Here is a 72,089-nt window from a genome sequence, read left to right as displayed (position 1 = left end):
AAATTAATTTTAAAAAAATGATGTGGGGGTCCCCCTAAATTCCATACCAGGCCCTTCCGGTCTGGTATGCATATTAAGGGGAACCCCGGCCAAAATTTAATTTAAAAAATGGCGTGGGGTCCCCCTCAAAATCTATACCAGACCCTTCAGGTCTGGTATGGATTTTAAGGGGAACCCCGCGCCAAAATTAAAAAAAAATGGTGTGGGGTCCCCCCAAAAGTCCATACCAGACCCTTATCCGAGCACACAACCTGGCAGGCTGCAGGAAAAGAGGGGGGGACGAGAGAGCACCCCCCTCCTGAACCGTACCAGGCCACATGCCCTCAAAATTGGGAGGGTGCTTTGGGGTAGCCCCCCAAAAACACCTTGTCCCCATGTTGATGGGGACAAGGGCCTCATCCCCACAACCCTTGCCCGGTGGTTGTGGGGGTCTGCGGGCAGGGGGCTTTAACAAGGGGACCCCCAGGTCCTGGCCCTCCCCCCTGTGTGAAATGGTAAGGGGTACCCCTACCATTTCACAAAAAAACTGTCCAAAATGTTAAAAATGACAGGAGACAGTTTTTGACAATTCCTTTATTTAAATGCTTCTTCTTTCTTCTATCTTCTTTCTTCTATCTTCTATCTTCTATCTTCTTTTTTCTATCTTCTATCTTTCTTCAGTTTCTTCCTCCATCTTCTTCTTCTTCTGGTTCTTCTGGTTCTTCCTCCGGTGTTCTCGTCCGGCATCTCTTTTCCTGTGGCCTGCCAGGTTGCGTGCTCGGATAAGGGGCTGGTATAGATTTTGAGGGGGACCCCACGCCATTTTTTTTTTAAATTTTGTCCGGGGTTCCCCTTAATATCCATATCAGACCTGAAGGGTGTAGTATGGAATTTAGGGGGACCTACCACGTCATTTTTTTAAAAATTAATATTGGTTCGGGGTTCCCCTGTGGGGAATTCCCATGCCGTTTTTATCAATGAACTTTTATGTGTATTGTCGGACCGGCAATTCCTTAATAGCCGGGAGTAGTTTTAAATTACTTTTTTTCCTTTGAAATGTCATTTTGCTGTCAGACTGTTCTAAACATGGGAAACATGCGCCCCTTTACAGGCATACTATAGACACCCCCAGGTACGAAATTTAAAGGAATATTACACTTTTATTGTTTCACTTTAAGCACCCAGGTCCCCAAACACTTTTTATGACAATACCATGCATATAAGCCTTTAAAATTAGCACTTTTGATTTCTCCCATAGACTTTTAAAGGGTGTTCCGCGGCTTTCGAATTTGCCGCGAACACTCCAAATTGTTCGCTGTTCGGAGAACTGAGGAGTTATGCCAGGAAGCTCTCGATACTTATCTTGTACCTGTCATCTCTTCCACGGATAAGATGATTCAACTTTGATACTTTCAGCAGATGTACTACACACCAACTAGATTATATTAAATGCATAAGAGAGACTCTGCAGTGTGTCATAAATGTATGGGGGCGGAAGGGACATTCATCCATATGGTATGGGAATGCACTAAAATAAGACCTTTATGGTCTCAAGTGACCTACCTAATATATGTTCTCCCCTACACTGCCTCCAGGGGGTCTTTGACCTGGAGAAGATGAATGTATACACTAAACTGTTCCTTAGGATTTTATACTTTTGGAGTAAGAAAACTTATAGCCCGGCACTGGATCTATGGAGAACAGCTAACAGTAGGGATGTGGGTAAAAGTAATAAATGCAGATGTACTTTTATATAGAATGACGTATGAGGCCAGGGGTACCCGCAAGAAATTCAGGACGGTATGGTTTAGATGGGTGGACTCCAAGAACACACTGGAGGAAGAAGGGGCCTAGAGTTGCGGCTATACCTAGGAGTGTAATCCCAATGGCAGAGTTCCGCCAGAGGGTGGGAATATGAGCACAATGCACTGACAAATGAACATTGAAGTTAGAAGGATGTAGGGTTTGTACAGTTCTATCCCATTGTCCATGGTTTCTAAAATAAACCCCTGGGGGGGGGGGGGGGTTCTGCCCTTAACGGAATAGGGGTGATCGGTTACTTCCTTCTCCTAAGGGGCAAGTTGGGGGGGGGGGTTGTTGAACTGTTTGTTTTCTACTGTTAAAACATAAAACAAAACAAAAATAAATAAATAAATAAATAAAAAGAAAGAAACTATACTGAGTACGGGGTAGGGTTGGAGATTCAGGACATTGTGGTCATAGACTGCTGATGGTTACACTATTGTCTGGATCATTGTGGAATTCATTGTAATACCTACCCGATGTCTTGTATGTTTAACTTTGGATATGCTAAATAAAATTAAAAAAAAAAAAAAAAAGAGTAACAGATAAAATGGTGGTGTGAAAGGTATATATGATATCCCAAAACTAGGTGGATGCTGCCTTTCTCAGATGGGGTAATCCGAAAGGAACTACAAGAAAAACAGAAATGGAAGGCACACACACCTAGTGCATTACCAGAGATAATTTAATAAGAAGAAATTTTTGTATAAAAGAGCACTAGGTCTGCGTGCCTTGCATTTCTGTTTTTCTTGTAATTTTTACACTTTATGTTTACATGTCACATACTTTTTGTACTAAGGATTGTTTATTTATTTATTTGAAAAAAGTTATTGGCTAGAGTTTATCATTGGAGCAATTTAGACTCCTGGTATAATTTAATAACAGCGCCAGATCTACTGTTTAGTCTATCATCTATCTAAGGCTGGGTTCACATTGGTATGACTCGACAGTCGTACCACTTTGGATCCGACTTTGCCCTGCGACTTGAAGTCCAACTTCAATGAACAGGGATCCGACTTTGCTCCCCAACAATACCAGGCACTGTGTCTGGTATGAATCTTTAGGGGGAACTCCACACAAGGTGTTAAAAAAAAACAGCATGGGTTCCCCCTCCAAGAGCATACCAGGCCCTTCGGTCTGATATGGATTTTCAGGGGAACCCCACGCTGAAAAAACGGCGTTGGGGTCCCCCCCAAGATCCATACCAGACCCTTATCCGAGCACACAGCCTGGAAGGTCAGGAAAGGGGGTGGGGACAAGCGCCCCCCTCTTGAACTGTACCAGGCCACATGCCCTCAACATGGGGGGGGGGTGGGTGCTTTGGGGCAGGGGGGACAAGAGCCTCTTCTCGACAACCCTGGCCGTTGGTTGTCGGGGTCTGCGGGTGGGGGGCTTATCGGAATCTTATCGGAATCTGGAAGCCCCCTTTAACAAGGGGGCCCCCCAGGGCCGGATTAGCCACAAGGCCACCGAGGCCAGGCCTCGGGGTGGCAGTGGTGTAGGGGCGGCGCCGCTCCTGCAGCGACTTCGCGGCCGCCCCCCCCTGCCGATTACAGTCTATTATGGGCACCAGTGCCCATAGAAAAGATGGCCGCGAGCCGACCACGAAACGGTGCATGCGCCGTTCCGAAGCCGGCCGGGCTCGGGAAAACTCGTAAGCGCTCGGCTGGGCGGCGCATGCGCAGTAGCGTGATTGCGCCGCCCGGCGCCATTTTTGAAAAAATTGAGAGTAGCAAGTAGCGGTGCTGCGGCGGGGGAGAAAGATGACATCTCTCATTGCCCGCACCGCTGTTCCGCCCTCCTCCTGGTGGCAGGCAGCATGGCAAGGGACATCCCAATCTGGTGGCAAGTGACATCCCCATCTGGTGGCAAGTGACATCCCCATCTGGTGGCAAGTGACATCCCCATCTGGTGGCAGGCATGGTGGCAAGTGACATCCCCATCTGGTGGCAGGCATTGTGGCAAGTGACATCCCCATCTGGTGGCAGGCATGGTGGCAAGTGACATCCCCATCTGGTGGCAGGCATGGTGGCAAGTGACATCCCCATCTGGTGGCAGGCATGGTGGCAAGTGACATCCCCATCTGGTGGCAGGCATGGTGGCAAGTGACATCCCCATCTGGTGGCAGGCAGCGTGGCAAGGGACATCCCCATCTGGTGGCAGGCAGCGTGGCAAGTGACATCCCCATCTGGTGGCAGGCAGCGTGGCAAGTGACATCCCCATCTGGTGTCAGGCAGCGTGGCAAGTGACATCCCCATCTGGTGGCAGGCAGCGTGGCAAGTGACATCCCCATCTGGTGGCAGGCAGCGTAGCAAGTGACATCCCCATCTGGTGGCAGGCAGCGTAGCAAGTGACATCCCCATCTGGTGGCAGGCAGCGTGGCAAGTGACATCCCCATCTGGTGGCAGGCATAGTGGCAAGTGACAAGAGATGGTGGCAAGTGACACGCTCAGGGCTCCCAATGATTCTGCATTATGGTGAGTTGAACTATTTCAGTTTATATTACAATGTAATGATAGAAATAATGTGTTTCAATCATCCTGACACCATAACAACTATGGTGCCGGGGATGATTGAAGCACTAACACCAGCCATTGCCTTGAAAATTTGCCTGCGAAAAATCCTTACCCCTCGCGCGCTTACCCTGAAGTATTTTTAGTCTGTACAATTAAAGCCAGTTATTTTCAGTGTTCTCGTGTGTGGAGATATGTTTTTAATTGATCTATTGTAGAAGTCATCGATAAAGGACGTGGTGTGTGTGTGTGTGTGTGTGTGGGGGGGGGGGGTGGCATTGAAGGACCTGGCCTTGGGGCGGCAAAGGGAGTAAATCCGGGCCTGGGGGCCCCCAGATCCCAGCCCCCCACCTTATGTGAATGAGTATGGGGTACATTATACCCCTACCCATTCACCTGAAAAAAGTGTCAAAAATAAAACACATTACACTTATTTTTAAAGTAATTTATTAAGGCAGCTCCGTTGTCTCCTCCGATCTCCCCTCCCCTCTCCGGCTCCGCTCACTGCCTCCTTCACTGACGTCTTCTGCCTCTGTTGGTTTTTCTCCCCTCCCTGGGTCTTCTCCACTCTCCACTCTCCACTGATGTCTTCTAGCCCTCTCCGGTTCTTCTCCCTCTGTCCGCTGTCTTCTGCCTCTGCTGGGTCCTGCATGTTACACAGAACAGAAGAGAGGACAGAGGGGCTTCTGCCGAAGAGCAGCTACAACTCACAGAAGGTATGCAGTGTGGATTATGTAAGGAGCTGCCACCAGGACAGTAGAGCTGTCATACACATGGCCCACCCCATCTGTCTCTCAGAGATACTGCTGGGCAGAGGATGTCTTTCCCAAGCTCTTCCAATTGGCCGATGCTGCTGCTGGTCAGTACTGTGATAGCTTTTGTTGATCAGGAGAGATGGGGCAAGCAGAGTCTGCAGTGCTGCTCAGCTGAGGCATTGTGACTCAGAGCGGATTTGTGTGCTGTGTGTGGGGGTTAATATGACATGAGCAGCTGGCAGTCATAGGCGCACCTGTGGGGCTCAGATTTGTTCCAGACAACAATGTGTGCAGTGTGGCTCAGCCCCGCACACACTGCACAGAGATGAATGATGCGCCCCTGGTGTCACCCCTATGGCGGGTGTCACCCAGGTGTGGGCCGCACCCCCCATCCCCTCATAGTGACACCACTGCCCAGCAGGAATATTACATCCATACACCCCCCCCAGCAGGAATAATACACTGACACCCCACCATTACACTGATACTCCCCCCAGCAGGAATATTACACCCATACTCCCCCCAGGAGGAACATTACACCAATACTCTCTCCAGCAGGAATATTAAACCCATACTCCCCCAAGGAGGAACATTACACCAATACTCTCTCCAGCAGGAATATTAAACCCATACTCCCCCCAGGAGGAACATTACACCAATACTCCTTCCAGCAGGAATATTACACTCATACTCCCCCCCCCCCCCCCCCCCAGCAGGAACATTACACAGATACACTTTCCAGCAGGAATATTACATCCCACAATCCTGACACTGGCGTCCCCCCAGCAGGAATATTACACCCATACTTCCCCCAGCAGGAATATTACACCCATACTTCCCCCAGCAGGAATATTACACCAATACTCCCTCCCAGCAGTAATATTACACCGATAACCCCCCCCCCCCCTCCATTTTGACACTGACGGGGATATCTACTGACCTATTGTGCGCTGAAACAGGAATCCTGCTGCAGGTATCCGGGAACATTTCACAGCCAGCATCACTCTGCACTCTCCTCTTATCAGCATGCTCCCTGTCATCATATTGGCACACAACTCCTTTGATTGGCTCCTGCAAATTAAAAATAAATAAAAATAATACTAAAATAATATTATTGTTATTATTAACCACTTCCCCCGGGTGGATGTCATATGACGTCATGTACTTTGAGTGGATATATCGGTATGATGGGTGCAGCTGCAGGCCTCATTCAAATATCTTTGTTTCCAGCTGGCAATTCCCTGCAAAGTAAAAGCCGTCATAGCATCTATTTAGCCGCTTGACTGCTTTTACAAGCAGCCTCCTGCCTCCTACAGCTCTCCCGTGCGATTGGGGAGCCGGAAAACGGTGGCAGCAGTTTACCATAGAGCTAGCTGTGGACCTAATGGTCCTCGGCCATCTATGACCCTCGGAGGCTGGAAGCGACGCCATGACGTCACTTCCAGCGCCGGCAGATGTTAACTGTAGTTTTTTTTCTTTGAAGCCTGAGATCATTTTTTCTTTTTTTAATCTTAGGCTTTTCAGTCTAGAGCAGAGATGTGGGGGTGGGGGGCACTTATAGACCCCAGATCTTCCCATAAAGAGGACCAGTACATTTCTTCTAATAGGAATAAAAGTGATCAAACAATAAAAAAAAAATTAAGGAAAAGTGTAGAAAAATAAATAAACAATAAAAAAATGAATAATTTTAAAGCGCCCCCCCATCCCCCCATGCTCGCATGCAGAAGTGAATACATACGTAGATCACACTCGCATATGTAAACAGCATTCAAACCAAACATGTGCGGTATTGCCGCGATTCTATCACCAGATCTCCTCTGTAATTTTAAACTGACAACCTGTACACATTTTTAAAGTGTCGCCTATGGACATTTTTTAAGTGCTATAGTTTGCTGTCATTCCACGAGCGTGCGCATTATTAAGGCGTTACATGTTAGGTATATATTTACTTGGCGTAATATCATCTTTCACATTTTACAAAGCAAATTGGGGTAACTTTTGTGTTTTTTTTTTTTTAATTCAGTAGATTTTTTTCCAAAAAAATTGCGTTTGAAAGACCGATGCACAAATACCGTGTGACATAAAATATTGCAACGACAGCCATTTTATTCCCTAGGGTCTTTCCTAAAAAAAAATCAGGGATCAGGGTGACGGGTCTGGGGTGCTCGGGATCAGGGTGATGGGTCTAGGGTGCTCGGGATCAGGGTGACAGGTCTGGGCTGCTCGGGATCAGGGTGATGGATCTGGGCTGCTCAGGGTCAGGGTGACAGATCTGGGCTGCTCGGGGTCAGGGTGACAGGTCTGGGTTGCTCGGGGTCAGGGTGACGGGTCTGGGGTGCTCGAGATCAGGGTGACGAGTCTGGGCTGCTCTGGATCAAGGTGATGGGTCAGGGTGACGAGTCTGGGCTGCTCGGGGTCAGGGTGATGGGTCTGGGCTGCTCGGGGTCAGGGTGACGGGTCTGGGCTGCTCGGGATCAGGATGACAGGTCTGGGCTGCTCGGGATCAGGGTGATGGATCTGGGCTGCTCAGGGTCAGGGTGACGGGTCTGGGCTGCTTGGGGTCAGGGTGACAGGTCTGGGTTGCTCGGGGTCAGGGTGACGGGTCTGGGGTGCTCGGGATCAGGGTGAGGGGTCTGGGCTGCTCGGGATCAGGGTGATGGGTCAGGGTGACGGGTCCTGGCTGCTCGGGGTCAGGGTGATGGGTCTGGGCTGCTCGGGGTCAGGGTGACGGGTCTGGGCTGCTCGGGATCAGGGTGACGGGTCTGGGGTGCTCGGGATCAGGGTGACGGGTCTGGGCTGCTCGGGATCAGGGTGACGGGTCTGGGCTGCTCGGGATCAGGGTGACGGGTCTGTGCTGCTCGGGATCAGGGTGCCGGGTCTGGGCTGCTTGGGATCAGGGTGACGAGTCTGGGCTGCTCGGGGTCAGAGTGATGGGTCTGGACTGCTCGGGGTCAGAGTGACAGGTCTGGGCTGCTTGGGATCAGGGTGACGGGTCTGGGCTGCTCGGGATCAGGGTGATGGGTCTGGGCTGCTCGGGGTGAGGGTGATGGGTCTGGACTGCTTGGGATCAGGGTGATGAACTGCTCGGGATCAGGGTGATGGGCCTGGGGTACTCAGGGTCAGGTTGATGGGCCTGGCGTGCCTGGTATCAGGGTGACGGGATCAGGGTGATGGGTCTGGGTTGCTCGGGATCAGGGTGACAGGGTCAGGGTGATGGGATCGGGTGCTCGGGATCGGGGTGACTTTTGGCATGTGGTGGCACCACTTCACTGGAATGAGCAGTCATACTGCTTGGTGATGGGGGAGGGGCTCCAGGTGAGTGCCCCTCACCTGGATTCCCTCACCTGGATGGATAGGGGGGGGGATGAACAGGGGGGCAGTGGGATGGATAGGGCAATGGACAGGGGGACATTGGGATGGATAGGGGAATGGACGGGGGGGACATTGGGATGGATAGGGGGATGGACAGGGGGACATTGGGATGGACAGGTGGATAGACAGTTGGACAGTGGGATGAATAAGGGGATGGACAGGGAACAGTGGGATGGATAGGGGGATGGACAGGGGGACAATAGGATGGATAGGGGATGGACAGGGGGACAGTGGGATGAATAGGGGGATGGACAGGGGGACAGTGGGATGGATAGAGGGGTGGACAGGGGGACAGTGGGATGGATAGGGGGATGCACAGGGGGACAATGGGATGCACAGGGGGACGGACAGGGGGACGAATTGGGAGGTGGCCAGGGGGACAGTGGGATGGATAGTGGGGTGGAGAGGGGGACATTGGGATGGATAGGGGGATGGACAGGGTGACAGTGGGATCGATAGGGGGATGGACAGGTGGACAGTGGGATGAATAGGGGGGTGGATAGGGGGATGGACGGGGGACAGTGGGATGGATAGGAGGATGGACAGGGGGACAGTGGGATGAATAGGGGGATGGACGGGGACAGTGGGATGAATAGGGGGATGGACAGGGGGACAGTGGGATGAATAGGGGGATGGACGGGCAACAGTGGGAGTGGGATGGATAGAGGGATGGATGGGCGACAGTGGGAGTGGGATGGATAGAGGGATGGACGGGGGACAGTGGGATGAATAGGAGATGGACAGCGGGACAATGGGATGAATAGGGGGATGGACAGGGGACAGTGGGATGAATAGGGGGACAGTGGGATGAATAGGGGGATGGACAGGAGGACAGTGGGATGAATAGGGGGATGGACAGGGGGACAATGCGATGGATGGGGGATGGACAGGGGGAAAGTGGGGTGAATAGGGTGATGGACAGGGGGACAGTGGGATGAATAGGGGGATGGGCAGGGGGACAGTGGGATGGATAGGGGGGTGGACAGGGGGACAGTGGGATGGATAGGGGGATGCACGGGGGGACAATGGGATGCACAGGGGGACAGTGGGATGAATAGGGGGACGGACAGGGGGACTAATAGGGGGGTGGCCAGGGGGACAGTGGGATGGATAGTGAGGTGGAGAGGGGGACATTGGGATGGATAGGGGGATGGACAGGGTGACAGTGGGATCGATAGGGGGATAGACAGGTGGACAGTGGGATGAATAGGGGGGTGGATAGGGGGACAGTGGGATGAATAGGGGGATGGACGGGGGACAGTGGGATGGATAGGAGGATGGACAGGGGGACAGTGGGATGAATAGGGGGATGGACGGGGGATAGTGGGATGGATAGGGGGATGGACAGGGGGACAGTGGGATGAATAGGGGGATGGACAGGGGGACAGTGGGATGAATAGGGGGATGGACAGGCGACAGTGGGAGTGGGATGGATAGGAGGATGGACAGGGGGACAGTGGGATGAATATGGGGATGGACAGGGGGACAGTGGGACGGATAGAGGGATGGACGGGGGACAGTGGGATGATTAGGAGATGGACAACGGGACAATGGGATGAATAGGGGGATGGACAGGGGACAGTGGGATGAATAGGGGGATGGACAGGGGGACAGTGGGATGAATAGGGGGATTGACAGGGGGACAGTGGGATGAATAGGGGGATGGACAGGAGGACAGTGGGATGGACAGGCGGACAGTGGGATGAATAGGGGGATGGACAGGGGGACAATGCGATGGATGGGGGATGGACAGGGGGAAAGTGGGGTGAATAGGGTGATGGACAGGGGGACAGTGGGATGAATAGGGGGATGGTCAGGGGGACAGTCGGATGGATAGGGGGATGGACAGGGGGACAGTGGGGTGAATAGGGGGATGGACGGGGGACAGTGGGATGGACAGGGGGATGGACAGGAGGACAGTGGGATGGATAAGGGGATGGACAGGGGGACAATGGGATGGATAGAGGGATGGACAGGGGGACAGTGGGATGAATAGGGGGATGGACGGGGGGACAGTGGGATGGATAGGGGGATGGACGGGGGGATAGTGGGATGAATAGGGGGATGGACGGAGGGACAGTGGGATGAATAGGGGGATGGACGGGGGACAGTGGGATGGATAGGGGGATGGACAGGGGGACAGTGGGATGAATAGGGGGATGGACAGGGGGACAGTGGGATGAATAGGGGGATGGACGGGCGACAGTGGGAGTGGGATGGATAGGGGGATGGACGGGGGACAGTGGGATGAATAGGAGATGGACAGCGGGACAATGGGATGAATAGGGGGATGGACAGGGGACAGTGGGATGAATAGGGAGATGGACAGGGGGACAGTGTGATGAATAGGGGGATGGACAGGAGGACAGTGGGATGGACAGGGGGATGGATAGGGGGATGGACAGGGGGACAGTGGGATAAATAGGGGGATGGACAGGGGGACAATGCGATGGATGGGGGATGGACAGGGGGAAAGTGGGGTGAATAGGGTGATGGACAGGGGGACAGTGGGATGAATAGGGGGATGGTCAGGGGGACAGTCGGATGGATAGGGGGATGGACAGGGGGACAGTGGGGTGAATAGGGGGATGGACGGGGGACAGTGGGATGGACAGGGGGATGGACAGGAGGACAGTGGGATGGATAAGGGGATGGACAGGGGGACAATGGGATGGATAGAGGGATGGACAGGGGGACAGTGGGATGAATAGGGGGATGGACGGGGGGACAGTGGGATGAATAGGGGGATGGACGGGGGGACAGTGGGATGGATAGGGGGATGGACGGGGGGATAGTGGGATGAATAGGGGGATGGACGGGGGGACAGTGGGATGAATAGGGGGATGGATGGGGGGACAATGGGATGGATAAGGGGATGGACAGGGGGACAGTGGGATGGATAGAGGGATGGACAGGGGGACAGTGGAATGAATAGGGGGATGGACAGGGGGACTGTGGGATGGATAGGGGGATGGACAGGGGGACAGTGGGATTTATAGTGGGATGGACAGGGGGACAATGGGATGGATAGAGGGATAGACAGGGGGACAGTGGGATGAATAGGGGGATAGACAGGGGGACAGTGGAATGGACGGGGGGATAGGGGGGTGGACGGGGGGACAGTGGGATGGATAAGGGGATGGACAGGGGGACAGTGGGATGGATAGAGGGATGGACAGGGGGACAGTGGGATGGATAGAGGGATGGACAGGGGGACAGTGGGATGAATAGGGGGATGGACAAGGGGACAGTGGGATGAATAGGGGGATGGACAGGGGGACAGTGGGATGGATAGTGGGATGAATAGGGGGATGGACAGGGGGACAGTGGGATGGATAGTTGGATGGATAGGGGGATGGACAGGGGGACATTGGGATGGATAGGGGGATGGACAGGGGTACAGTGGGATGAATAGGGGGATGGACAGGGGGACAGTGGGATGAACAGGGGGATGGACAGGGGGACAGTGGGATGGACAGGAGGACAGTGGGATGAACAGGAGGACAGTGGGATAGATAGGGGGATGGACAGGGGGACAGTGGGATGGACAGGAGGACAGTGGGATGAACAGGAGGACAGTGGGATAGATAGGGGGATGGACAGGGGGACAATGGGATGGACAGGAGGACAGTGGGATGGATAGGGGGATGGACAGGGGGACAATGGGATGCACAGGGGGACAGTGGGATGAATAGGGGGATGGACAGGGGGACAGTGGGATGGATAGGGGGACGGACAGGGGGACAAATAGGGGGATGGACAGGGGGACAATGGGATGGACAGGAGGACAGTGGGATGGATAGGGGGATGGACAGGGGGACAATGGGATGCACAGGAGGACAGTGGGATGAATAGGGGGATGGACAGGGGGACAGTGGGATGGATAGTGGGACGGACAGGGGGACAAATAGGGGGATGGCCAGGGGGACAGTGGGATGGATAGTGGGATGGACAGGGGGACAGTGGGATGGACAGGAGGATAGGGGGATGAATAGGGGGATGGACAGGGGGACAGTGGGATGAATAGGGGGATGGACGGGGGGACAGTGGGATGGACAGGAGAACAGTGGGATGAATAGGGGGATGGATAGGGGGATGGACAGAGGGACAGTGGGATGAATAGGGGGATGGACATGGGGACAGTGGGATGGATAGGGGGATGGACAGTGGGATGAATAGGGGGATGGACAGGGGGACAGCGGGATAGATAGAGGGATGGACAGGGGGACAGCGGGATGAATAGGGGGATGGACAGGGCAGGGGACAGTGGGATGAATAGGGGGATGGACAAGGGGACAGTTGGATGAATAGGGGGATGGACAGGGGGACAGTGGGATGGATAGGGGGATGGACAGGAGGACAGTGGGATGAACAGGAGGACAGTGGGATAGATAGGGTGATGGACAGGGGGACAATGGGATGGACAGGAGGACAGTGGGATGGATAGGGGGATGGACAGGGGGACAATGGGATGCACAGGGGGACAGTGGGATGAATAGGGGCATGGACAGGGGGACAGTGGGATGAATAGGGGCATGGACAGGGGGACAGTGGGATGGATAGGGGGACGGACAGGGGGACAAATAGGGGGATGGCCAGGGGGACAGTGGGATGGATAGTTTGATGGACAGGGGGACAGTGGGATGGACAGGAGGACAGTGGGATGGATAGGGGGATGAATAGGGGGATGGACAGAGGGACAGTGGGATGAATAGGGGGATGGACGGGGGGACAGTGGGATGGATAGTGGGATGGACAGGAGAACAGTGGGATGAATAGGGGGATGGATAGGGGGATGGACAGAGGGACAGTGGGATGAATAGGGGGATGGACATGGGGACAGTGGGATGGATAGGGGAATGGACAGGGGGACAGTGGGATGAATAGGGGGATGGACAGGGGGACAGCGGGATAGATAGAGGGATGGACAGGGGGACAGCGGGATGAATAGGGGGATGGACAGGGCAGGGGACAGTGGGATGAATAGGGGGATGGACAGGGGGACAGTGGGATGAATAGAGGGATGGACAGGGGGACAGTGGGATGAATAGGGAGATGGACAGGGGGACAGTGGGATGGATAGGGGGATGGACAGGGGGACAGTGGGATGGACAGGGGGACAGCGGGATAGATAGGGGGATGGACAGGGGGACCGCCGGATGAATGGGGGGATGGACAGGACAGGGGACAGTGGGATGAATAGGGGGATGGACAGGGGGACAATGGGATGGATAGGGGGATGGACAGGGGGACAGTAGGGTGAATAGGGCGATGGACAGGGGGACAATGGGATGAATAGGGAGATGGACAGGGGGACAGTGGGGTGGATAGGGGGATGGACAGGGGGACAGTGGGATGAATAGGGGGATGGATAGGGGGATGCACAGAGGGACAGTGGGATGAATAGGAGGATGGACAGGGGGACAGTGGGATGAATAGGGGGATGGGCAGGGGGACAGTGGGATGAATAGGGGGATTGGCAGAGGGACAGTGGGATGGATTGGGGAATGGACAGGGGGACAGTGGGGTGAATAGGGGGATGGAAGGGGGGACAGCGGGGTGAATAGGGGGATGGACAGGGGGACATTGGGATGGATAGGGGGACGGACAGAGGGATACTTATGGGAGACGGCGCCATCTCCGGATGTGAGGAATGGTACCTGTCAAAAACAGATTCCCATTTCTCCCCCCCCGAGAAAGGTGCCAAATGTGGCACCGGAGGGGGTGGAGACAGCTAAGCGGAAGTTCGAATTTTGAGTGGAACTCCGCTTTAAAGGAAATTTTGTCCCAAAAAAATTGCATTTGCAAAACCTATGCGCAAAAATCGCCATTTTATTCCATAGGTTCTCTGCTAAAAAAAAAAAAAAAAAAAAAAAAAAAAAATGAATAATGTTTGGGATATACTGATTTCAACTTGTAAACAAAAAGTCCCAGAAAAAGCCCAGTCAGCCAGTAGTTAATCAGGAGCTGTGATTTTGTCAAAGAGCCAGGCAACTGACATTTTTAGATGAAAGTCAATAATGGCACTTTTCCATGTTGCTTTACATTATCCTTGAAAATGACAATATAGTGCTGTTAATGACAGTTCCAAAGGCAGAAATCAATGGTTGTATCAGACTGTGCACAGTATGCCAGAAATCAGCTAGGCCTTGAAGTGCTATGGCATGGGCTACTAAGTTCTTTGCTGAACACATTGTCTACCCTCCCTATTTGACTTTGGTGGGTGTAAAAAGATGTCCGCTTAGCGACTTCAGACTGTATGCTTAGTGTGCCCAAGTGCGGGGTGTAACAAGATGGCCGTGAGGAAACGTCACTTCCGTTACGAAATCTGGCGGGTCGCCTAATCTGACGGAACATCCGCACATAACCCAGCAAGCTCACACAGGTCACGTTCCCTTCTGAAGTCACCTAAACTTCCGCCTGCTGAGTGTAGAGGATGCCGGGAATTGTAGTTCTGGGTGCTCAGGGAAGACTAAAGAGGAGCGGTGTGAAAACTACGACTACCATCATGCTTTTGTCCTCACAGAGGGGCGTGTCTGCATATGTCAGTAGTAGGCGGTGGTGAACGCTGAGCTGTGAAACGAGTTTAGTAGTGCAGAGTCCTGTCATCATGATGTGTAGTGATCAGTAATAATATGATTGTGGCCGCCTGCCTATGGAGGGGTGTGGTGGGCAGACACAGTGCATTGCAATGTGTGAGGAGAGGGTACAGGGCGGCCTGGGCCAGTGTGGGGTGCCTGGACTGTGTGAGGAGAAGAACTCCTCAGATCATGTATGTGAGATCCCTGTGTACGGGGAGAGTCCCACTGACAGAGCACAAGAAGCAGGATGGAGGGCAGGAGGAGAATGAGGAGCTGGCTGAATTCCGCAAAGGTATGTAGTGTCACCTGCCATTCACCTCTACAGGGATAGGACACTCCCCTTCCAAAGGCTTGGGATTGCTGACATTGATATATAGAGAGCTGGGGGTTTCTGCAGTTAAAGTGGAATTCCAGGCTTACCCTAACTAACTGCTTATGGATCGCCCCATGTAGATATACGGTGGGCGGCCGCTCTGTGCTGTATCATGTAAATATACGTAATCTAGCATTTCCAGGTAGGGGGGCATACATGCCGCCCCATCTGTGCTATATTTCGGTCATCAGGTCCCCCGTCAAAGATTTAGGCAGCTTTTATACTGCGGCCACGTTGGCGGTAAAGCGCCGCTCGTTTTTGCCCGCAAGCAGCGCGCTTTTAACCCCTGCTAGTGGCCGAAGAAAGGGTTAAAACCGCCCATGTTGCGGAGCTTCCGAAGCGCTGCCCATTCATTCCAATGGGCAGGGGCGGTGTAGGAACGCTGTATACAGCACTCCTACACCGCCCCAAAGATGCTGTTTGCAGGACTATTTTTTTTTTCCCATCCCCCAGGCGCACCGTCCCAGTGTAAAAGCACTCAGGCTTTCACAATGGGGTGGCATGGCAGGCAGTTTTTAGCGCTAAAACACCTGAAAAATGCCTCAGTGTGAAAGTAGCCTTACAGTGAGGGGAAAAACGTATTTGAGCCCCTGCTGATTTTATACATTTGCCCACTGACAAATATTCTGTCTATAATTTTAATGGTAGGTTTATTTTAACAGTGAGAGACTGAATAACAACAAAAATATCCAGAAAAACGTATTTCAAAAAAGTTATAAATTGATTTGCATTTTAATAAGTGAAATACTATTTGACCCCATTGCAAAACATGACTTAGTTGCAAATCACTTGTTGGCAATCACAGAGGTCAGACGTTTCTTGTAGATGGCCACCAGGTTTGCACACATATCAGGAGGGATTTTGTCCCACTCCTCTTTGCAGATCCTCTATAAATCAAGGTTTCGAGGCTGATGTTTGGTAACTGGAACCTACAGCTCCCTCCACATATTTTTTTTATGAGATTAAGGTCTGGAGACTGGCTAGGCCACTCCAGGACCCTAATGTGCTTCTTCTTGAGCCGCTCCTTTGTTGCCTTGTCTGTGTGTGTTCGGTCATTGTCATGCTGGAATACCCATCCATGACCCATTTTCATGCCCTGGCTGAGGGAAGGAGGTTCTCACCCAAGATTTGACAGTGCACGGCCCCATCCATCATCCCTTTGATGCAGTGAAGTTGTCCTGTCCCCCAAAAACACCCACAAAGCATAATGTTTCCACCTCCATGTTTGATGGTGGGGATGGTGTTCTTGGGGTCATAGGCAGCATTCCTCCTGCTTCTCCAGTTGAGTTGAGTTGAGTTAATGCCATAGACCCCGATTTTGGTCTCATCTGACCACAACACTTTCACCTAGTTCTCCTCTGAATCATTCAGATGTTCATTCGCAAACTTCAGACAGGCCTGTACATGTGTTTTCTTAAGCAGGGGGAGATCATTGACAAGATTCTCCCGTGTAGTTCTGGGCTGATTCCTCACTGTTCTCATGATCATTGAGCCTGGGTTCACACTGTACGGCAAACGTTCCGATATTGGGAGCTCATGTCGCATGACATGTGAAGATCAATGTTTCCTTATGAGAGCCGTCTTAACTGGTCCGACACAAGTGGATCCGACTTTGAAAATGCTCCCTGCACTACTACTTTGGTCCCACTTTGGTCCTATTCCAGCCCACTGAATATCTTTGAAGTCGTATCCTTATCCTAATCATCTGACTTGTGACATCCGACATGGTGATTACAGCAGCAGTAAAAGGAATTTGTCACACTGGGATTGTTTTGATTGGTCAAAGGACAAGTCTACTATCACAAAGTCAGATCAAAGTAGTATCCTGTTCATTCAATTCAAATGGATGTAGGCAGGTCTGGTGCAAGGATTTTTGACACCCTAGGCCAGGGACCCTCAAACTACGGCCCTCCAGCTGTTGCAGAACTACACGTCCCATGAGGCATTGTAAAACTCTGACATTCACAGACATGACTAGGCATGATGGGAATTGTAGTTCCTGAACAACTGGAGGGCCGTAGTTTGAAGACCCATGCCCTAGGCAAAACCTTTGCCCCCCCCCCCCTGGCTCCACCCCTGACTCCAACCCCTTTGCCCTGACCATGTATACCCCACCTTTTTAATGAAGCGCCCATCAAATGCAGCCTCCCCAGCGCCCACCAAATGCAGCCTCCCCAGCGCCCACCAAATGCAGCCTCCCCAGCGCCCACCAAATGCAGCCTCCCCAGCGCCCACCAAATGCAGCCTCCCCAGCGCCCACCAAATGCAGCCTCCCCAGCGCCCACCAAATGCAGCCTCCCCAGCGCCCACCAAATGCAGCCTCCCCAGCGCCCACCAAATGCAGCCTCCCCAGGGCCCACCAAATGCAGCCTCCCCAGGGCCCACCAAATGCAGCCTCCCCAGGGCCCACCAAATGCAGCCTCCCCAGCGCCCACCAAATGCAGCCTCCCCAGCGCCCACCAAATGCAGCCTCCCCAGGGCCCACCAAATGCAGCCTCCCCAGGGCCCACCAAATGCAGCCTCCCCAGGGCCCACCAAATGCAGCCTCCCCAGGGCCCACCAAATGCAGCCTCCCCAGGGCCCACCAAATGCAGCCTACCAGTGCCCATCAATGAATGTTTGCTTCCATTCATTCGGGAGTCGGGACACAGACACAGTCCTCAGCCGCCGCTCTGCCTCTGACACTATGTGCGAATGGAGTGGCGGCTAGCTGCTGATGCTGAGACTTAGTTGCTTGCTGCAGAGAGAAGAGAGTAGAAACACCAGTGGCCGGGCGCCCTAGGCAGCAGTGGGCCCTAGGCGGCTGCCTAGTTTGCTTAGTGGTAGCACCGGCCTTGGATGTAGGACTGATGTCGCAGAGCAAAGTAGGATGACAGTGTTATGACTGTCGTGTAGTATCAGTGTGAACCCAGCCTTGAGGCCGGGTTCACGCTGGTACGACAAGACAGTTGTACCACTTTGGATCCGACTTTGCCCTGCGTCTTGAAGTCTGACATGCGTCCGACATCAATTAACAGAAATCCGACTTTGATCCCTGACAATACCAGGCACTGTGTCTGGTATGAATCTTTAGGGGGAACGCCACGCTAAATAAAAAAAAATGGCATGTCCAGATCCTTTTCGCCATCTATGTCCCATTGCAGTGTTTTCCCTTCCCTACACTTTGTCCCATACCCAAACGGGAAGTGATTGGAAATCTCTGCAAATGAAAGTGATTGTAAAGTCTCGTTTTTTTTATTATAGTTAAAAATAACAAACCTGTTATACTTACCTGCTCTGTTGCAGTGGTTTTGCACAGAGCAGTCTGGATCAGAGCAACCCTCTTTGGCACTCCTGGCCCCTCCCTCCTGTTGAGTGCCCCCACAGCAAGCAGCTTGCTATGAGGGCACCCAAGCCGAGTCACAGCTCTGTGTGTCCATTCAGACATGGAGCCACGGCCCAGCCCTGGCCCCACCCCCTTTCTCTCCCCTTAGGCTGACTGACTTTGACAGCAGCGGGAGCCAATGTCGCCACTAGGGTTGTCCCGATACCGATACTAGTATCGGTATCGGCACCGATACCGAGCATTTGCCCAAGTACTTGTACTCGGGCAAATGCTCCCGATGCTTCCCCCGATACCTGGAGGACAGCTGTGATCGGCGCGTGGGGGAGTTACAGGATTCTCCCCCAGCGGCTTTCACCAGCTTTAGTGACATACAGCAGTGATCGCTCACAGCTGACTGTCACTGCATCCTCCTCCGTGCCCCCTCTGTTCCTCTGTGCCTCTCCGCTGTCCCCTGCATTCCTCTATCCTTATCTGTCCCCTCCGTACTCCCCCTCCGTTCCTCTATCCTTATCTGTCCCCTCCGTACTCCCCCTCCGTTCCTCTATCCTTATCTGTCCCCCTCCGTACTCCCCCTCCGTTCCTCTCTCCTTATCTCTCCCCCTCCGTTCCTCTATCCTTATCTGTCCCCTGCATTCCTCTCTCATCTGTTCCCTCCGTTCTCCCCCTCAGTTCCTCCGTCCTCCCCCTCCTTCCTTTGTGTATGGATAGAGTCAGCTGACTCTGTCCATTCACATAACTGAAACATTGTAATCTTCTGTGATTACGATGTGTCAGTTTATGAATGGAGAGAAGCCGCTGTCTTCTCTCCATTCATTCTCAGTGCAGCTGACGCTGCAGAGAAAGGGACTGGGGAATCTCTATCCTCTGTCTCTTTCTCTGTTTCAAGGGGGAGATATCAGAGGTCTGTTAAGACCCCTGATATCTCACCAAAGCCCCCCAACAGGGCTGATTTAAAAAAAAAAAAAAAACAATAAATAATAAAAAAATATTATTGTAAAAAATAAAAATTGTAAAAGAAAACAAAAAAAAAACCACACACACATACAACGTTCACCCCCCCCCCAAAAAAAATAGCAAAAAAAAAAACTGTCACGTGACATTAAAAAAAAGTATCGGTAATCGGCATCGGCGAGTACTTGAAAAAAAGTATCGGTACTTGTACTCGGTCCTAAAAAAGTGGTATCGGGACAACCCTAGTCGCCACGCTACTGTCTCAGCCAATCAGAAGGGGGGGGGGGGGGTCCCGGGCAGCCCAGACAATCCTACAACATGGCTGAGATGGACATGGGGCTCAGGAAAGTATTGGGGGGGTGGGGGCTGCTGCACACGGAAGGCTTTTTATCCTAATGCATAGAATGCCTTTACAATCACTTTTGCCTTTAGTTATACTTTAAGGCCAGGTTCATACCTTTGCACTGCTGGGGCATGCACATTAGTGCAAAGCATGTTGTGGTGCTGCAGTGCCTTTTAGGCTCCATGCACAATTGTGTGACATTGGACATGCACAAGTGTGCACAAGTCACGTGACAATTCGCAGCCTGTGTGTTTTAATGGAAGCCGTTCAAATCTATGCCACTTAAAAAAAAATCCTGCACTGCTTTCATGTGATTTGAGTGCCACAGACTGCTATGTAAACTCTCAAAAGTCGCATCTTAATGTTATCAATGGGACTGTTGTGCCAGAGTCAAAGCCAACAGCCAAGGTCGCATTCAAGTCACACCCATCAAAAGTTGCATCGGAAATTGCATGACTTTGGAGTTGCACAAGTGTGAATGGAGCTTTACTCGTGGGCTCCGTTCACACTTGTTCAACTTGCCATGTGACTTTGGACAGAAAAAGTGGCATGTATTGCAATGGAAGCCGTTCAAATCTATGCAACTTGAAACAGGTTCCTGCACTGCTTTAATGCAACCTGATGGTCTTAGACTGCAATGTAAACTCTCAAAAGTGGCATGAAAGTCACATCCTAATGTTATCAATGCGACAGTTGTGTCAAATTCAACAGCCAAGGTCACACCCAAGTCGCACCCATCCAAAGTTGCATCGAAGTTGCAATGGAAATCGCACAACTTTGGAGTTGCACAAGTGTCAACGGAGCCTAAATGACACCCCAACGCACCTTGCCAATGCACATGCATATTTAGTGTACCAAAACACACAGTAACACACTACCCTGCATTGTGTAGCACTTCCCTTTAAGAAAAAAGTACATCCACCTTTTCTTGGTGTGTTTCAGTGTTCTAGGCAGCCCATACAAATGTATAGGCGGTCCTAACACAACTTACTTTAATGTGTAAAGTTAGGCACGCCAACACGCTTTTTGTGTTAATGCACCGAAAAAGTGTGAACACAGCCTAACTGAAAACCATTAGGATTAATAAAGTGGCGTTTCACTCTCTCAATCAACATTGATTATTGTAAATCCTTATGCTGCTAGCATCAGTAAATAGATAGGAAAGTATATCAGATTTACTTTTTGTTTTTTTGTTTTTTAAATGCACATTTCATCACTTTCTGGCTTCCAGGCCTAGGCAAATTATGTCATCTATCCCAGGAGTCTTCAGGAGGGGAGGAGGGGTTTTCTCTGCTAAGCACACCCTCCTGCCTGCCTGAGTTAAGGGCAGATGGATTCCAGGAAGTAAATGACTCTTCAAATCATCGGACTACATGAAATCCTCTACCCTTACTTAAGATGGCCATATCAAGAAATGCTGGGGGTGTGTGTCAAAGTGATTTCTCAGCAAAATTAAACGTGGATGAATGCTTTAAATTTTAAAAATGAATTAAAGTGGTAGTCCTCCCCTATATAACCCCTCCTGTACAGGAAGTACTTCATTGTTTTTGCCAGTGTCTGTAAGGTGGTCACTGATGTGATACATGTGCTCTTGAAGCATACTTGAAGGTTCTATTAAGAATCATGGACTTCAGTCGAGCCATTTAAAAAAGCTGTCAGCCAAAATGGATGGTACCCGAGCCTCATTGGACAGGAGAGAAGATTCCTCGAGGTTTGCCTGTAATGCGGCCTTAAGGTGCTGGACCCTGCATAATGGAGCCCTGTGCAGTGTTTGTTCTAACCAGGGTGCTTTCCTGCAGGGTGCTATACAGGTCCAGGAGAGTAGACCCCAGATTCAGGAAGACCCAGGCCCTGAAGGTCTTTTATGACAGAGCCCATCGTGATGGGGGAAGATTGGACTCCTGTTATGCTCAGAGTCCTGCAGCAGGAAGGGTAATTCTGCATTTTGCAGTCTCTCTTTAAAAAAAAAAAAAAAAAAAAAAGAGATCTGACTGCCTGGCCTTTCTCCCAGTGGCCACTGGGGGCAGTGTGCTGTTCAGAGGCATAACTCTGACACTTAACCAGCCCATGGCTACATGATGGAATGTAAGTACTTTCTATAGGAGAGCAATGTGACCAGTCATGGTTATGTACTGCATAAAGGTATATTTACTGTTTAATCCGGGGGGCTTGTACAACTGTCTGTCGATACACCCCTGTACGGGTATTGGTGCACTTTAAGGAGTTGTGTCTCCAGAATAGCGTGCATTTGGTCTGCAGGAGCTTCTTTTTAGGCTGTTTTGAAGTAGCATAGAGGAAACATTGGATGCCTATGTACTTGGCTAATCCTGCAAAACTAGTATGGGGCCAGGTGCAGTTGAGCAGGTGCAGCATAGTATACGTGTTTACATAGAAGCGTGTTGGCATAAGCACATGTTGCATAATGCAGGCTTCCTTGCATAAACACGTTACATAAACGCATGCTTGCTTATTGCGTAGGTGCATGTTTGCGTAAATGCATGTTTGCATGCACGCATATTTGCATGCTTAAGCGTGTGCTTGCATGAACGCATACTTACATGCTTCCATAAACGCATATTGCATAATCGCATGCTGGCATATTTTCATTTGAACTGCATACATATGTGCTTAATTGTATTGAATTGCATACATATGTGCTTAGTTGCCTTGGACTACATGCATAAATGCATGAACAGCAAGAATACTTAAATATAACGACATACCTGGGTACTTGCATACCTATGTGGTTGCATAGCGGAGACCAACGTTGTTATAGCCCTGTATCCTTGGGAGACTTTGTATTAGGTTTTGGCTAATATAGTTGCTACATTGTTTTACCTGTTATACCAGCTAAAATGGCTCCAGAAGGGAGAAGCAGATGGGAGAGGCAGGTGCACTGCTCTCAGGTTCAGTGATCTAGCGGTGTCCACATCTCCCGAGGGTACATCGGAGTCATTGTGGTGTTTGACAATGCAGTGTTTCCTGACGCATAAAATTTTCGCCAGACGGACTGCGGCTGGTGGTAAATTTTTTTGGGGGAGGCGGCAAATGGTGCACCCACAGATCCCCCCCTCCCCCCTTGCCCCAGTCGGGTTACCCACACCAAATCATCAGCACCCACCCCCCCCTCTGTTGGTCAGTCAGTTACAAGCCCAGCATTTACCCCATCTATGGTGTGGGCAGCGCTTCCTTCAGGGCAACGTGCTGCGGCTTCCCCTGCGTCTCCTCCTAGGCATCACGTGCGTCTCCATCGCCCTCCTAGGCCAGTTGGAACAGTTCTCCTTTCAGCCAATTGGGAAACGGGTCTAAAACCCGCTTCCTCATTGGCCAGGAGGAGAATCAGTGTCACAATAACAAATATTCATTTGCTATTGCCACACAACTGGGTGGGCTCGAGGCGCAGTGCTCTGCGCCCAGGGCCCACTCTTTTTTGAAGCTTATTAGAGCCTCTGCCTCTAATCACGTGTTTCAGAAAAAAAAAATTTGGAATCCATGGGTCCAGCGCCTCGCATATAGATTAGGGGGCTGGATGCATAGATGGGGGGGCTGTGCCTGTGCGCCCTGCATTACACGCTGTCACTGGGATCAAGCCTGGTTAGTACTTGGATGGGACTGCTTGGGAATACCAGGCGCTGTAAGCTTTTCCCCTCCTGAGTGAGGTGTGTTTTGAGAGAATCTCAGGCCAGAGGATCTTAGGACAGTCTCTGAGGTGGTTCACTCTGTCTTTAGACAGCAGAAACCTGGTAGGTTAAGTACACCTCTTGGGACGTTCTGGGTCTGCCACAAAGTTGTCAGTCTTTTGCCTTGCATTGGCTCTTGGAGCAGAAGTTATGGGCTCATTATTGTCAAACACTCAAATGGTAGCGGTTCCAAAACCAAATAGGGACATTGCCACTGGGCATCCTTCTGTTTCAAATAGGCTCAGTCTGTTCATTGATGACCTCTCTGCAAGAGGTAGATTTTGGCATATCTTCATGTGCCGCTTTTTTCCAGGCTCAAAGGTTTCTGCAAACTCGTCTTTTTCATTTTGTGACTCTGCTCTTTCGGCTGGCCACAGCTCCTGAGGGTCTGCAAAGCTCCAAACCCAGGTACTGTACTTGCTAAAGATGCAGGGGGTGTCAATTTCAGTATACCTCAATAATCTTTGTTCAGGAAGCAGTTGGTTCCAGATTTTCTTTAGATACATTTCTACAGGCGGAAGTTGTATCGAAGTCGGGGGGCGTGGCCTAGCAAGACATGGAGTAGGACGCGTAATCTTTGAGCTCCGTCCATTACTCCGGTAATACTTTTATCCTGTGATCCGGTGATATTTTAACCTGACCTAGGACACTATTGGGGGATCTCTAACCACCCACTGACACTGCTGACATGTCCCCGCCGAAGGCTCAGAAGTCCGCCGCGGCTAAGCTGGAACAATACCGCCGCACTGAGAAGGACGGAGCGGAGGAAGATGGCGGCGCCTCACACGAGGAGAGAAACCCAGCAAGCGATACTGACAGACTCCTCAAGGCGATAACGTTCTGCAGAACCTCTTTGGCCGCCCAGGTGGAGGAAGTCAAGGTGGACATCTCACTCCTCAGACAGGACCTCCAGAAGCTCAGAGACAGAGTGACAACAGCAGAGGTCCGTCTGGGAGTTGTGGAAGAAGCCCTCCTGCCATTACAAGTGGGGACTGATCGCATGCAACTCCAAATCAACCAGTTATTTGCAAAGCAAGATGATATGGAGAACCGATTTGAGGAGGTGTAATCTCCGTTTTATCGGTCTCCCTGAGGGGGCAGAAGGTAAGGACCCCACTAACTTTCTTGAACACTTGTTGGTCAATACGTACCGGCGAGAGGCCTTTTCCCCGCTGCTGGCGGTAGAGAGAGCAAATTGTATGCCGGCTAGACTTCCTCCCCCAGGAGCCCCCCCCCCGTACATTCATAGCGAAGCTCCTGAATTACAAGGACAGGGATGCCGCCCTGCGCCTTGCCAGGGAGAATGGCAACATTCCATTTGGCAATGAGAAGATTGCGATCTTTCCTGACTTTTCTGCGGAGGTACAGCGCCGCCGCCAGGGATTTAATGAAGCCAAAAGACGCCTGAGGATTAAACACCTAAAATACTCTATGCTATTCCCTGCACGTCTAAGAATAGAAAGTGAGGGCCGCGTTCTCTTCTTCGAAGACCCTGAAGCGGTTATAACATGGCTGGAAAGACAAGAGAATCCACCACGGGCAGGACACTGAAATATGTCTCCTTCATTTGTTACATCATTTGCCTCACAAGTGTCTCCTATTCACCTGGCGGTTGCTGACCACTATATGTCACTTGGTCCTATACCTACAAGAAGATCCCTTATATTTTTACAATCCCCCCCCTTTTTGTTCTCCTCCTTGACCGACTGGTTAATTTTGTCTGCACACCTCCTGGCGCCCTCTTCCTCGTGGGAGAGGTTTTCATAAGTGGTCTCGGACGGATCATATTTGCTTAATACTTATGGATAACAACATGGACCGCCTTAACAGATCCCAATCACACAACCAATAATTCCTCAAAAAATTTCCCTCGATGGGTCCTTCTGGTTTCTATTCTCAAGATCACGGATCCCGTTACCCCTTATTTTATTTTCATATTCCCCTGTTCATTTTTCTCTTTTCTTTTTGCATTTTTACTGGAGCCACAGCTATCCTACTACTCGCATGTATAGTGCAGCGTTTTTTCGTCCCCATATCAACTGGGCGATATGTTTGGACCAGTGAGATTGTCTCTTGTTTTGCAGTTAAACTCGTCAACAAGCTTCCCATCAGAGGGGAGACATTAGAAATGCCTGTATTATGTTATCAACACTTGTCTCTGCAATTTCCCAAGGCATCTATTTCTATGATAACTTTGACTTTTGCATGTCTTACCGGATCCACAGGTTGTCACCTAGATGATTGTTCTAACGCAGTTTGGGATAATGCCCGCACCAGTTGGGGTGGGTGTAGGGCAGGGTGGAGGGGGGGGGGGGGGGGTTCTTTTCTTTTTCTTCTTTTTCTGATATATGGCAATATAGATGTTATGGTGCTATTTCAAATGTTTTGTAGATGGGTGCTTTTGGTCTCAGTTTTACTTGAAATTGGCTGGATCGTTTCGGCTCCGGTGCCCAGAGACCTCCGCTTGGGCCCTTTTGGCCCATGGGAGCTCGGGGCTCGGTGCCGCTTGGATTCACTTTCTACATGTGCTTCCCCTCCAACGTGATGTCTATTCAATTTATTACGTGGAATGTGAGGGGGCTCAGAAATAAGATTAAGAGGTCAGCAGTTCTATCTTTCCTTAAAAAACATCGGGCAGATATCACGGCGTTGGTTGAGACACATGTCGAGGGGAGACTGCAGCTGGCCCTCCGCCGTCCATGGGTCGGATGGGCATACCATTCCACTCATACGTCCTATGCACGAGGAGTTTCGATTTTGGTGGCCAAATCTATTCACTTTGAATTGTGCAATATTTTAACTGACTCCCAAGGGCGTTATGTTTTCTTAAGGGTCAAACTTTACGGTGAACCGTTTCTTCTACTAGCTTGTTATATCCCCCACCATTTTGCACAGAGGTCATTACAGAGGGGTTTGCATTTATGTCTCACTTTCCTTCCATACCAGCTGTCTGGTTGGGAGATTTTAACAATGTCCTGGATCCCAGCCTGGACAGAACCAGAGTGGGAACGTCACCCTCTGGTCGCATGCACCAAACCAGATTCTCCAAATTAATGTCAACTTTTAATTTGATTGACACTTGGCGATATAAATATCCAAAGGGCCTAGCATACTCATGTTTTTCATCCACACACAACTCGTTATCCCGCATAGATTTCATCATGATCTCTCACATACTTGCATCACGTCTGAAGGAGGTGGCATTTTGCCCTCGACTCCTTTCCGATCACAGCCCTTACTGGATTACTATTTCCACCCCTACAACCAGACCATCCCGCGCCTGGCGCTTAAACCCATTCTGGTTGTCATTGCTGCCGGAGGATGACATACTGGTAAACACGTGGAAGCAGTACATTTTGGAAAACGAACGGTCTGCCTCCCCGTTGGTAGTTTGGGAAATGTTCAAAGTACATGTACGAGCCACTATGATTTCCTCTATTAATAAGCTGAAGGCAGATTCCGCCGCTGCCATCGATAAGGCGATGGCGGAACTGTCCTCCTCTGAACACGCATATGCCCAAAACCCGACGCCAGCCCTAGCTGCCTCGCTCAAATTACAAACTAGAGTGGTGCATCACCCCCCATATGGGAAGGCTAGACAAAGGCTCTTCTTTTCCAGACAAAAACTATTCGAGCACGGTGAGCGAGCGGGCAAATTGCTAGCCTATCTGATACATAATGACGATAGACCACCGGTGGTGATCTCTCTACATGGAGATGACGGTATATTGCTTACTGATCCCCCCGAAGTCACGGCTAAATTTAGAGATTTTTTTGCGGAGTTATACACCACTTTTTAGAAAATATCCCCTTCCCACGCCTTACAGAAGACCAAATTTCGATGCTTGACGCCCCACTCACGACTGATGAAATTGCTGAAGCTCTAGCGGGGTTTGCCAGGTCCAAATCCCCGGGGTCAGACGGCCTGCCAGTAGAATTTTACCTTCAATACAGTGAACTACTCATACCTAAACTACTGGCCTTATATAATTATGCATTAGAAACATTTGAGTTACCCCCCTCCCTGCGCGAGGCGACTATAGTCTTGATACCCAAGCCAGGTAAAGACCCAGGTACCCTGCCTCTTACAGACCTATCTCCCTTCTTCAAGTAGACATCAAAGTCCTCGCAAACCGTATTAAACAAATTATCCTTTCTTTAATCCACACAGACCAAGCGGGTTTTATGCCAGGCCGTAATGCATCATTTAACTTACGTAGACTGTATATTAACCTCCAGGCCTTACATGATGGAGCAGGCTCCCGAGTGATAGTAGCTTTAGATACAGCTAAAGCATTTGATTCAGTGGAATGGAGGTACCTATGGAAATGCTTGGAATGCTACGGGTTCGGGCCCAACATTATTAAATGGATCCAATTACTCTATCAGGACCCACAAGCTAGAGTGGTGGCAAACGGATGGCCTTCACCTGTGTTTGGCTTGTCGCGTGGCACGAGGCAGGGTTGCCCGTTATCCCCACTACTATACGCACTAGCGGCGGAGCCCCTTGCAATTTCCATACGGGAAAACCCAGAGATCAGAGGTCTTGGAGTGGGGGACCTCATAGAAAAAATCTGCATGTATGCTGATGACACTTTGTTATACCTAGCTGACTCCGGTCCCTCACTCCAGACTGCACTGAATACAATAGAATTATTCAGTACGTTCTCTGGACTTAAAAGTAATTGGGAAAAATCCCAAATCCTACCCATAGACAGCTTTCCGCCTCCAGAAGCCCAAGCGAGTCTTCCGTTGCAAAGAGTTTCCCTTATCAAATACCTTGGGGTACTTGTAACTAGAACTCCAGCAGACTACATCAACCTCAATGTAGAACCTTTATTTAATTTGATTAAGACTAAAACGCAAACCTGGGCTCGATTACCACTGGGTGTCTGGGGACGCATTAACTTGATAAAAATGGTGATATTACCCAAAATACTGTACGTCCTCTGGCACACTCCAGTCTATTTACCTCTGAAATATTTCAAGATTATGCAATCTTTGTTAAAAACATTTGTTTGGGGATCCTCCAGACATAAATTGGCCTGGAGAATCCTGCAAAACCCCACTGATCTAGGCGGTACCAGATCTCAGTTGTTACTATATTGCTTCTCAGCTTTCTCAATTATATCATATTGACAAAGGTGACGGAGAGAGATTCTGCACCCTACTAGGTCTGAACAAGACACAACGCACCTCTGACCCCATCTGCTCAATAGCGGTGGGGGTGGCTGGTGCTGTGCACAGGGGTGACAGTAAGTCGCTGCTCTATCAATATAGACGCATCTGGGACATTGCCATGAACAAACTAGAAATTCCCCACATTAATGATTATACCCCATTATGGCATAATAAGACCCTGCCTCATTTGCTACAAATTCCAGATCCGGGAATCAGGGGGTATATTATACATACATCACCTGTTCTCGCATGGAACATTGAAACAATTTGATGTCTTATGCACTGAATTTGCACTCCCAAACTTTATGTTCTTCCGGTTTTTCCAGATTCGCCATCCCATGCAGTCCCAGTTCCCCCAGGCCCCCCCACAGCCGGCTTTCAATAATCTTGTGGCAGTGGTCAAGGGCACAGGTCCCCAAAAATTAATTTCAACTTTTTATAACATGCTCATTATGCCACCATCCACTAAAATTGCTTACCGCCTCAAGACCCGTTGGGAGAGGGAGGTGGGCCAAATGGAAGACGAAGAATGGACTGAAGCATTAGATACCTGTAAAGTAGTGTCCCCTAAACTATCAGATAGGCTGTCCCAAATTTTCATCTTACACCGCGCTTACCTTACTCCTATTAGGGTTGCTAGATATAAGAGAGACAGCCCCCCCACTTGTTGCCTCTGTCTCACAGAACCGGGCACCTTCTTTCATCTTATTTGGGCGTGCCCTCTGATACAGGGATTTTGGAAACAGGTAGTGGACTTTCTCCATGACACCATGGGCTCCCCTCTCACCTTGAACCCAAAGCCATGTATACTTGGGATATTCCCAGAACAGGACGTTGACAAATTTACCAAAATTTTTCTTCACAAAACGTTATTTTCAGCCAGAAAAATGATCGCCAGACAGTGGATGAGATCATCTCCTCCATCTCTGATAAATTGGAAGAAAGATGTGAATAGCTCTCTCCCATATAAAAAATGTATCTATAAAAACAGGGGTTGCCCTGCAAAATATGAGAAAATATGGGACAGGTGGCTTTCATAGTCGGACACATGTACTGACCCAATACCATAGTCTCCTCTTATGTGGAAAAACTGCCAGCCAATACCGTTGTATCGTACTGACCTTGACCACATTGTATAATTTATGGGCACCATCTGGATGATATGATTAGTTATGTTATATGATCTATGCATAATGCCATACCCCTTTGTTCTTTCCTTTTGTATAAATGCACCATTGTATTGCCACAAAGTACCATGCATGTATAAACTCTGTGTATATTGTTCAATAAAACAAGTTTTGAATTAAAAAAAAAAGAAATGTATCGAAGTCGAAGCACGTTCCCTACGTACAGTCCTACTCAAGGTCTTTTGTGGAGGCTTATTCTCTCTGTCTGGAACGTGAAGATTCAAGCATTGGATTGCCAGAGGATTCTGTTCCCGGGGTATTGCAGAGCTCAAATTGGCGGTTGATGGTTCAGAATCTAGAGACGGTGAGATTCTTCCTTTCAGCAGTTTGGAAGATAATAACCACTGATGCCAGTCTCTCCAGTTGGTTTGAAGGTAGCTACAGTTCAGTGGACTTGGTCTCCACAGAGTATGCTGCCCATCAATATCTTGAAACTTTTGGCCAGTACACCTTGCTCTGGATTATTGGACGAATCAGTTGTAGGTTTAATCCTAGAATGCCTCTACAGTGGCAACCACCAGGGCGGCACCAGGAGATGTGCAGCTCAGGAAGGTGAACCACATTCTGTCTAGGGCAGAGTAACAGGTGCCGTCTCTGTCGCCAGTACATATCCCAGGTAAAGAAAAAATGGCAAGTGGGGGTTTCCAGACATCAGCAACTAAGGCCAGGCCCACGTGGTCCCTACATCCTGAGACCTTTTTGGCAATCTGCCAACGTTTGAGAACTCTGCAGGTGGATCTACTGGATTCCAAGTTTTACAATAAGTTGAATAGGTTGTGTCTGGGATGAGAGTCCCACTGACACATAGGTGTAGATGCACTGGTAACACCTTAGTTACCATTTCTCCCTAATTGACACCTTCTGTTTCAACTACTGCAGCATCTTTTGAATCCGGGAGGTGGTAACACTGATAATGGTGTTAGCCAAATTAGCCCAGGAGGGCTTGGTACACTGACATAGGAAATCTTATGGAGGATGTTCCTTGGACACTTGCAGTCCAGCCGGATCTAATGGTCTTTGGTCCTGTTATCTCTTGACTGTTGAGCGCCTGGAAGCCAGCTTTGTGGAGCTTCAATTACAGGACTTAGGGTGAAGCCAGGAGGTGGCACCCGCAGAAATATGTGAGTAGGAGTTATTTTCCTTTCTCCAGTCGGGAAGGGAAGTGAGATTGACCTTAAGTACCATTTAAGGGTCAGATTCGTCCCTATCTGTTTTCTTTCCAGAAGCTGCTGTTTCTCACTTCTTGATTCATACTTCATATAGGGTGTAACGCAGACAGACCCGCCTGTCAGGCCACCCTCGTGTCCTTGGGACTTGAATTTGCTCTTGACTGTCCTTGCAGAGGTCACCTTTTGAACCAATTTGAGAAACTCTGTTAGTCCTTTGACTCGGAAGGTGGCTTCTTTGGTTGCTATAACTGTAAGTGGAGTGTCAGAGCTGGCGGCTCTTTTCTTGTAAGGAGCCGTTCTTGGTCTTGCTTTATAAGGTGAGGTTGCGTCCTCATCCATCTTTATTGCTTAGAGTGGTTTCTAGTTTTCACTTAAATCAGGACAGTGTCTTGACTTTATTTTTCTCCTAATCCACATTCGGCAGGGGAAAGATCGCTACATACTCTGGAAGTAGTTCAGGTGCTTAGGATTTACTTGAGTTGTTAAAAAACTGAAGGATTTCCTGTATAGGAGGGGTTATATAGGGAAGACTTCCTGTTTGATTGATCTACCATTGTCCATTCACCTATCGGTGGCGTATAACCCAAATAGTTCTTAATATAACTGGCTCTGTGTCCTGTGATGTACTCCAAGAAAAGGATTTTACAGGTAAGATGTAGGAAACATCCAATTTTCGGGAAAAAATACACTTCAATGATTTAAAAAAAACTAAACAGTAAAGTTAGCCCAATTTTTTGTCTAATATAAAAGATGTTACACAGAGATTCATGAGAGAAGCATGATCTTTATTCTAAGCAAAAAAAATGGTGATTCTCATTTCATCCAGAATCGTGCAGCTCTAGAGTAAAGCAACCAAACAGAATCTATCTTGTACTGGTCTGGCTTGACTTTAACCTGTTCCTGCCTGGCCTATAGACAAATGGCGACTGGTTGGGACATTTGTCATTCCAGGTGGACCTCACATGATGTCCTCCCAGAACACGTCTCACTACAGCATGATCTGGCGCTGGCTGTGTCTGCAGGGTAGATCACTGTACTGGGCCACTGCCAGTGCCAAGTGATCGCTGTGGCCAATCACAACAGATCACATGACAATTGTAAACAATTCATAGCTTCCTTTCATGCCATCCATTGTATACAATTATGTTGTCATGATTGGTCGCAGTGATCATATGGTACAGACAAGGCCAATCACAGCCCGTCTGTACCATGTGATTAGCTGTGGCTAATCACAGCAACACACAATGAATAAATCAATTTCATTCAGTAAAAATGGTTGCTTATACCAGTGAAAATCACTGGTAATGTGTAAAAAAAAAAATTCTGATCACTTCCCCAGAGTATTACAGTGTTACTATGATTATACTATAATTATTAAAAATGTTTTTTTTTTTTTCTTTACTGTCACCAGTCAGTGTCACTGATCACTGACACACCAATCACATGATGACGCTGTACTGCAGTGGTGACAGTATGTAAAAAAAAAAAAAAAAACTTAAAACTCATGCCTCATACTAAATACCTTGGACTGCTACTTTCCAAAAAGGGGTAATTTGGGAGATATTTGTACTCTCCTGGAATTTTTAGGCTGTCAGTACATCAGGATTGATCGATTTTCAGATATATACCACAGTTTGTGGACTCTATAACTTTCCTACAGACTAAATAATAAACACTAATTTAGGTTATTTTCATCACAGAAATGTAGCAGTACAAACAATGATTTTTTTTTCCAAGTTTTTAGTTTATTTAATGTAGCCAAGGTCAGCTATTATGCTTATAAGTTAGAGACACTTTCTGTGTTGTTAATGTGGGGTTGACTCCCTCTAGTGTTTGCTGGACTCTATGTGTGAATTTCCTCCCTTCCTGTGTGAGGATGTAGAGCAAAGCATCATGGGAAGTGTAGTTCAGAATGCTGAAGTGACTGCCAGCATGACTGATCTGAACTATAAGGAGCAGAATGCTTAGTGCACAGAACAGACTACTGGGAGAGGATATAAAAAGGGCTGGCGCAGCCTAGATCAGCCTCTCTGGACACCGTTTTGACTCTGCCAGCAGGAGGTCTGTGTGACAGGGAGTTTGCTGACGATTTGTGGCCTACTGGACAGCTACACCCAGAGGGGTCTCTGTGGACAGCATCGCTTCTTCATTGCAGGGGACCAGGGGATGTTTCGAGTCATCCAGAAGCGCCTGCAATTCAGATTTCAGTGAGCTGCAGCGTGGCGCGATGGTCACCATTTTCCGGAGCAAAGACACAGAGAGAGAAGGTTCTGGCTGGAGTCTTCTCATCATCTGCACCGTTATCTAATCCATCTGAGATTTGGAGTAGTGAGCGGGCATAGTCCATTTTATAGTTAAGGACACTGCTGTTAAACACCCACACAGTTTAGTTGGTACTTGTAGTCCCACGGAAGTTAAACCCTCTATTATAACGGACACAGCCAGTAGATGCCTATGCTCAGTACACATTGCTGATTTAAGTAGCCATAGCAGATGACATCTTTAGGATTATAAAAGGAGGAAGTTATACTACTACCAGGATAAATCACAGCTTTGCTAACTTTGCTACACCTTGCCTAGCTGAAGATATCTGGATTTTAAGAAATACCCTTTCTCACTTTTTTTTTTTTTTTAATAATTTTCTCTCCTCATCTGCTCAAATTGCATTGAACTGCTAAAGGGAGCCATCCTATTGAATATAATATTGTTTATACGGTTTTTAGGATTTGCTGGCCTGTGAGTTGAGGAGGCAGAAGGGAGAGATCTGACACATAAGATATTGTGCTGGGTGTCTACTCTCCTGTTAACCTGTTCACATAGGTCCCTGTATTGTATTAATATTTGTGTTATTTATTTATTTATTTCAGGTACTTATATAGCGCTGTCAATTTACGCAGCGCTTTACATATATATATTATACATTCACATCAGTCCCTATACCCTCAAGGAGCTTACAATCTAAGGTCCCTAACTCACATTCATACCTAGACTAGGGCCAATTTAGACAGGATCCAATTAACCTACCAGCATGTCTTTGGAGTGTGGGAGGAAACCGGAGTACCCGGAGAAAACCCACGCAGACACAGGGAGAACATGCAAACTCCAGGCAGGTAGTGTCGTGGTCGGGATTCGAACCAGCGACCCTTCTTACTGCTAGGCGAGAGTGCTATCCACTGCACCACTGTGCCGCCCAGTTCATTCACAATTAAGGGAACTTTACACCAATATATTGTGTTTACTAGATAAGCTTGAGATAAAGGGCGGTGTATACAGGAGTGTTTCCATTGTTGACAAAGTTGATAGATAGATAGAGATAGATAGATAGAGATATATCTCTCTCTCTCTCTCTCTCTCTCTATCTCTCTATAGATATAGATATATATATATATCTCTATCTCTCTATCTATATATATATATATATATATATATATATATATATATATATATATATATATATATATATAGAATCTATCTATCTATCTATCTTTTGTGTTTTGATACTAGTAAACATATTTGAACTGTTTAATATTGCGTGAGTCTATTACCACAGCTGGTGACATGATGTAACCCAGGGTGTCAGGTAAGGGAGGATTTGCAGGGTCAAGGTAATCAGTGGGGTACATAGTCTATTAGCAGCCCTTACGGGGGTACCGCTACATTAGCAAAAAATAAAAAACCCGGTGGTGATTAAATTACACCAAAACAAAGCTCTATTTGTGTGAAAAAAATGATAAAAATTTAATTTGGGTATAGTGTTGCATGACCATTATCATTCAAAGTGTGCCAGCACTGAAAGCTGAAAATTGGCCTGGGCAGGAAGAGGTGAAAGTGCCTGGTATTGAAGTGGTTAAATTCTGATATGATTTGTTACTATACTTTGCTGTACTCCCTTCTACTGTCTATTTATTATAGTCAAAGAATCTTCTAAAATTACTTGAACAAGCTTGTACACAAAATAATGTATGCATATAAGTATGTTCTTGTTTGTTTCAGGGATGGATATCGCTTTTCACTTTGTTTGTATTACTTTTGGCATTATTTACGGTAAACACGTTTTTTCATTTGTGTTTTTTTGTTTTTGTTTTTTTTTTGTTTGTTTTTTATTCAGAGATTTACAAAAATGCATAACAAAATGTATAGTTTAAGCCAAAGCATTGCATGAATAGACATGTCATATCTGTGTGACGCTTATACATCAGTCTCCAATAAGGTGCCCCCTTTGTACACTAAATTGTATGACAAAAAAACTTGAAAGAGAATATAGATTAGAAGGCTTAAGAGCAAGATAGAAGGTAGTCAGGAGAAATGTGATGGGTCGGACAATGGGGTAAGAGGAGGGACCCGCTGGTGGTGGGCACAGTTCTTTTTTTCTTGCTGAATAGAGTGAGCTTTTATTTCTATAGATCAATTAGGGAGGGATTGAACAAAGTCATTGGGCAAGTAGTGTTCAAGGTTTCCAAACCTGCTCAGATTTCCTCACTGTCATTAAGAATTGCAGACATCTTTTTCTTTCAAGAGGTACTATGCCAGTTTACTTTTTCACAGAGTAGTAGTTGCAAGGTGGGTAGAGGACCACCATGCTCTGGCTAGGGCTTGTTTCACTGCCATAAATATAATGAGGCATTGTTTGGGCTTTAAGTTTTCGAGAGCTTCCCCAGGATTTTACAGAATGCTTTTCCCCACATCAGTGTTGACCACTGGTCTCCAAACTGCGGTCCAGGGGCTGGATGGGGCCATTTGCCTGCTTTTAGCTGGCCCTTGGTACACTATTTAATTCACTGGCACCAATGAAGGGGCACAATTCCTCCCAATGATCCCAACAATGGGGCGTAATGCCTACCAATGACACCAACGATGGGGCACAGTTTCTCCCAATGACACCAACAATGGGGCCCAATGACACCAATGATGGAACACAAATAATGGAGCATAATTCCTCTCACTGATCCCAAAGATGGGACATTGTTTACTTCCACTGATGCTGGGACATTTTCTACTCCCGCTGGCCCCCATAATGTCTGAAAAACCGTAAACTGATCCTTTGTTTAGAAAGTTTGGAGACCCCTGGTGTAGACCATAGGTCCCCACTGCACTTACCGTCATGGATAATTGGCTTACAGTGTCCACGCAGCCATTACAGCAGCACAGGGATTTAAAAGCAGCGTTCATCTTTCTCTTGTTTCCTTAGGAATGCCAGGATGGATCAGAACGATTCATATTGGTCAAATCGGTCACGTGCCGGAAGCACTCTGATCCATCCTGGCATCCCTAAGGAAAGAGGGGAAGAAGATCATGGCATTCAAATCCCCAGACTGCTGCAACAGCTGTCTGGGCAGTGGAAGCTAATCATCCATGGAGGTAAGTGCGCAGGGGGTGGAGAGGGTGTAGTGTGTTCACCTTTTAATTTTTTGTCAAAAGGAGAAGCATAGTGAAAGCTATTTTGGCTATACTTCTCCTGCATGTCACAGGAGTGCAATTAGTTTTACACTCCTGTTTTTTTGCCGACATCGGCTAAAGTCTGCTGACAACTGACGTCACTGAAAAGACCCTGACCATATGGTCGAGATCCACACAGATGCCTGGACCAGCAAGCCGCTGGGAGACTGAGCCAGCTGCTCCCGCCCCCTCCATAGCCCAATGCTCCAGTGATCGTTGGAGGGGAGAGCAGAGCGCTGGAGGCTGAGAGTCATGGCTCTCTGCTCAGTGGAGGGGGAGTTCAGCGGTGTTTGCTCAGTTCTCACTGCTGAATCGGCGAAGGACAGATGCAGCTTCGGATTGAGGCTGCATCCACCTTGGTGAGTATATATTTCCATACTTCTCTTTTAAGGAATAAGGGTAAAGATATTTAAATATTGCCCTCCTTTGCATCTTTCTCCCATCCTGCTATTGTGGATATTTTGTGATAGACCCTTCGCCTTCCATTTTTCTTTGGTTTGTCCATAGAGAATTTGAGTTCCCCATTAAGCCTTTGTCTGCTGAAAACCTCCATCACACGCATTAAACCAACAAACCCATCACAAGAGAAATATTTAGTCTGCCATTGTTACCGACTTCAGAAAATACTAGTTGCCTGGCTATCATGCTGATGCTTTGACTTAAAGCCCAACTCTGAACAAATAAAGTATTCCTTGCTTTGGGGCTGTACCTGCACTGCAAGGGTTAATTTCTTATTTATGTCTAGGGGCAACAATAAAAGGAAATACACTTACCCAATCCTTTCACTCCTCCTGCAGCTAGATTGGTCCCCGCAGCTTTTGCTCCACCGTAGTCTAGGTTTAGGGTCCTGACATCATCAAGATCAGAGCAGGGTTTATAGCCCTGCTCTGGACATACAGTGAGGGGAAAAAAGTATTTGATCCCCTGCTGATTTTGTACGTTGGTCCACTGACAAAGAAATGATCAGTCTATAATTTTAATGGTAGGTATATTTTACCAGTAAAAGGCAGAATAACAAAACAATCCAGTAAAGCGCATTTCAAAAAAGTTATAAATTGATTTACAATTTAACCGGTGCCTGACCGGCTCAGGTCTGTTTACGGGGGCAGAATGGCACCCCTGCCGAAACCCGTATGGGATTCCCTTTAAGAGCCGCCAGAGGACACGCGCCCGCTGCACAGTGGGGGACCCGATGTGCGTGGCTGATGGTCGCGTGCACAAGAGCCAGCACGGGGATTTGTGTGTGTAAACACACAAATCCCTGTTCTGTCAGGGGAGGGGAGACATGTTGTTTGTTCTTACGAACTAGGAACAACGATATATCTCCTCCCCTAGTCAGTCCTGTGCCCCTACAGTTAGAACACACTGAGGGAGCACACATTTAACCCCTTGATCGCCCCCTAGCGTTAAACCCTTCCCTGCCAGTGACATTTATACAGTAATCCGTGATTATTTATATCATTGTATAAATGTCAGTGGTCCCAAAAATGTGTCAAAAGTGTCCGATATGTATGTCGCAGTACCGCTAAAAATCTCAGATCACCACCATTACTTTTAAAAAAATAATACAAATGCCATAAATCTTTCCCGTAGTTTGTAGATGCTATAACTTTTGCGCAAACCAATATACGCTTATTGCGATTTTTTTTTTTTTTTTTTTACCAAAAATATGTAGAATAGAATACATACCAGCCTAAACTGATGAAATTTTGTTTTTTAAAAATGAATTTGGGGATTTTTATTATAGCAAAAAGTAAAAAATATTTTTTTTTTTTTCAAAATTGTCGCTCTTTTTTTGTTTATAGCGCCAAAAATAAAAACCGCAGAGGTGATCAAATACCAGCAAAAGAAAGCTCTATTTGTGGGGAAAAAATATGCAAATTGCGTTTGGGTGCAGCGTTGCATGACCATGCAATTGTCAGTTAAAGCGACGCAGTGCCAAATTGTAAAAAGTGCTCTGATCAGGAAGAGGGTCAAATTTTCCGGGGCTGAAGTGGTTAATGAGTTAAATAAGTGTTTGACCCCTTCGCAAAACCTGATTTAGTACTAGGAGGCAAAACCCTTGTTGGTAATCACCAATGTCAGAAGTTTCTTGTAGTTGGCCACCAGGTTTGCACACATCTCAGGAGGGATTTTTTCCCACTCCCCTTTGCAGATCCCCTCCAAGTCATTAAGGTTTTTGAGACTGACGTTTGGTAACTCGAACCTTCAGCTCCCTCCACATATTTTCTATGGGATTAAGGCCTGGGTACTGGCTAGGCCACTCCAGGACCTTAATGTGCTTCTTCTTGAGCCACTCCTTTGTTGCCTTGGCCGTGTTTTTTGGGTCATTGTCATGCTGGAATACCCATCCACTAACCTTTTTCAACACCCTGGCTGAGAGAAGGAGGTTCTCACCCAAGATTTGACAGTACATGGTCCCGTCCATCGTCCCTTTTGATGCAATGAAGTTGTCCCCTTAGCAGAAAAACACCCCCAAAGCATAATGTTTCCATCTCCATGTTTGACGGTGGGGATGGTGTTCTTTGGGTCAGGGGCAGCATTCCTCCTCCTCCTTCAAACACGGTAAGTTGAGCTGATGCCAAAGAGCTTGATTTTGGTCTCATATGACCACAACACTTTCACCCAGTTCTCCTCTGAATCATTCAGATGTTCATTAGCAAACTTCAGACTGTCCTGTACATGTGCTTGTGGGCCCTGCAGGATTTCAGTCCTTCACAGCGTAGTGGGTTACCAATTGTCTTCTTGGTGGCTATGGTCCCAGCTGCCTTGAGACCATTGACAAGATTCTCCCATGAAGTTCTGGGCTGATTCCTCACCATTCTCATGATCATTAAAACTCCACGAGATAAAATCTTGCATGGAGCCCCAGACCGAGGGAGATTGACAGTTATTTTGTGTTTCTTCCATTTGCGAATATTCGCACCAACTGTTGTCACCCTCTCACCAAGCTGCTTGGGGATGGTCTTGTAGCCCATTCCAGCCTTGTGTAGGTCTATAATCTTGTCCCTGACATTTTTGGACAGCTCTTTGGTCTTGGCCATGGTGGAGAGATTGGAGTCTGATTGATTGCTTCTGTGGACAGGTGTCTCTTATACAGGTAACAATCTCGGATTAGGAGCACTCCCTTTAAGAGAGTGCTCCTAATCTCAGATAGTTACCTGTATAGAAGACACCTGGGAGCTAGAAATCTTGCTGATTGATAGGGGATCAAATACTTATTTCACTAACTGTAAGTACGCCTAGGTACAGTCTAGGGCATACAGTCTTTCACCAGCTCATGGGGAAGCACCGCTTGGCGGAGGAGCAAAGGATCAGGTAAGTAAAACTAGTTCTTCTCTGCCCTAGACAAAATGAGCCAAAATCAACCATTGCAGCATGGGCATAGCCCCACTGCCTGCGCAAGGGATCATTTCTATTTTGTCCAGAGCTGGGCTTTAAATGCTTTCTCAGTCACTGGTAAGTATAGAGATCAAAATGTCTGATTTTCATTCACTGCAGGGTTATTCTTTAAATTACTGAAGCCAGGCACCTAGCATTGGCTGAAAGTGGAACTTTTTAGGACTCATCTAAAACACATTTTGGTTAACATTGTGTTAAGCATGTTTATCTAGTTTGAATGCAGTGCTATGCTGAGCTTTAATTTTCTAAGAAATATTTCTACAGTGACTTTTTTCTTTTATTATTGCAGGGGCATTTTTATTTTTCGTCTTAAGAGATCTTATCTATCCTTCAAGTGCTCCGAAAATATATAAACGTGCTTTGAAAAAGTGTGAGAATCACCCTGAGGTAAGTTAGCAATAAGAATGAGCTATGCCATATTGTGAGATAAGGTTATTGGAGAGAAAATAAATTTACGTTTAGGCCTCGTGTACACTTGCGGCCGTAACAACACATGGCTGGGCCATGTTTTTACCACTCCCCCTTAACCACTTACACACCGGGCGAATTCCAGCACTCCTCTCCTACATGTAAAAATCATCATTTTTTTGCTAGAAAATTACTCAGAACCCCCAAACGTATATATTTTTTAGCAGAGACTCTAGGGAATACAATGGCGGTCATTGCAACTTTTTTTGTCACACAGTATTTGCGCAGGAATTTTTCAAACACGATTTGTTTGGGGAAAAAAAACACTTTCATTAATAAAAAATTTTAATAAAAAGTAAAGTTATCCCAATTTTTTTGTATAATGTGAAAGATGTTACGCCGAGTAAATAGATTGCATGTCATGCTTTAATATTATGCACACTTGCGGTATGGCACCAAACTTCAGCTCTTAAAAATTTCCATAGGTGAAGCTTTATAATTTTTTACAGGTTACATTTTTAGAGTTACAGAGGAGGTCGAGTGCTAGAGATGTTGCTCTTGCTCTAACGTTTGCAGCAATACCTCACATGTGTGGTTTGAACGTTGTTTACATATGCAGGCACAACCTACGTATGCGTTCACTTCTGTGTGCGAGTTCATGGACCAAGAATTGGTTGCTTCAGCGTGACCAGTTCTCTCATATGCCTTTGCTCCGTGAGATCCGTGAGAATAATCCTGATGATTTCAGGAACTTTCTCAGGATGACGGACCCCGTTTTTCACCGTTTGTTGGCTTCGCTGACCCCTTATATTAGCAGGCAGGATACCTGCATGAGGCAAGCCATCACTCCGGAGCAGAGGTTCGTCACTACCCTGCAGTACTTGGCGACAGGGAGAAGCCTGCAGGACTTGAAGTTCTCAACAGGCATCTCCCCCCAGGCTCTGGGTATCATTATCCCAGAGACCTGTTCTGCCATCATCCAGGTCCTGCAGAAGGAGTATATGAAGGTAAGATTTTTATCCTTTAACATTACATTTTATTGTATTTAATGTTTGCTAATATATTGTATTTCTTTCCTCATTCCCTAATTACCATGATTGTAATATGCTGTGAATGTCCCCTTTGTCCTCATGCATGCTGGATTTAGGCATTCATCTCTCAATGAAGTGAAGAGGGTTACCTGTCCAAGATTTCCACACCCCCCATAATGTTAGAAATGGCCCATGGGGGGGGGGGGATATGATAGGTGTACCTTATACTTTGGTGTTGTAAAATTCCCCTTAATAAATGCAATCTGGAGGTTACCCCAGAATGTTTGTGCCTAATCTGCTTGCCATGTTTCTGTGCAAAAATATTAATTTTTTATTTTTTTTTCCTCAACAGTTTCCTTCCACGCCACAGGAATGGCAGACTGTGGCCTCCCACTTTGCCCAGCAGTGGGACTTTCCTAACTGCGGAGGGGCAATTGATGGGAAATATGTCCACATCATCCCACCACCCAACTCGGGGTTGTACTATTTCAACTATAAGGGGTTCAATAGTATTGTGATGTTGGCGGTGGTGTCGGCTAATTACGACTTCTTGTATGTGGACGTGGGGAAGAATGGCCGGATGTCCGATGGTGGAGTCATCGCCCAGACGGAGTTCTACAGGCGTCTCCAGAATGGCAGCTTGGACTTGCCAGCTCCAGAGGACAATGTGGAAGGACTCCCATTCGTGTTCGTTGCTGATGAAGCGTTTGCGCTGGGGGACCACCTTATGCGGCCATTCCCTATGAGGACCCTCACCCCGGAACAGAGGGTTTTTAATTACCGGCTGGCTAGAGCCCGAAGAGTGGTGGAGAACACATTTGGAATCCTGGCCAGCCGGTTCTGCCTATTTCTGACACCTATCCATATGGCGGAGTATAAACTTAATCATATAATCATGGCGTGCTGTATTCTCTCTAACTTTTTACGGAAACATTCGGCCAACTATGCGTGCTCAGTTGGGCCTGAGGCCGGAGTGATACCTGAAACAACACTGACGGCGCTTGAAAGCGGCCGTCCTGGCTTGCCCTCCCTGAGTGCCCGTGATGTCCGGTTACGATACCTGGAGTTCTTTGCGGGTAGGGGGGCCATCAATATGCCTTCAAATTTGTGAAGCCTTTTTCAAATAAAAAAGCAAAAAAAAAGAAATTCTTTGTGGACATTTACTGCTTGTGTTTGTTTTAGCTGACCCTGACAGCAATGTGGGGAGTCCTGAAAATGGCGTGATTGTGTAACCTTATACAAAGCACTGTTGGCTGTTATTTACTAAAGGCGTATACACTTTTTATACTACAAGTGCTCTTGAAACTGCAATGAAAATGCTCTTGTAGTGCAAAGAGGATTTGCCCTTAGGAAATAACCCCCATTTTCTCATAAAACAGCAATTACATCACCCCAAAAGTGTTGTAGCGTTGAGACAATAATCCACACATTATTGATTAACAAACTTTTTAATACCTGCACAATCACATGTGCATTTAGAAAAGGTTTTTTGAACAAACCAACATGTTTGTTGTATAACAATTTTTGGGGTGGCATTATCAAAAATAGAAATGTCCATTTATGATAAAACAGGCCTGTGTAAAACCAACAAGAAAGACAAAAAACTTGAACTTACAAAGTTCACATTTGGTAAAACTTGAAGGCAATATCAGACATGAGTATTTAGGAACTGTTTGATATTGCGTTCAGATGGGGTCAAATCACCCCTTGAAAAGCCAAATTTGGAAGATGCACACCAATTTACGAATGTCAACATGTGCTAGCTGCCATCACGGGGGATCAAGGGACATGTTTTGTGGGAGCAAGCCCTTCCTCTCAGCTACTTTATTATTGAGGAAGGGGTTGCACCCCCAAAACGCGTCCATTGATCTCCCGTGATGGCAGATAGCACATGTTGGCACACTGTGTGCATCCTCCAAATTTGGCTTTTCCAAACATTGCTAAAATATTTAAAACATTTGTACCACACAAAAAAAAGTGATTTTGTGGGGTTTTAAATTCGCCCCAAAACATCAATGATGTTATTATTTTTTTGAATCACATAATTTTATTTTTTTCTTGAGGTTTTCCAATTCTAAATTACACCCCATTATCTCCCCGATCAGGATCTGGGCACTTTCTGATGTGAAAGGATCTCGATCCCTAACATCATGATCACCTAAAAAGAGAGAAACCAAACAAAAACAGGTATCAAAAATCTGCCAGCATATACATCTCTTACCTGAGCCTGTGGTCACAGACACTCACCTGTTGTGGTGCCAAGGAAGCTGACAACAACATGTGGAGGAGCCCAGCTTGAGCCAGGTATAGCATTACTCTAAATAGTTCAGGTTGTCCAATCAATGATGTTAACTAGATGTTAGTTTGGAGTACTAATTTATGATTGTGACACAGGGAAGTCGCAGCCAGGAGGTGGCAGGGCCAAGCCGGCTGCCTGATATGCCGGTCCCTCCACTCCCCCTGGAAAGAGAAAGTGGCAGGAGGATGAGTGCCCTAGAGGAGGCTGCCATAGGCCTCTTTTGGAGGGCTACAGAGGCCCTGGGAGCACCACACACCGTGGAGGAGGACATTGCTGCCATCATTGCCTCAAAAATGCAGAGGATGGAGGAGGGACAACAACTCATGTGTGAGTTGCTCATATTGGAGGCTCTTAATAAAGGTATGAGGGGCCAAATTACATCTCAGACACACCTTTGTGAACTCACAGATGGTCCTCCTGCAGGTCCTCCTCCTCCCAGTCGTCCTCCTCCTCCAGGTCCTACTCCTCCTCCTGCCACATCTCCAACAGCACAGCCACAGCCCGGAATGAAGCGTGGAAGGAAGACCAGAAAGTGATGACCCTGGATCCAGTCTGGTCGGCCAAAAAATGCAGCCTCTTGTGGTACCACAGCCTGGCGACACAGATGTCATCTGCTGCTTTCCGGATCTCTGCAACTTTTGGACCAGACTGCCCTCCCTTACATATGGACTCCTCAGGCCACCAATTTTGATGTTCAAGAATTGTTGTCTGCCCTGGGGGTCCCAGGCTTCGCTAATTTCTCCTGCTGATCCAGTGTTGCCTCCCTCTTTGTTTGGTTCTGAGCCCTTAATAAAGGATTTTTGTTTTGAATTATACTTGCCTATGTGTGTTTTACTTGAAAAAGGACAGTTTGTTTGTGAGGATTCAGGTACATATCAAAAAGACAATGTGAAATTAACAAGGGACACCAACAACAAACAATCTTCTTGAGATTAAATAATAAAAGATATCAATGGTGTTGTGGTAACTTGACACACAAAACACACACAAAAATAGTCTGGAGTAAAACTAAAAATAACATTAAACAAAGATCAGCTTCGGAAAAAATACAAACATAAAATCTAAACCAAAAATGGCTTTAAAGCCAAAAAAACAAAACAAAAAAGAAAACATTCTGTCAGATGTGACAAATAACAATATATTAAGGAAATCCCAAGAAAAAAAACAAAAAAATAAGTTTGTGAGAAGTGTGTGTGAATATGAGCAGCAAAACTACTTAATTCTTGTCACATTATAAAGAAGAGTGCGCTGCATTAAACCATTTTTAACATTGCAGCGTGACGAAAGTGCTGTATCCATTGCGAACGCTAATTTTACCCGACCGAGCTTTTCCGTGTCGAAATTTCTTCTGAGCATGCGTGGCACTTTGTGCGTCGGAACAGGCCACACACGGTCGGAATTGACGCGATCAGATTTTGTTGTCGGAAAATTTTATCTCCTGCTCTCAAACTTTGTGTGTCGGAAAATCCGATGGAAAATGTCCAATGGAGCCCACACACGGTCGGAATTTCCGACAACACGCTTCGATCAGACATTTTCCATCGGAAAATCCAACCGTGTGTACGGGGCATTAGACGTCTTAAAAACGGCCAGCGGTCGGCAAGTGGTTAAGCTGCAAAACTGGTGGCTCTGTGGGCGGTACCATTCCACTAAATAGGGCTGCACCTGAACGAAAAAAAAAATGACTTGATTCCCCCATCCACACACTTTATGTGTAAGGGGGAATCCTCCTACTGATGCTTTATATTCTGACAGCAAGGAGGCTTCCTCACTGTAAGAATAATACTGATCAAAGTGGCAAAAATCCGACAGGGCAGTTGTACAACCACATGCAATTTGTCTTCTGCAGTAACAAATATTTACCTGCCTGCTTGCAGTCTTCTGTTAAATGCACACTAAGCTACACATGCTCTACACACTCCAGCTGTGCCAGAATGATTGACTCCGCATGTGCGGGGTGATGTCTTTCCACCACTGGCCAAAAACCCAAAAGTAACTGGGAACAAGATGACAGCGAGTGATAAAGAATGTAATGGCCACATCACTAGAGGGTGGTGGTGAGTATTTTGGTGGGTTTAGTTCCGCTTTAAGGCTTCACATATTGAGCATCTATTAATTTGTCGCAATTTCATATTTTATATTTACAAAAGCATTGGGTATCATATATGTTTGTGTGCACTAAAATTAACTTTAGTGTATTTTTTACTAAAAATGTGTCCTTGATAAACATGTGAGCTAATATCACATGACATTGCTGGCTGGTCAGTGTGTTAGGTAGAGCTGCAACTAAAGATTATTTTCATAATCAATTAGTTGGCTGAATGCAGGGCCGGACTGGGAATAAAAACCAGCCCAACAGCATAACGTCATTATTTTCTTGTTCATAAAAGGGAAAACCATACATTTTAAAGCATATTTGAAGAGCGTTTTTATATATAGATAAGACAGATATGAAATCACATAGGGCTAGGGATATATATATCTCTCTATATATCTCTATATATAGAGAGAGAGAGATCAAATTCCAGTTAAAAGTGGTAAAGGTGGTGAAATCATCAAGGGGGGCACCTGGGAATGTGGGAGGACTCTGAGGACCAGAGACTACCTTCCGCAGAAAGAATACACTAAGGTAAGGGGGGGGGGGTACTGATATAAGGGGGAAACCTTTATATCAGTGCCCCCTTACATTATTGTATTCACTCCCCTCTTACATCAGTGACCCCCCCCCTCAGACTTGCCTGGTGGCGCTGTCACTGACCTCCTCTCAGGTGCACCTTGCAGGGCTCAATCAGTCGGCTCCAGCTTGGTGGCTCTGGTTTTCCTATAGTCTCCTCTCCACAGTCCACACATGTCTGACTTCTCCCATGACCCCCATCCCGGCGGCTCTCCCACTCTTGACTCCTCTCCAGACTCCCTCAGAGACTGCAGACATGATATAAGACAAGAGATGGTCAGAGGTTGCGGACATGATACAAGAGATGGTTAGAGGCTACGGGCATAGTACAGGAGATGGTCAGAGGTTGCAGACATGATACAGGAAATGTCAGAGGCTGTGGGCATGGTACAAAAGATGTCAAGATGTCAGAGGCTGCGGGCATGGTATACAGGAGATGTCAGAGGCTGTGGGCATGGTACAGGAGATGTCAAGATGTCAGAGGCTGCGAGCATGGTACAGGAGATGGCAGAGGCTATGGGTATGGTACAGAAGATGGCAGAGGCTATGGGCATGGTACAGAAGATGGCAGAGGCTGTGGGCATGGTACAGGAGATGGTTAGAGACTGACGACATGATACTAAAGATGGTGAGATATGTAGACATGATACAGGAGATGGTCAGATACTGCAGACATAGTACAAGAGATCAGTGCAGCCTCACTGTGCCCATAAATGCAGCCTCACTGTGCCCGTCATTATAGCCTCACTGTGCCCATCGCGGCAGCCTTACTGTGCCCATCATTGCAGCCTTACTGTGCCCATCATTGCAGCCTCACCATGCCCATCATTGCAGCCTCACCGTGCCCATAATTGCAGCCTTACCGTGCCCTCATTACAACCTGACCATGCCCATAATTGCAGCCTTACTGTGCCCTCATTTCAGCCTGACCTTGCCCATAATTGCAGCCTCACCGTGCCCATAATTGCAGCCTTACTGTGCCCTCATTTCAGCCTGACCTTGCCCATAATTGCAGCCTCACCGTGCCCATAATTGCAGCCTCACCGTGCCCATAATTGCAGCCTCACCGTGCCCATAATTGCAGCCTCACCGTGCCCATAACTGCAGCCTGACCTTGCCCATAATTGCAGCCTGACCGTGCCCATAATTGCAGCCTGACTGTGCCCCATTGCAGCCTGACCTTGCCCATAATTGCAGCCTCACCATGCCATCATTGCAGCCTGACCGTGCCCATAATTGCAGCCTTACTGTGATCTCATTGCAGCCTGACCTTGCCCATCGTGGCAGCCTCACTGTGCCCATCGTGGCAGCCTCACTGTGCCCATCGTGGCAGCCTCACTGTGCCCATCGTGGCAGCTTCACTGTGCCCATCAATGCAGCCTCACTGTGCCCATCAATGCAGCCTCACTGTGCCCATCGTTGCAGCCTTACCATGCTCATCGTTGCAGCCTTACCGTGCCCTTAATTGCAGCCTTACCGTGCCCTTAATTGCAGCCTTACCGTGCCCATAATTGCAGCCTGACCTTGCCCATAATTGCAACCTGACCGTGCCTGTGGCTGGATTACACACAGCGGGCATCTCCTGCTATGTCACGGAGCTGAGTGTGAAAAGTTTGGCCGCACTGTGACAAAAGTCCCACCCTCCTCCTAGACCTGCTTGTGTGATAGACAGAACACTGCGTCTATCACACGAGCTGATCTAGGTGGAGGGCGGGACTTTTGTCACAGCGCGGCCAAACTTTTCACACTCGGCTTCGAGACCCGCTGTGTGTGACAGACGTGGAGGGAGGGGAGTGCTGCGTTGCACTGCAGCCACAGCGGCCCCAGGGCAGGCAGCCTACCCGGAAATGTCCCGGTAGGCCAGTTCGGCCCTGGCTGAATGCTGTTTTGATCGGTTAAAAACCTCAAAAAGTGTGAGGTATAATTTAGTTAATATGTAAACTTTAAAAAAAAAGAATTTGTCCTTGATTATCTATATGTAGTTGTAAATATAAATAGCCAACTATATGGTTAGGGAACAAAATATCGAATCCACTCTGAGAATAAGCCTAGGTTCACATTGGAGCGGGTTAGAAATCATGCGATTTCAACTGAATTTGCGCAATTTCTAACCCGGCAATGCAGTCTGACTTCAGCGGTGATTTGGCAGATGTCTGTGCAGGTTCCTGCATAGATGTTTATACAAATTGCCCCCCAAAGTCGCTAAAAGTAGTACAGGAACTACTTTTACTACGCACTGATTCAGACGGTGCCATTGTTGGCAATAGCAGCCGATTTGACATGTCAAATAGCACGCCAAATCGTACCAATGTGAACCTAGATTAGAGTTTTGAATCTGGTACATATCATCAGACTCAGATCAACATTTTTAATGAAAGAAAAAATAAATATAAAAAGACCTAAAACACTGTTTTGCAGATTTTTCAGACAGAATTGTAATATAATATTATGCATGAGACTGCCTTGTCATAGGCAGGTAGCTTGATACAAGCTACCTACGCTTGCTGTCACTTAAGCTGACCATACACAAACATTTTTTTCTTTTGAAAATGTTCGTTTGATGTTCTAATCATTAGTGGGAGCAAATTGATGTGCGATTTCGACCACAATGACAAGAAAATTCGAAGGAACAGAATAGAAAACTTTTCCCGATCTAGCAAATTTTCGGGCAATATTTGTGGGGTTTTCCTTTTAGAAACTACATTTATTTTAAAATTGAATGTTAAAAGCAAGTGAAATTTTTGAACAACATGTCTTCATTCATTGAATGTACAAAGAATTTTCGTACAAAAATTATTATCGTCCAAAAATCCATACGTGCATAACCTACATAAGACATTTAGTAACAGCAGCAGCATGCATTTTGTATCACCTGTCATGATGGGGTTAAAAAAACATAAATTAGCCCTATATAGTACAAAAGCAGCAGATAATCGCTACTATAAGGGGTTCATTTATACTGTGAATCCGTGAAAGTAATAAATAATTAAAAAAAAAAATCTTTATATTAAAGTAGTACTAAAGGCTGAGATTTTTTTCATGGATATGATCAATTTAAATATAATGCACAATACTGGTAAACTTTTACTTTAAATTTAATTGTAATGCTTTATATTACCTCCAGTCTATCTGCCTCCAGCTTCTCTGGGTTCAGATGTAAACATCCCTGCGCAGAGCTCTTAAAGTGATTGTAATAAAAAAAAAAAAAAATTTTAAATCTAATTTCTTCATACATTTTGCCCAATATGTATTTTGCTACATGGTTTTAGTAAAAAAAAAAATATCCCAATAGGCGTCTATTGATTGGTTTACGTGAGCGTTATAGGGTCTATAAACTATGGGATACATTTTTATGGAATTTCTATATATTTTATACTAGTAAAAGTGGCGATCAGCGACTTATAGCGGGACTCCAATATTGTAATGGACAGTCGGGGCACTGATTGACACTTTTTTTTTTTTTTGGGGGGGACTAGTGACACTAATGCAGTGATCAGCGCTAAAAATATACAGTGTCACTGTACTAATGACACTGGTTGGGAATTGGTTAACATCAGGGGCAATCAAAGGGTTATCTGTGTGTCTAGGAAGTGTGTTTGTGTTTACTGTGTGCTGCTTTAACTGGGGGGAAAGGGCAATTCTTATCTCTGCTTTTCAGAGAAATAGGATAGTCCCTTCTGCCTTCAGAGTGCGCCCAAAGCAAGTCGCAAAGTTTTTAGTATAGAATGCTTCTTCCTATAGCAAGGTAAAAAAAATTCTGTCTTTAAAATCACCTTAATTCATTTCCTTCTTCTGCCCAGGACTACATGTCCCATGAGGCATTGCTCCCCATACATCCACAAGTTCTCAGGCAGTTACTGACATGTATGGAGGGTGCACTGAGCAGTATGTGTGCTGTACTGTGTATACTGACATTAAAAGTGGATTTTAACATGTAGGAAAAAATAGCCCTGCTAGACAAGTGAATAAAGGGCAGAAGGATGCCAAGTGACTGCTGAGTAGAGGATGCAAAAGGAGCTAAGCTACTGCTTGGTCACCTCACCTCAAAACAATATTCGTATCATCCCAAAGACCTCAATAATGTTGGCATATTAGAGTGGGAGAATTTTGGGAACAGCACTTTTGGCCTTGGAGATGCTATTGGATGCCAAAGGGCATACTTCGCCTAAATATTAGGCTGATGGGCAGAATAGTTTTTACTGCTTCATTCAGGAGGTCTTTTTCATTGGTTTACTCAGTGATACCTTTTGGCCAGTTGACATTAAATCTGTTTTCTAATTACAGCTGCAAGTGGCAGTAATTGTGAATTTTTTTCTCTGCCAAGGTCATTGCAACTTTTGGGGGACCTATCAATGATTATGCATGGTATCCAGGTGGGAAAATAATTCAACGTGTTGGGTAAGAGTTTCAGTTGCATTGTCTGCTGTGTTTGCATTTTTAATTAAACTAATTTTAATTAATTATTCTTTTGCACTCATCTTAGGCTTCATTCTCACGAGGCGGATCCGCTGCCACGGAGTCCGCCTCTGTCCGCCAGCTCAGCAGGTGATCTCTCTGTTGATCTCCGCTGAGCCGGCGGATGACAGGTCCCTCTCTGCTCACTGAGCGGGGAGGGGCTTGTTGAGCGCCGCTGATTGCTATGGAGAGATCGGGCGAAAACTGACAGCATGTCCGTTTTCATCAGATCTCATCCGATCCGCCAGGGACAGATGCAAACGTAGGGCCATCCGTCTGATTTTAGCGGATCGGACCGGGTCGGATGTCAGCGGACATGTCACCGCTGACATCCGTCGCTCCATAGACTAGCATGGAGCACCCGTTCAGGTCCGCCGACAAAACTGACAGGCGGACCTGAACGGTCCGACAGTGTGAAAGGGGCCTTAAAGAGGAACTGTATTTATTTTTATTTTTTTTTGTCAACAGTTGCAAATACTGTAGCTGCTGACTTTTAAAAAAAATCAGGCACTTACCAGTGCCTGCAGTCCAGTGCTGTCTTCTCATAGCCTTGTTCTCCTTACTGCTGCTGGTCCCTGGGCCATCATCTTATATACGTGTTCTGACTGTGGAGACTGTTCCCCACTGCACATGCACAAGATCACCCGGCTCTGTGAGTGCTCTTGCAGCCTCCCGCTTCATGTGATGTGTCCCAAGATGCTGTTGGAGAGGTGAAGCAAGGGGTAAAAGTAGAAGACAGTACCGAATAAAAATCATTACTTACACCCCCCCAAAAAAAACACTGTAATTCAGTTACAGGCTGGGGGAAGGCAACACACCAGTGATACTTCACTTTTTGAGAGAAGTTCAGCTTTAATGTGTAAAATAGGAAAAAAGTGGTGGGTTTTTTTCTGCTAGTTCTACTGAACGTTTTCATTTGACTAATATTGGCTGCCGAGAGAGAGAGAGAGAGAGAGAGAGAGAGAGATGGATTCCCTGATCTTAAATCATTATAATAGTGCAGCATTACCCCTGGAATAGGTGTGTGTGTGCAGCTATTGTATTATTTTCCTGTCGCCTGAGTGTCAAGAGAGGCTGGCCTGTCTCCTGCCAGGGTTCAGGGATAGTAACTGACACAGGTTGAACTTCTGGAAGAAGGTGAATTGTTTTTTTTTTTTTTTTTTTTTTAATGAAATCTTGACAGCAGTGTCCCTTATCGGCATTGAGACCAGGCAAAACATGGACAGCCTTGCAACCCAACATTTCTGCTTTGGACACAAATAATACAAAATATAATGTTATCCCTCAGAGGTAATGCTTTATATTTTTGTCTCCCTTTCTTGTAAAGTTGCGTAGACTAAAAACTACAACATTGCAGCATTAGATGGGGAAATGATGCATTACATTTTGGGGTACAAATAACATCATGAAAACAATGCCGGGTGTCATCATTATAATGAAAGCCTTGGGTAGCAGGGGAGGTAAGAGGAACCCTGGCTATTCATTGCAGTTCCAGTTATCCTCAGGGCTGGGTGAAGTGGGAGGTAGATTACCATATTTCCGTACATTATAGGTTGAAAGAAGCTTATACCTCCCTGGAAGGAAAGGTCTAGTAAACACAGCCTGGGTTGGCTAACCATTTGCTCCATATCTTTTCAAGTTTTGGTTTAAACAATCTGATTATACAATCTGTAAAATTTCCATTATATTTACCAAAACTGAATAGGAGGACCCACCTATTATTAGATTACAATGGGTGATACCATGAGCTCTCCACCTTCCTGCATATTGTGTTTTCTATGTTCTAAAAAAGTGGGGTTGGTACAAATAGAAGAATTTCTAACGAAAAAAAAAACCCTGTTACTTTTTGCAGCTATTTAGTCCCAGCCTTTTTGCATGAGTGTGTATGCAATTTATAAGTTCAAAATTATACAAAAATTCCCTGCCGGATCCACCCCAGAATATAAATTTTAGATCCCTTTCTGTATATCCAGAAACACCAGACACTGTGCCGTTAGCACAACTACAATATAATCCTAAAGAAAACAAATTGTGCCTGTACTTATTATTATTATTATTTATTTATTGTTATTATAATACAGTTTTTTTTATAGAACCAACATGTATTAAACAATGATTAAGTATAAGCTTCTGCAGTAAATCACTGAAAACACCAATATATACATGAAATTACATATAAACCACCAATTTCATAGCTATTTTAAAATGAATAAATCTGTCTTATTAATCAGGTACACCCTGCTACATTCAGGTCTGTATTAAACCGCTGAGGATTTAAAACTTCCTGCCACAATGTAGAAATATATACTGTATACATACACTGTAAACAACTCTGTGGTTTTAACCTACATTTATATATGTGCTAGGGCTGAGGCTCAGTTCTTGCTGACTAACCTTATATAGTATATACTGAAGGGTACTCTATTAGGTCTATGCAAACTGTGGGTCTCAACCCTTGAGCTGAGGTCTGAGAAGTTTGTATTAGTTGGAAAATAGAAACTGTGGATTCATCGGTTACTGTTTGCATAGTCTGCACAAAGCCTTGTATCAGATGTTGTAGCTGGACAGCAAGGTAGTAAAGTAACACCTCACCCCCCTGGGGTGCTCCATCTGCTCCAGTTTAATTCTAGGTTGCTGTCAATTCCAGAATAGTTTCTGAAAATGATATGCAAGTCCCTAAAGATTTTAAGTGGGGTTAAGGGTATGATGGAGAACATCTAACAATGACGGCACAAGTATAATTTTTTTCAAGATTTTTTTCACCCCATCAAACACAGGGGCAGCTTATTCTAGGATCTAACTTTGTCCCTAAACCTGGGTTTGGCAAAATTCAAAAAAGTTTGGATGCTGAGCCTGAACCCAAAATGAATCTGTGAAATAGAAAAAAAAAAGCACTATTTCTGGGTAATCGACAAGGGGGTGTAAAAAAAAACAGCATTGGGGGTGTGATGTGACCTGGGGAACATGTGCCAATGCATAATTGTTTTTAAATTCCATTCAACCAGGAGCATTGTTTTTTTTTTTTTTTTGTTTTTTTTAAAGTGGAACATTAAAATGCACTTTCCTGTAAATGAAAAGACCACAATGAGATGTTTGCCAGCAATATAAAATGCACATTTTTTTTTTTTTGTAAATGTCACTTTTGCTGTAGTACATGCTACAGTAAGAATGGGGAAAAAAATACCCCTCCTTCCAAAATGCATAGAGTCCTTGAGGCCCCTCCCCTCCTTCCAAAATGCATAGACTCCTTGAGTCTGAAATTAATTTTAAGGGGTAACACAAAAAGCATGATCAGATCCTGATTTGTTCCCCACAAACTCGGCCGGTGGTTATGGGGGTTTGTTGTGTATTGGAATCTGGAAGCTGCCTTTGACAATAAGGGGGTGCCCAAATATAGACCCCCACCCCCTTATCTGGATGAGTATGGGGAACATTTTCTTACTCATTCACAAACAAAAAGTTGTATCCTAGAAATAGACACCCAAACATTTGACAAAGCCTTTAATAACAAAAATAAAAAGTTCCTCTGCTGTAAATCCATTGTCAGTCATGTTGTCTAGCGATGCAGATCCACATCAGTCATGGTGGCTAAAGACTGACAAAAGAGAAATCTAAAAAAAAAAAAAACCTGCAGCCAAGATACTTCATGTTTGCTTGTCACCTATCGAATGACAAGTGGGGTGGATGATAGCTATTATATACAAGGGGGCAGGGTGACCATTCTTTCGACAGGTCATCAGGCATCGCGATTGCCATGGATCCTTTGATTTAAAAAAAAAAAAAAAAATATTTAAAGAACATTTTATACAGTTACACCATTAAGACAAACTGCCACACCAGAAGACAAAAGACATAACCAAGAGAAAAAAAATAAAAATAATGCATAATATGTAAAACAGCGTGGAAAAAAAAAATACCCCACAAAAATTGTCATGGATCACTGAACAAGGCTGGATTTCGAGGAAGGAACTTTTTTTTTTTTTGGGTGGGGGGTTTAATAAAGGACTTACTGTATACTTAAATATTTGGGTTTTTATTTTTTTTTTATTTTTTTTGTGAATGAGCCAAGGTCACCTGCTAGTGTCCTGGGGAAGAGTTCCTTGTCCTCGTCAACATGAGGACATGATACTTTGCCCCCTGGAAAAGCCCCCCCCCCCACATTGGGGACATAATGTAGCCTGGTATGGTTCAGGGGTGGCTCACACACTTGTTCCCTTTACCCCCCCCCCCCCCCCCACACCCTTCTCTTTCCTGTCCAGTCAGGATGCATGCTTGGATTAAGGGTCTGGAATTGATTTCCTGGTTGACTTCACACATTTTGTGAACAGCCATTTACAGTGGGAAGTGGGTAAATGTTTGGGTGTTCGTCTGAACTTTGTCCAAACCTGTGTAAGGTGTGATTTGAATATCAAGGTATTTAAAAGAATGAGTAAGTGGTATAAGTCATAGAAGGGTTATCGACTGGGTGTGATTTTATATAGTGGTGCACCGAAATTTTGGCTGCCAAAAAATATCGTCCGAAAACGGTGTTTTTGTCATTCGGCCGAATGACAAAAACAGCGGATACCGAAAAGGGGGCGTGGTCCACCCCGTGTGCCGCCCATTGCGGGAATGTCACTCTAGCGCGCCCAGTACTCCACTCCCTCGCCTCCCTCCTCCTCTCCTCGATCTATTTGTGTGTGACAGGGCGGGCACCTTGTTCCTCCCTGCGACGGAAGTCGGGGCTGTCCGTGGTGAGAGTTGGGCGGGAGGAGGCTGCGGTGCATTGTGGGTAGTGTAGTCCAGAGGTGAGAAATGTTTGCCTTGACCTCACACCTCAGAGGCCACGAGAAGGATGAATAACATTCTTAACCACAAGGTGAGGGTGGTATATAGTATGAAAAGAGCAAGCTTTTGACAAGGATCAATTTTATATATATATATATATATATATATATATATATATATATATATACCTGTCTGTCCAGTAAGCCAAAGAGCTATGTGCAAAGTGTAGTAATCCATAGCAAATAAGCAGAATTAAGTTTTCACTGATCTGACTTCAGTAAGCTGAAATCTGATCTTGCTGTTATTGCTGTTCTTTGCATTTTCCAATTGTCCTTTGTGTTGTCTTACTGAAAAGGTCCTTTTGTTCCATTTTGTAATTTACAGCAGAAAAATTACACCTGGAATCTAGTAGGATAGTGAAAGCATCTTCACTTTCCTGTGAAATTATACTGTATACTGCTGATTACCTGGCACTTTCACACACACAGCCATATATGTGTGAGTGTCCAATGGATAGTCTCTGACCGTCTCCTGTACCACGTCTGCAATCTCTGACCGTCTCCTGTACCACGTCTGCAATCTCTGACTGTCTCCTGTACCACGTCTGCAATCTCTGACCGTCTCCTGTACCATGTTTGCAGTCTCTGACCGTCTCCTGTACCACGTCTGCAATCTCTGACCGTCTCCTGTACCATGTCTGCAATCTCTGACCGTCTCCTGTACCACGTTTGCAGTCTCTGACCGTCTCCTGTACCACGTCTGCGGTCTCTGACCGTCTCCTGTACCACGTCTGCGGTCTCTGACCGTCTCCTGTACCACGTCTGCGGTCTCTGACCGTCTCCTGTACCACGTCTGCGGTCTCTGACCGTCTCCTGTACCACGTCTGCGGTCTCTGACCGTCTCCTGTACCACGTCTGCGGTCTCTGACCGTCTCCTGTACCACGTCTGCGGTCTCTGACCGTCTCCTGTACCACGTCTGCAGTCTCTGACCGTCTCCTGTACCACGACTGCAATCTCTGACCGTCTCCTGTACCACGTCTGCAATCTCTGACCATACATTTTATTTAAAGTATATAAAAATAACAATATTTTTTAAAAACAGTCATTTTCGGTATCAGTTTCAGTTTTCGGCCTAGTGTATTTTTCATTTTCGGTATCTGATTCGGCACCAAAAAACCCATTCGGTGCACCCCTAATTTATTTATATATATATGTATATGTATATATGTGTGTGTATATATGTGTATGTGTGTGTATATATTATAATATAATTTTTTTATTGTTATTATTTTGTCCAGTTTAGCAATGGACCAGAATAGTCACCAAAATTTGAATTATTCTATCACTTCTTGGTGGTTCATCCACATATAACACAATATTTTCCTGTATATTCCTATAGTTCCATTAAAATATCTACAGTATGTTCAAAGTCTCTCTAATAAAATAATATTAACTTTAATTATAGCCAGAAGTCTATGACTAGGGCAAACAGTGGGGAAAAGGGATATCCTTGTCGGGTGCCCCTAACCACGGTAAAGGTTGTGAACAACCTACTCCCCCTCACAGATAGCAGCCACTGAGTTAGCATACAGGAATGTACTGTATGTGATGTAGCCTCTGTTTAGATCCCTTGTTGCTGCACACACGACACCAGCCATTTGCGGGTTATGAAATAGTGGTTGAGAACTGACATACTATAGAATTGTGAAACTTGTCACCAGAGGCATGCACTGAATCTAGCATACACTAGGCATGCATAAGCAGGCAGAATGTAAATGAAAACACTGTGGGAAAACAACATTGCTATATTTGATCAAGGATTTAATTGCATTTATTGAACAATTCTAACTGAGGTTTTTCTTTGTGAAAAAAGTAAATCTGTGGGTTTAGTTCCACCTTAAAGTGGTGTTCCGGCCGAATGATATTTTTAAAATAAAAATATCCCTATAATACACAAGGTTAATGTATTCTAGTAAAGTTAGTCTGTAAAATAAGGTCTGTTTTGTTAGTTTATAGCAGTAGTTTGTTATTTTATAAACTTACAGCAGGCCGTGGCCATCTTAAGTGTGGGCATCTGAAGCCAGACTGTATTTCTTCCTGGATCTCATCCTTGCAGATCTCGCACATGCTCAGTGCAGCACAAGCAGTGTAGTAGGTTTCAGGTCAGGTTTCCATAGCAACGGCAGTGTCAGAGGAAGTTGCCGCCCCTTCCCAGAAGGCATTGCAAACAGGAAATGATGCGATGGGCCACGGCCAGGGAGGAGGAAGTGAAAAATGAATACAGCAGATATTCAGTAGGTGCTGAGGAAAAAAATAAAAAAATATCCAATTCGTTTACAGTGCACAGTTTAGTGAGGGATGCTGAAGAGTTGTAAAAGTGGGTGGAACTCCACTTTAGGTTTTTAACTTTGGATTATTCTGCCAGTCACCCCAGCCAGGTCCTAACTGGTTATATCCCACTGCATTCAAATAATAATGCATGGTCAGGACTATGATTGGATAGTGAAGAAACAGTGACATACTGTTGAGGTTATCTCTGTGCTCTCTCCTCCAATCACCAAGTTTAATCTGTTGCATTTTCCCTGTGACTTGATGTCCGACTTCCATTTTACTTAAATGAACAGGATCTGACTTTGATCCCAACCATACCAGGCCCTTTGTGTCTGGTATGAATCTTGAAGGGGAACCCCATGACAAAATTAAAAAAAAAAACAGCAGAGAGTTCCCTCTTCAAGACCATACCAGACCCGAATGGTTTGCTATGGATTATAAGGGGAACCCCCACACCAAAAAAAACATACGGGACTCTTATCCGAGCACGCAGCCCAGCAGGTCAGAAGGGGGGCAAGCGAGCGTGCCTCCCCCTCCTGGACCATACCAGGCCATATGCCGTCAACATGGGGCGGGGGGGGTGCTTTGGGGTAGCATGATGGGGTGGGGACGTCACAGGGAGCGGGTCCTCTGGGTGACGTCACCGGGTGGCCACGCCCCATGGCTAACGGCACACAGTGGACCTAGCATTACAGCGGGAGTGCGCATCGGGAGAAGATCAGAGGAAGAACTGTGGCAGAGGATGAAGACAGCGGAGAGAGGAGAACCGGCAACGGAAAAAGACCTCAGCGGAGGAAGAAGAGCCGAAGGAAGATGTCATCAGCAGAGGGAGAAGAGCCGGAGGATGAAGACATCGCGGGAGGGAGAAGAAATCGGAAGGAGAAAAAACCTGACAAAAACCTGTGTACTGTTTTCATTTTTTATACTTTTTTTTTTTAGGTGGTTGGGTAGGGGTACAATGTACCCCATACTTATTCACACAGGGTGGGGGGTTGGGATCTGGGGGCCCCCTTGTTAAATGTTTTTTTTTTTTTGTTTTCTTATATTTTAACTGTCTGTTTTCTATTACTACTTTTGTTTCGATAACAAGTTTGCATCATAAATGAAGTAACTGATTTCTGGCTGATATTTCTTTGACAAGTTGTGTATTATCCTTGAAATTCTGGGGTGTGTAACCTGACTCTGAGAGAAGTCCCTATCTAATCACTACTTCTTCTTTTTTTTTTTTTTTTCTTCTTTTTTCTTTTACTTTTATTTAAAGTGCTAAAAGATATAAAAGAAATACAGTCAAGTGTATACGCCTGACGTTCCTCATCTCAGGTTCGAAAGTAAATGAAGCTACTGTGCATGTGGATTTAAAAAAGGTGATTATATTTGTATCTTATTTTATTGATGTGCCACAAGATATCCATGTGCCTGAATTGGTGATGTCAGATGAAGGGCAGCTGCATGGCTACACTAAAGGCCAAGTAATTTTATTTAAAGGCAATTAAACGTGGATTTATATAAGCCAAAAGGCTCTAAGCACATAGTTATTGCATATGCGGATAAAAGGCTCATTAGGAGTTAAAGAAACACCCACCAATCATAGTATTCATCAGCGGGTCTTAACAAGTCCATCAAACAATCATTTCATGTTACATGAATTGTTTTGATACCACCAATGAGTTTAGAGATCAACAGTAATGGCATAAAAAAAAATGTAAATCTCCCTAATAGACACTACTAATATAGTCAGCATGCATGCTTTGGTGTATGTATACACTAATCAGCCATAACATTATGACCACTGACAGGTAAAGGGAATATCTTGTTACAACGGTCTCTGAAAATTGGTGGGATATTTTAGGCAGCAAGTGAACATGTTGTCCATGAAGTTGATGTGGTGAAAGCTGAAAGAAAAAAAAGGGGAATTGCAGTTTGTTGTGTATGGGGCTGTGAAGCCCATGGTGACCCATGTCCACAGCCGAAAGCTTCTACAACGGTCACATGAACATCAGAACTGGACTACGGTGCAATAGCAGAAGGTGGCCTGGTCTGATGAATCCTGTTTTCTTTTGCATCATGTGGATGGCCTGGTACGTGTGCATAAGAAGGCAAGTCGGCAGAGGCAGTGCGATGCTTTGGACAATGTTCTGCTGGGAAACCTTGGGTCCTGCCATTCATGTGGATGTTACTTTGGTGCCCATGCCTCAACGGGTCAGGGCCGTTTTAGCAAAAGGGGGACATACTCAAAATTAGGTGGGTGATCATAATGTTATGGCTGATCGGTGTATATGTATGTATGTTTCATTTGTAAAGGATTAATAAAGCAATATTAAACTCAAAACCAAAAATGTAATATGTTGCAGAGTACTAATCCTTAAATGGGGCGACGCATGTCAAAAAAACAACAGACAAAAATTACCAGATCACTTATCAGCCAGCCTGCAACAAACCAAATTAACCCTGTCTAACCGTTCACGTCAAAATAAGGGGTTTAGCTGCACACATTTGCAAATATATGTGTAAGCTGCAGAGACCACGTCACGGCACCCCAGTGTACTGCAGTCCTAACTCAACAACGTTGGAGCACATTTACTAAACCCAGTAATATGAAAATAGTTCATCTGCCCCCCCCCCCCCCCCGAAGTGCCCACAGCTTATAAATCTTATTTTTACATTAAAATACTGCCACTATATACCTTTTTGGATGATCTGTATACCACAGGTACATGATAAACTGCAGAGTTTCTTCAGTGCCGAGAGTTCAGGAAAGCGGAGATTCCCACTTCATCCTGTATACACGCCCACCGGTGTGATGTCAATATCATGTAACCTGGCTATCTCTGAGAACAAGTAACTGTTCTCTCCAGCATAAAAGACACAACTGAGCATGTGCAGGTCAGCTACTATATCTGTGTTAGCTGGCCTTCCCCAGATAGACAGTGCAGGAAGGAAAGGATCTATGCATACAGGATAAAACAGCCTTTTTACACAATGCAGAGGACTCCTTAGGTTCCACAGTGAGTATAACAAGCATGCTGTGCTGCATATACAGACTGATTTTACTGTTGTGCGTTTAGTAACACTTTAAGGACAGGTATGCCTGGAGGGAGCCCACCCCTCTTTAAAGGTATAGGAACGCACTGGAAGTAATAGCACAATGGCAGCGAAGGTATCCAGTGCATCCTCTCACCAAATCGCCAACAAATGGCAACCAACCCAACCTATAGGTGAGTGAGGGTGGGGGTAATCGTGAAATAATTATAACTCGCATGGAGGCACCATCCCTGGTAGAAACAAAATTTAAAAAGACATGGGGTGGGACTTTGCATGTTCCTCGGAGTGTGAATAATAATTTATAACACAGTATTTTTAAAAAAGATGTACAAATACTTTACCATCCTTAGATGGGAATATTTAAAATATTGCAATCTGAAAGAGAGTACAGTTTACTGTTTGGTTGATCCAGGTTGAGCGAGTCCTGGTATAGAATATCAAAGGTGTGGCCTACACGTTTTGCGGGAACCCTGCTTCGTCTGGGCCTTTTAGAATGGCACAAACAGCATGTAAATGTTAAGGATGTCCTAAAGATACAAAATTGCGAAATTACCTATATCATAAAATTATGTTAGGTAAAATGTTAATGATGCATATGTAAAAAACATAGAGAACTCCTACACCATTGTAGGGTATTTTATAATTACCCTTTGGTACAAAATACTGATATAATAACATAAAGATATTCTTTTAAACAAAGATACAGTTAAGTCATGTTTATGTCCTGCGGTGTCCTATGTACACAGGAATATTCCATATAAAGACAAGGAGAGAAAACGATGGATATTCAAGTTTTACATATGAAGATTAAATATTATTGATACTAAATATATTTGTTTGTAGCTTACCTTCAGGTTGCGTGCGCGGCATGTCGGTCTGGGAGGGACAGCGAGCCAGGGGAACCCGTGGGGATACCTCGCCAAGCCCCGCTGAGGAAAACACGGGGCGGACCCCTCTGTGTATAAAATAATATAATATGGTATAGTACAGTTTGATGGTGAGGCTGTGCATGTTAATGAAGGTGAGTGTTGGAATAGAGGAGAAGGGTGTGAACTTGATGTGAACCGTGTGGGAAGGGGAAGGGAGTGATGAGAAATGGTTAAAAAGCAAAAGGAGGGAAGGAAAAAAGGGGGGAAAGGAAGAAAGGGGTTGAAAACAAAGGAAAAAAAGTGAGAGGAAGGATAGAGAGGAAAAGTGAAAAGGATGTTCAAGAGGAGTTCCACCCGAGGTCCAGTAAAAAAATAAATAAATAAATAAAAGTCAGCAGCTACAAATACTGCAGCTGCTGACTTTTAATTGGACACTTGCCTGTCCCAGGGTCCAGCGATGCGGGGGATCGAAGCCCCGCTCGTCTCCCCCTCCGTTCAGCGGCGCCGGCATTGCAGCTGTGGGTGCCGGGCTGTGGCTTCACAGCCTGGCACCCACTGCGTATGCGCGAGCGGCGCCGCACGCCGTGATTGGCCGCTTAGTCACCTGGGACCTGTAATATGTCCCAGATGATTGACAGGAGGGAGGGAGCAGAGCTGAGCCCTTCCTGTGCCGAGGGGGAAGTGATGTCACCAGCCCAGGCAATGGAAGAGGCAGACTACGAGGGACCCCCTAGAAACAGGCATTTAGAGGTAAGTAAAAAAAAAAAAAAAATATCCAAATGTTTTTTTGTATTTTTTTTTTTATGATTTTTCATGTAGTTTTTTTTTTTTTTTTTTTTTTTTTTTGGGTGGAACCCCACTTTAAGGAGAGGGAAGGGAAGGAATAGGTAGGGAGGGGGAAAAAGCAGAGAGAGGGGATTGAATAAAGGTAAGGGAAAAGGGAGATAGAATAAAGGAAGGGGGAGGGGGGAGAAAGAAGTGGGAGGGGGGTGGGGAAGGGGAAAGAGGAAGCGTGGGAGAGCCAGGGAGGGAGGTGAATGGTTAAATTTGGGGGGGCAGGATGAAAAGAGGGCACCACTTGGAGGAGAAGAGGGGAAGGGCGGGTTTAGGAGAGGAGGAAGAAAAGCGAGGGGTAGGGCAGGAGGAGGAAAAGGGACTTGGGGGGGGGGGGAGAAAAGTGAAGTGTGTGTAAATGAAAATGGCTTGCCTAAATTTCAAAGTAGGGGTGTGTATGCACAGTTGCAAGCTTTAAACACATATAACTTTATAATGTGATTATAGTGTATATTGGAACCACTGTGTTCCTGGGCCTAAGTTAAGCGCAGCAGGACAGCGGATTTGGATTAGATCCGGATGGACAAACTTCCACAACTGAAGAAAAAGTTGTGGAAGTTTAACCATCTGGATCTAATCCAAATCCTCTGTCCTGCTGCGCTTAATTTAGGCCCAGGGACACAGTGGCTTCAATATACACTATTGTCGCATTATAAAGTTATATGTGTTTAAAGCTTGCAACTGTGCATACACACCCCTACTTTGAAATTTAGGTAAGCCATTTTCATTTACACACTTCACTTTTCTGCCCCTTCCCCTCCCTCTTCATTTTTCTTTCCCTTCACCCCCCGTCCCTTTTTCTTTCTCCTGCCCTACCCCTCCCTTTTCTTCCTCCTTTCCTCTCCCCCCCTTCCCCTCTTCCCCTCCAAGTGGCGCCCTCTCCCCCCCCCTCCCCCCCAAATTTAACCCTTCACCTCCTCCCTGGCTCTCCCACGCTTCCCCTCTTTTCCCTCCCCCTTTCTCTCTCTTTCCTCCTGTTTCCTTCCCCTCCCACTTCTTCCCCCTTCCCCCCATCTCCTTTATTCTACCTCCTTTATTCTATCTCCCTTTTCCCTTTCCCTCACCTTTATTCGATCCCTTCTCTCTGCTTCCTTCCCTCCCTACCTCACCCTCCCCTCCCCCTCCTTCGCCTTCCCTCTCCTTCACTTCCTTTTCACTTTTCCTCTCTATACTTCCTCTCACTTTCTTTTTTCTCTTTCTCTGTTTTCAACCCCCTTCTCCCTTTCCCCCCTTTTTTCCCCTCCCCTCCTTTTCCTTTTTAACCACTTCCCATCACTCCCTACACTCCCTTCCCCTTCCCACATGGTTCACACCCTTCTCCTCTACTCTCACAAACACTCAGCTTCATTAACATTCACAGCCTCACCATCATACTGTACTATACCATATTATATTAATTTATACACAGAGGGGTCCGCCCTGTGTTTTCCTCGGTGGGGCTTGGCGGGTTATCCCCACGGGCTCCCCAGGCTCACTGTCCCTCCCAGACCGACATGCCGTGCACGCAACCTGAAGGTAAGCTACAAACAAATATATTTAGTATCAATAATATTTAATCTTCGTATGTAAAACTTGAATATCCATCGTTTTCTCTCCTTGTCCTTATCTGGAATATTCCTGTGTACATAGGATACCGCTGGACATAAATAAACATGACTTGTAACTGTATCTTTGTTAAAAAGAATATCTTTATGTTATTATATCAGTATTTTGTACCAAAGGGTAATTATAAAATACCCTACAATGGTGTAGAAGTTCTCTGTTTTTTACATATGCATCATTAACATTTTACCTAACATCATTTTATGATATAACTAATTTCGCAATGTATCTTTAGGACATCTTTAACATTTACATGCTGTTTGTGCCGTTCTAAAAGGCCCTGACGAAGCAGGGTTCCCGCAAAATGCGTAGGCCACACCTTTGATATTCTATACCAGGACTCGCACAACCTGGATCAACCAAACAGTAAACTTTACTCTCTTTCAGATTGCAATGTTTTAAATATTCCCATCTAAGGATGGTAAACAAAGTATTTGTACATCTTTTTTAAATATACTGTGTTATAAATTATTATTCACACTCCACCGAGGCACATGCAAAGTCCCACCCCATGTCTTTTTTAATTTTGTTTCAACCCAACCTATAGCTGGACTCCACTTTAGACAGAGGAAGACGAGTCTGAATCTGTTTTTTTATTATGGCTTGTGTTGCTACAGTGAGGGAAAAAAGTATTTGAACCTTTGCTGATTTTGGATGTTTGCCCACTGACAAGTGATCAGTCTATCATTCTAATGGTAGATTTATTTTAACAGTGAGAGACAGAATAATAACAAAAAAATACAGAAAAATGCATTTCAAAAAAGTTATAAATTGATTTGCATTTTAATGCAAGGGGGAGGCTCTCTGGGGACCCTGATGAGAGATGGGTTTGCTTTAAAAGCATATTAAATAAGAAAAAATATGCAACACCGTGCATGTAAGGGACGCCCCTTTGGATTTTAAAGGCAGGAAAGGAGTAGGAAGAGTAGATAATGATAAAAGGCACAGACAGTGCCAACTTTATTAATGTACAAAAATGGATAAAATGTCTAAAGGACAAGACAAACATGTGCAGTGAATAATCAACATCTTTACAAATAATTGGATATGAGACATACAGAGCATTGATAAATAATATCACAGAGCCGCGGCTCTGTGTGTTGCCACGGGTACCCTCTCTGTCATTTATAAATCTGCACAGCCAGCATCTGATCCCTTTATCTGTTTTATATTCATGACATGAGCCTGACCATGTAAGTACTATGACTTTGGTTACTTTATACAATAATGGCCAGAAAATAGACCACTACTATGGTCCTTTTTTGCTATGTTATTTACTTACTTATATTTATGTTCTAGAGACAAGAAATATTTTTCACCCCTCTGTATGTAAAATAATTCCCCTGAAGAAGGAATATACAAGTTTGACTACGGTCCTCTCCGAAACATGTCGGGATACATTTAGTAGCCACCTTCCCCCACTATACCCACTCTGATTGGATTGGTTCTTTGGGGTCGATGGCGTTGGGTGATATTATTTATCAATGCTCTGTATGTCTCATATCCAATTATTTGTAAAGATGTTAATTATTCACTGCACATGTTTGTCTTGTCCTTTAGACATTTTATCCATTTTTGTACAATAATAAAGTTGGCACTGTCTGCGCCTTTTATCATTATCTACTCTTCCTACTCCTTTCCTGCCTTTAAAATTCAAAGGGGCGTTCCTTACATGCACGGTGTTGCATATTTTTTCTAGTATTATTTAGGATGATGGCAGTCCCCGCACACCAGTATGTTTTTTCTTAAATTTATCTTTTTCATATTAAATAAGGGCATGAGCCAGTGCATCCCATTGAGAAATAAATTTAAAAGAGCGAACAAAAGTTCTGGATGGTTTGACTCTAATGTAAACGTGCATATAAAAAGCAAAGGAGAAGGCCTTCAAAAAATACAAGGCTGAGGAATCATCGTCAGCATTCAGACTTTACAAAGAATGCAACAAGAAATGTAAGAGTGCAATTAGGGCGTCTAAGATAGAACACGAAAGACACATAGCAGAGGAGAGCAAAAAAAATCCCAAGAACTTCTTTAAGTATATAAACCGTAAAAAAGGGAGGACAGACCATATTGGCCCCATAAAGAATGAGGAAGGTAATCTGGTTACAAAGGATGGGGAGATGGCGAATGTGAATTTATTCTTCTCAATCTTCACGAGGGAATCGGGGGGGTGGGGGCTTCAGTAACCAAAACTGTAGTGTTTATCCTCATGACGTATCACAGGAAGCACCCGCATGGCTAACAGAGGACAGAATCAGAAATAGACTTGGAAAACTTAACATTAATAAGTCACCAGGACCAGATGGCTTGCACCCGAGGATCCTTAGGGAATTCGGTCAAGTAATTGCCAGACCATTGTTCCTAATTTTTACTGACAGTCTACTGACTGGAATGGTACCAGCTGATAATATATAATTATTATTATACAGGATTTATATAGCACCGACAGTTTACGCAGCGCTTTACAACATTAGGGCAGACAGTACAAGTACAATACAATTCAATACAGGAGGAATCAGAGGGCCCTGCTCGTTAGAGCTTACAATCTAGGAGGGAGGGTCAAGTTATACAAAAGGGTAATAGCTGTGGGGGATGAGCAATGGAGAAAATAGTGCAGTTGTTAGATGGAGGCAGGATAGGCTTCTCTGAAGAGGAAAGTTTTCAGGGATTGCCTAAAAGTGGATAAATTTGGAGACAGTCTGACAGATTGGGGTAGGGAATTCCAGAGGATGGGTGAGGCTCAGGAGAAGTCCTGGAGGCGGATATGGGAGGAGGTGATGAGGGAGCTAGAGAGCAGGAGGTCTTGGGAGTAACGGAGATGGCGATTAGTTTGGTATTTTGAGACTAGGTTAGTGATGTAGCTGGGTGCAGAGTTGTGGATGGCTTTGTAACTTATTGTTAGTATTTTGAATTTAATTCGTTAAGCGAGTGGTAGCCAATGGAGGGATTGGCAGAGAGGGGTAGCAGACACTGAGCGGTTTGTAAGGTGGATGAGTCTGGCAGCCGCATTCATGATGAACTGAAGGGGGGATAGTCTGTTTAAAGGTAAGCCAATGAGGAGTGAGTTGCAGTAGTCAAGAGTCGAGAGATAACCAGGGAGTGAATCTGGAGCTTTGTGGTTGCACTGGTTAGAAAGGGACGTAGTTTAGAGATGTTGCGGAGGTTGAGGCGGCAAGCTTTGGAAAGTAATTGGATGTGGGGCTGAAAGGAGAGTTCAGAATCCAGGACAACACCTAGCACCCTGACATGTGGGGACGGGTATATGGTTTTGCCATTGCTCTTGACAGAGAAGTCAGGGGAAGAGGCACGTGGGAGAGAAAATATTATAAGCTCGGTTTTGGACAAATTGAGTTTGAGGAAGTGGTGTGACATCCATACAGATATGTCGGTTTGTAAGTTAGTGATGCGTGAGGAGACTGATGGAGTGAGTTGAGGGGTGGAGAGATAGATTTGTGTGTCATCAGCATAGAAATGATATTGAAAGCCGTGAGAGGCTATCAACTCACCCAGGGAAGAAGTGTAGATTGAAAATAAAAGAGGTCCAAGAACAGAACCTTGGGGAACCCCGACAGAGAAGGGAAGAGGAGTGGAGGAAGTAGAATTGTAAGTGATACTGAAGGTGCATTGGGATAGGTAGAATGAGAGCCACTGAAGAGCACAGCCACGGAGACCGAGGGAGTAAAGTTTTTTGAGGAGGAGGGGGTGGTCAACCGTGTCAAAGGCAGCTGAAAGATCCAGAAGTAGAGTACAGAATAGTGTCCGTTGGTTTTTGCAGTTAGTAGGTCATTTGTGAGTTTTAAAAGAGCAGTTTCTGTGGAGTGTTGAGGGCGAAATCCAGATTGAAGGGGATCAAGAAGGTTGTTTCTAATGAGGTGGTCACTCAGTTGGTTGTAAACCAGGCGTTCAAGGAGTTTAGAGGAAAAGGGGAGCAAGGAGATAGAGCGTAGGTTGTTAAGATTGGTAGGGTCCAAGGAAGGCTTTTTGAGTGTTGGGGTGACCAGTGCATGTTTTAGAGCATCGGGGAAGATGCCAGAGGTGAGGGAGAGATTGAAGATGTGGGTTAGAGAGTGTAGGATGAGGTCAGAGGTTGACCGTAGCATTTGAGAGGGAATAGGGGACAGGTGGTTAGGTGGGCGATAGAAAGGAGTTTAGCAACTTCGTCTGTAGTAGCAGATTTGAATAGGGGGAGTGTCAGTTGTACCTGTTGACATGGGGTCTTAGCTGGGGGAGATACCTGTAGAATGGAGATTTCATCACGGATTGTATCAATCTTGTTTTTGAAGTGATTAGCGATTTCCTGGGCAGTGAGTAAATCAGTGGGTGGAGGTGGTGGAGGACAAAGTAGAGAGTTGAAGGTAGAGAAGAGTTTACGGGGATTGGATGAGAAGGTGTTAAGAGTTGTAAAATAGGTTTGCTTGGCAGTGTGGAGGAAAGAATAGTATTTTTGGAGGGCAGATTTGTATTGGTTGAAGTCTTTGAGAGACTTAGTCTTGTGCCACAGACGCTCAAGAGCGCGACTACGTTTTTTGAGAATTTTGTCATTTGTTTGCCAGGGTTGTAGGGGTCGAGGCCTGATTCTGCATGTAGTGAGGGGAGCAAGCTTGTCCAGGGTGGAGGACATTGATTTATTGTAGATGGACGTGGCTTGGTTGGGGCAGGACGGGAGAAATTTTGTCATAGAGGTGGTCAGTAGCAAAATAGAGGAGAGAGGAGTTGAAGTTGCGAAAGTTTCTACGGGTGATGGTTAGGCGATTGGAGGGAAAATTGGTGGAAGACAGGGAAAGAGAGAAATTTCAGGATTTAAAAAAAAAAAAACAGCTCGTATTGCAAAACGCTTGTTAACCGCATGGTTAACATACACACACTTATATTATGTACATGTGTATGCCCAAGCGTAGGACTTTTTTTACTTCACTGCTATGGGCTCTAGCCCCAGATATTTTGTAGACCTAGCAACGCCCCTGGCTACAACAATGTCACTGTTGCCTTTCTTTGTCTTATGGTCAGGCACCAATGCTCCTTCCTTCACCTTACTCTAATATGTGTGGAAGGGGTGGGCCCAGTTGTATGGTTTACATTTGTGATCACTGTAATTGGCCATCAGAGCTACTCTGATTGAGAATGAGGTTATTTATAAATGGCTTCTCAGAACTGCATAGCTTCTGATCAGCCATTTAACTACAATGGCCTGTCAGGAGGCCATTAAGCAAAGTTAATTTGGCAGCTGTTTCATCTTAGTTTGGTCAGCTTGGGTATTTGTAAACTAGAAATTTTGGAAACTTAGCTCATTTCATAATTACTCATCTTTTTGTTTCTATTTTGTAGAATTCAATACGTTGGACGTACGACGTTCGTTACATCATTGTTAAGTTTGGTACGGATCCACAGAGATCTATCACCGTTGAAGACAACCGATTTGACAGTTAACAAAGAACTGCTAAAATACCAGCCTAGCCATTTTTACTCCCGTGAAAGAAGATTTCAGCAGCAAAATACACAATACTTTGTTGGCAGAGATGTCTGTGCTTAGGATGAGCTGCAAAGTGATTTGTGACTAATTTGTTTGGCAGCACGAAAGTGAATCATAAAAGTTTCATTCGGAAGGCTCCTGATGATTTTGTGACCATTTATCGGTGATGCATTGCTTTCCTAGGGAAGGATTGGACTTGGGCCAAGCACAGCCATTTTACATATTGGCAATCCTCCTGTGTAATCATAAGCCGTGCATGTCTTTTTGTGTAAATAGGGTTCTCAAAGCTTCAAGTAATTTAACCAGAATCTTTAAAAATCAGGAGAGCGATGTTAGATTCCCAGTGTCAGCTGTCAATGAATAAAGAATCATTTTGTTAAGGTGTTTGCTTTAGATATTTATTCTCTCACCTTTTTCTACAGCTTCTGCAGTAGAAGGCAGTGAACCTTGAATTGTAGAGAAATAAGAGAATAAACACAACAGGATGGTTTCCCAGCTGAGACTATAATATATGAAATGTGGATACGGCTTTAGTTCTGTAAGTTGTAGTGAGACGACAAAGTGCTAAAAATAAACCAGTTTCATTTCAGGGAACAATATATAGTAAAAAAAAAAGTAAGAGTACTGGAAACTAAAGAAGTTGAAAGAAATGGCTTGTGACTGAAGCACCCATGATAGTCTCTAGGAGATACCAATTCTTTTCTCCAGAGAATACAGTCTGTTAGCAAGCCCAACAACAAAATAATTTATACTAGGGGAGTGCATTTAAAGTGATTGTAAAGTCTTAATTTTTTTTTTAATTACACAGATTTATATTTTCCTATTCCATTGCACAGAGTGGACTCAAACCTCCCCTTCTTTGGCTCCTCCTATTCTGGATGTGCCACCATGGGAACCACTTTAAAGGTCAACAATTTTGCTGAATATTAAAAGGGCCTAAATAGTTAGCCTTTGTCAGAATAAATACTACCCTACTCTATGTGCATGAAGGGGTAGGCACCTAGAGAGAATTGCCCTGCATTACCCATGAAGAGTGTGTTCACTCAGAAATGACATATGGCTCCGATAGATCCGGTGATGTATGGCCTCAGTCAAAACCCACTGTGCTGGACGACGCTGTTCTGCTTTTAAGGACGCTTCCAACAAAGGCCTGGAGGCCTTGTTCTGAGGCATCTTTTCCCTTGGTGAGAGCAGCTCTGCAACTGAGGGTTGCTGCTATCGGAATCTGCTGAAAGCCTCAAGGTCTGGGCTTGGCATCTGTTCTGTGTTGGGGATCCTTCTGACGAGGATACCAGTTCAGGCGGACACCTGGTCCTTTGTGCCCTTACTTTTTCGGGTTACCTTGCAAGAGGCATGTGGACAGTTTTTTTTTTTAATTTTTTTTTTTTCTTTCACGGAAAACTTTTGTTTGGTCCTGACTTGGATGATTTATCCAGAAGATATCAAAAGCAAGAGCACTCTGTTACTGTTTTGTAAGTAGGGCCAGCATACCCTTCCAAAACATGTTGCTTCCTCTAATATGTTGAGCATGTGCGGAAGTTCCAGATGTTCCAGTTCCAGATGTTGGTGCGTTCAGTGGTGGCCTCTTTCCAGCAGTGGAATTTCCTGTCATTGGTGAACATAAAGGATGCTCGCCTACATGTTCTGATCTTTCCACCTCACCAGAGGTTCCTGTGGTTTGAGGTAGAAGAGCATAATTTTCAATTTGTGGCCCTGCTGCTCGGCCTGCCCACGGCTCCGATGTTCACCAAGGTCCTGGCTCTAAATCTGGGCCTTCTATAGGCCCAGGTTTTTCCAGTTCTAGGAACCTGGAAGACTTACTTCTGATGGAGCAATCTGCTTTCTCAGAATTTGATGCATCTCCTACAGTGCACGCTTGGGAGAGGTTTCCAGACTTCGGCGTTATTCCCGGCTTGGCAGTGGGAATATCTGGGCCTGTCCCCTGGATACTGCCCAAGCAAGAGTGATTATTCCTTGCTCTGAGGTCTTAGGTGGCTTTGCTCAGCATGCTGAAAAATCCATTGATTCACTTTTACACAAGGGTCTTGGAAAAGATGGTTGCCTCCTTTTAAGTCAGTTCCCTTTACCCAGTTCCATTCCAGGCCTCAAAAGAGGAATCTTCTGATGATGTGGCATAGGAAGTCATAATCTTCGGACTCTCCGATGTCCCTCCACCCCAGCACGCTTCTGTCTCTGGACTGGTGGTCCTCTTCATGACTGCTGGACATGGAAGAGTCCTTTCTAGCCCTCTCTTAGA

At 45.9% G+C, this 72,089-nt stretch overlaps 1 protein-coding gene across 4 annotated transcripts; it reads left to right on the top strand.

Moving 5' to 3' along the window:
• Positions 1-14,917: 14,917 nt before the first annotated feature.
• On the top strand, positions 14,918-70,212 carry TIMM21 (translocase of inner mitochondrial membrane 21). Of its 4 annotated transcripts, XM_073631255.1 has the most exons (6): positions 14,924-15,295; positions 35,206-35,256; positions 40,340-40,437; positions 50,787-50,860; positions 59,277-59,379; positions 69,688-70,212. In XM_073631255.1, exons 1-6 carry the CDS (start codon positions 15,058-15,060, stop codon positions 69,787-69,789), a joined length of 666 nt encoding a protein of 221 aa, XP_073487356.1. In that variant the 5' UTR covers positions 14,924-15,057; the 3' UTR covers positions 69,790-70,212. The 4 variants fall into 4 exon arrangements, with proteins under 4 accessions (XP_073487354.1, XP_073487353.1, XP_073487357.1 ...); XM_073631256.1 differs by lacking the exon at positions 35,206-35,256 and having other exon boundaries at positions 14,923-15,295; XM_073631252.1 differs by lacking the exons at positions 50,787-50,860; positions 59,277-59,379; positions 69,688-70,212 and adding an exon at positions 41,842-42,615 and having other exon boundaries at positions 14,919-15,295.
• The last annotated feature ends 1,877 nt before the right edge of the window (positions 70,213-72,089 follow it).

The sequence above is a fragment of the Aquarana catesbeiana genome, linkage group LG05 (assembly GCF_042186555.1).
Source record: "Aquarana catesbeiana isolate 2022-GZ linkage group LG05, ASM4218655v1, whole genome shotgun sequence".
In the NCBI taxonomy this organism is placed as follows: Eukaryota; Metazoa; Chordata; class Amphibia; order Anura; family Ranidae; genus Aquarana; species Aquarana catesbeiana.
This window is presented reverse-complemented; position numbering and strand designations above follow the sequence as displayed.

Excerpts from the sequence above, each read along its gene's own strand:
- TIMM21 (XM_073631252.1), top strand. The coding sequence starts at position 15,058 with ATGATTGTGGCCGCCTGCCTATGGAGGGGTGTGGTGGGCAGACACAGT. Across the intron at positions 15,296-35,205 it reads GCTGGCTGAATTCCGCAAAG|GGATGGATATCGCTTTTCAC; the intron begins GTATGTAGTGTC and ends TGTTTGTTTCAG. Across the intron at positions 40,438-41,841 it reads AGTGTGAGAATCACCCTGAG|TTTCCTTCCACGCCACAGGA; the intron begins GTAAGTTAGCAA and ends TTTCCTCAACAG.